Source organism: Chiloscyllium punctatum, chromosome 36 (genome assembly GCF_047496795.1).
Source record: "Chiloscyllium punctatum isolate Juve2018m chromosome 36, sChiPun1.3, whole genome shotgun sequence".
Classification (NCBI taxonomy): Eukaryota; Metazoa; Chordata; class Chondrichthyes; order Orectolobiformes; family Hemiscylliidae; genus Chiloscyllium; species Chiloscyllium punctatum.
The window spans coordinates 43,703,339-43,775,427 of record NC_092774.1 but is presented as its reverse complement, the minus strand read 5'-3'; the positions used below and the strand labels follow the sequence as shown (position 1 = coordinate 43,775,427).

Sequence of the window (72,089 nt, the reverse complement as noted above, 5' to 3'; positions counted from 1 at the left end):
GAGATGGACTCGGAGCAGATCTCGAAAAACAAAACGGGGCATCAGTGCAGTGGCATATAGAAGTATCAGCAGAGACCTTTTCTCCAACAAACTTGTCACGTCATAGCTCGGCAGAGCCTATTTGCAACAACAGCAATGGAAGGGGTTCGACACTGGTTCAATGAAATATGCATGAAGGAAGGCGAGGTGCAGCACAGGAATGATTTTACTTTCCTACTTATTCATGCGACAGACCTTTCTTTCTAGTTAATAACAAATACTTAAGTATCTGTATCTTGGTGACTTATACCTGAGATGACTCCATCATGTGGCGACGTGCAAACAATTGTTTTCAGTTGAGAACATGTGATAGTAATGCTAATTCAGTTCAATTCAATGAAATTCTATTCAGGGATAATTAATTGGGTTTGATTTCGGAGACTGTCTGTATCGAGATTGTACATTATCCTTGTGGCTGTAGGTTCCCCAACAGTCCAAAGATGTGCAGGCTCATTGCGTTGCCAATATCACGATGTGTCCAACAGTGTCCACTGAACTGCATGCTAGGAGTGTTGGTTTGGGCAAATGCTCCATTGCTGGATTGCAACGATGTGGTAGACAGTGGAACCGTGTGCAGTGTGTGCAGACATGATGGGCCGAATGGTCTTTTTTGATCTGTCAGAATTCTGTTATTATATGAAGTGCCTCGTGCATGACCAATCTCGAAGGTCTCCAGATGATTCTTGATTTGCCTGGGTCAGTCAACTCGAGGGTTTAACACCATCCAGAGAAAACAGGTCATTTGATTGGCAGCAAATACACCACCATTTGCCATTTCTTTCATGGTACTCTATAAGAACAATGTGCAAACCGCACGACAGAAATTCAACAAGGCGCAAATTTTAACAGTAACTTAAAAGAGTAACTTCCGATCTGGTTCGACTTCCATGGAGAATGACAATGGCTTCAGTTGCACTTGCACATCACCAGCTGCAAGTTCCCTTCCACAGCAGTCATCATTGACACCGACAAATCAGTTATAATTCCTCTGATGTCACTGAGGGAAATTTCTGGAACGTGCTCCTGAAAGATATTGTGGTGTATCTTCACCAAAGGCACTGCAACAATTCAAAGAAGATGTTCACCACCACATTCTAAAGAGCAACCAGAGACGAGAAATAATTGCTCATTAGGTATCCTCAGTAACACTGGCCAATATGTCTTCTTCTAACTCGTAGATTTCTGGGTCATCCTGTACTGAGAGTCATAGAATCCTACAGCACGTAAACAGGCCCTTTGGTCCAAACTGTCTTATGCTGAGCGAAGGTTCCGTCCACAATTACACCATTTCTCTGCACTTGGCCCACACCTTTCGAATCCTTTCCTAAGCATGTATTTAAACATATGTATTTCAAATATTCATAACGTACCCGCATCCATCACTTCCATTGGCAGTTCATTCCATTAACGTTCCACTCTGTGTGTTAAAGAAAAAGTTATCTCTCTGGATCCCTTTCATAGTTTCCCCCCAATCTTAAACTGATACTGTCTCGTCCTCCATTCCACAATCCCGAGGAAATGACTGCGTGCATTCACCCTATCATGCCTCGCATGATCATATGCAACTCTATAACATCCCTCCTGAGTCTCCTTCGCTGTAAAGAAGAAAAGGCCTAGCTTGTCCAACCCTTCCTCTCGTTCAGACTCTTGAGTCCTTGAAACATCCTTGTAAATGTCTTCTGACCTCTTTCCTTCCGACAAAAAGTTTGTTCAAAATTGAACACAATACTCCAAGTGTGGCCTCACCAACGTCCTGCATATCTGCAACATAACTTCCTGAGTTCTATACTCAATGCCTTGACTGACGAATGTCAGTGTGCCAAAAGCCTTCTTCACTATCCGGTCTACCTGTGACTCCATTTTCACAGAACGGTGAACCTGAACTCCAAGATCCCTCTGTTCCACTACACTCCTTCAGGCCCTATCATTCACCATAACACTCCTTCCTTCTTTTGACTTTCTGAAATGCACGATCACAATTATCAAGGTTAAACTCCATTTCACGGCCGACCTTCCCAAATGATCAAGGTCGTGCTGCAATTTTTTATACCCTTCTTCTGTCCACACCTATTTCAGTGCCATCAGCAAACGTATTAATCATGTCTTGTACATTCTCATCCAAATCATGGATATCGATAAGGCACAGCAATGGGCTCGGTACCGAGCTCTGAGGCATTCCACTACTCACAGGCTTCCACTCCGTCAAGCATCCTGACAGTATTACCCTCTGCTTCCTACCATTAAGCCAGGTTTGCGTCGAAATTTTCCAACTTACCCTGTATTCCATGCGATCTAATCTGCCAGAGTAGCCTAACATATGGAAACGTATCAAATGCGAGATTGAAATCCATGTAGACTTAGATTACTTACAGTGTTGAAACAGGCCTTTTCGGCCGATCAATTCCACACCGACCCGCCGAAGCGCTACCTACCCATTCCCCTACATTTACCCCTTTACCTAACACTACAGGCAATTTAGCATGGCCAATTCACTTGACCTGCACATCTTTGGACTATGGGAGGAAACCGGAGCACCCGGAGGAAACCCATGCAGACACGGGGAGAATGTGCAAGCTCCACACAGTCAGTCGCCTGAGTCGGGAAAAGAACCCCTGTCTCTGGCGCTGTGAGGCAGCAGTGCTAGCCTATGTGCCACCGTGCCGCCCATCGTGTGCCATCGTAAGCCGCGTTGCCTTTGTCAACCTTCCTGTTCACTTCATCAAAGAACTCGATCATATTTGTGAGGCATGATCTCTCACGTGCAAAACCATGCTGACAGCTATTCAAATCCTGTGTTTCCTACGGCATGTGCATTTTATCTCTCCAAATCTTCTCAAGTAATTTACCCAACTCAGATGTTGAGCTTATTTTTACCCATCTCTTTGCATCTCATCTTCAATAATGGACCCAAATTCGCTACACTCCAGTCTTCACCCGTGGCTACCAATGACGCAAAAATATCAGTCAGGTTCACTGAAACTTCTTCTCGAGCTCCTTGCAATATTTTTGGATATATCTGGTCAGGACCAGGAGATTTATCTTCATGCATGCTAATATACACAAAAGCTTATCTACTGTGATAGAGACTGTCCCCAAGCCATCACGCCATACTCCCTAAGTTTCTAAGTCTTCACGTCTTCCTCCATGGTGATCACAGAGGAGAAATATTCATTGAGAACCTCGCTCATTCCTACACTTCTGCACATACATATCCACTTTGGTCCACGAAGAGTTCTATTCTCTCTAGGTGTTATTTTTCCTTTAATATACTTAAAGGACGTCCTCAAGATTTCGAGAAAGAATTGGTACTTCTGGTGATAAATTTTTTCACGTTGAAAGCAGAATACAACATAGGAGTGACAAAATGAAACTGGTGAAACTGGGTGGTGCAATAAAATTTCAACTTGCCATGCTTGAAAACACAGCTGTTAATTTTGTCATCCTGATACTGATTGACACGATATCCATAATAGTGTAAAAAATATATACCTATTGTGTTAGAACAGTCGGGTTCGGATCGTGTAACATAGATCAGAAATTTTATGTATATTTTGTGTTTCTCCCAATCAGAGAAATATTGTCTGTGTACATAGGTGACACATCCTATGCTTCCAAATCTCTCCCTTTCTAAACCAGCCACCAGGAAAGTTATATGCACACTTATTCAACAGCAGCCTTTCCCCCAATCACAGAGGGATGCTCCAGCATTAGCAGGTACGACATTTTATTAAGCCAACTCTTGTCTCCTTATTAAGAGAACCATCTGGGATGGACAGATAATACATCTCAGAAAGAAATGTTTGCCAAAATCATCGTGTTACCATGAGCATAAACGTTTTTACGTTCCATTGGACAGAGTGTGAGTTGCTGCCCGAATAATTCTCAGACACCTTTGCGTGACTGGACAGGTCAGGCATGTATTGCACAAATTTGGTTCCTGAGTGTGCATTCTCTGACATAATTACAGATGTGCACTTCCCTGAGTAAACAGATTATCTCATCTGTAATAAGATAACTCTTTGCATTCCTTCTTTACATTCTATAAATCAAAGTATTGGAGACTTTTAACCAACAAAATCATATGCAAAATCTGACACTTGCAATAACGGATTGTCGCTGAGACCATTTATGCAAAGATTTGCTATCCTCTCCACTCACAACGCTGAGCTTTCTGGACGATCCTCCTGGACTGCAGCTTGCCAATCAATCCATAAACCTGTGCCAGAGCTTCCATCTTGACATCGTGGCTTTCATCTTGACATCGTGCATACGAAGTATTAGCAGTAGAGATTAAACAAAGATCTTGTGTCACCCATGAGATGAGCATGAAACTCAACGATTGTGACAACGATTGGATGAGCAGACGCATTAAAAACATGGAGACTCGTAGAATCTTTTATTGTTGTTGACGTTACTGCCATTGACTGCCATAAATCAGCCAGTGGAAAAGTGGGATGCAGAAGAGACCAGTATTACAGGACAACAAGAATGTCTTCCAAATTAGATTAAATTCTTTGCAGTGTGCAAACCGACCCTTCGGCCCAACATGCCCACACCGCCCCTCCGAACAGTAACCCACCCAAACTCACTCCCCTACATTTAAGCCGAACTAATGCACCTAACACTGTGGGCAATGCAGCATGGCCAATTCATCTGACCTGCACATCTTTGGATTGTGGGTGGAAACCAGAGCACGCAAAGGAAAGCCAAGCAGACACAGGGAGAATGTGCAAACTCCACACAGACAGTTGACCGAGGGGGGGTGCTGTGAGGCAACAGTGCTAACCACGGAATCACAGTGCCACCCAATTCCGTTTCGTTCACAAAATGGAGACATCAGCACTTTTCGCCAAACTCTAATTGCTCATGCGGCAATCCTAGAGCAACTTTAGAAAATGCCTGTGCAGTTTGTATGAGGCCTCGGAGATTTTGTATAATGAAGTGGGTTCTTAATGAACCAGTGTTTTTTTTAAGGTATGGTCCCATGGTCGCGATTGCTAAGAGCAATTCCAGATTAGTTAATGAACCTTCAATTCCAGCAGCAACATTGGTGAGATATCAACTGAGTTCACCAACATGGATTAATAGTCCAATCACGTTCTCATTCTACCACGTCAGTGTACATTTTGATGCCTGTAAATATGGAAGCACGACAAATGATGTCGAAGGACGAAAATTGAGGAAATATTTTGTATGTTCAAGATGAGTGGAGTTATTCCAGGAGACAGATTCAGTCGTCAAATCGACATGTAACAAAGGAAATAATAACATTTTCAGCAACTCGTGAGCAAAGGAAAGTTGAGAGTCGAGTGAAATTTCAAAGTGGAAAGAAACCAGTCGTTGTAGTGGAGTCAATAATGTTGGAGAAAGCTCGGTTTCCATTGGGATACTGATACTCTGAACCCTGGTTTTGCATTGGACGATGGCCAATGAGAAGAGTGGATCAGGGAATTCTGAAACTAATGTTTTGTCAGGAACAGAAGACATTGGTTTTGGTGCTGTCTGTCCTGTTTAGTTGTTGGAGCTTCTGCTCGTCCACTCATAGCTATCATACAAGTATTTTTCAGAGAGAAGCCACCGATTCAAACTAAAAGCCGTTCAGGCAGAGCCAAGGGCCATCAACACACGTGTGAAATCTTGATTTGTAGATCACCTTGGAGCAAATGATTAAAACAACAGTAAAGGACGTAAAACGTAGGGCACCAGTCGTATTGCACTGCTCACATATCACACTGGATAGTATGCATATTTGAATCAAGTGTAAAATAATCTTTGCAAGATACGGGTGTGGAAGTCTTCAGATTTTGTTTCAGATTTTATTTGTAATTATCAAAGCCACTTCAACAATTCTGTCGTGCTCTACTTATGCCAGTAAACCATGCATGAGATTTTCAGAATATGCACATCAGACACAGTTGCTCAGATTTTGGCATAAAAGGTTAAATACATCTCCAGGAAACTATACTGTAGGCAGCTCAGATGATGAACAGGACTTGAAACTTAAATTAGAACATATCAAACATTAACTAACGTTGGTTTTGCCATCGGAAGTATTTTGAATTTTAATTAATTTGCAGTTGAAGGCTTTGTCCCATGAAAGAGGAGTAGCTGGTTCCCCTGCATCGCGCTGCTGCAGTGAGTCTTAGTCTACTAGTATTGGAATTAGAACATTTTCTCTATTGCGTCCCACTGGGCAGTAGTACCCTGGATCTGAAAGTGTGTCATTAGCCGTCCAGCCGACGTAAATTTCTGCAGGATTAGAGCAGGACAGCCGTCTTCTCTGCGATAATCTCGGCGGTGGATAAGATCAGGATGTAAAATTCAAAAGGACGCATTTCGTCAGCTGTCAAAAGGACAATGCTTTGCTGAGTCCGTTGTTTGTACAGATTTCACAATTTTTGTTGTTTCTCATAGTATACGTATGGAGGTGTAGAATGATCTTCTACCTCAAAGACTTACACACAACTCCAATTGTTCATCGATGAAACTCATGCTTAATTTTGGTAGCTTTACCTCCTTCTCGTGTTCAATTACCAGAAGGTCGAGTCGATCAGCTGAAAAAAAAAACACAGGAACTGATGGGATGCAATCATTTGTAGCATATTCAGATTAGTATTTACAGAATGAGCAAGGTCAAAATTATAATATTGCACATTCCTATTTATATGGGCAATTTATGTGGAGAGTTAATGATTTGTTATAACAGTAGCTCATTTAACTTGCCACTGAACCCCAACTAACCTGCAAATTCTTTGACGCTATGGGCAAATGACATGGTTAATTCACCCAACCTGCAAATCTCTGGACTGTGCGAGGAAATCTATGTCGACATGAGGAGAACGTGCAAATTGCAAGCAGATACTCACCCGAGGAATAGGAACTAATTTCCTGATACTGTGAGGCAACGGTGCTCACTACTGAACTACTGAGTCCCCGTGCTATGAGTGTCAGGTGAAATATTTGAGGTCACACTGCACCGGGGACCCGAGTTGGATTCCTGGCTCAGACGAGCGTCTGTTTGGAGTTTGTAAGCCTCCCGGTGTCTATGAGCATTTCCATGCTATCTAAAAATCCGCACGTTAGGCAGATTGGCCATGCAGAAAACTTTCGTGTCATGTGCAGGTTAGATTGGTTAGAAATACTTAAAAGAAAAATACTGTTTGGTGTCAGGTTATGGGTGGATTTGGATGGAATGTTCTCCAGGTTTGTGCAGACTCAATGGGATCAATGGTTAGCAATGCTATCTCACAGCACCAGGGAACTGGTTTTGATTCCAGATTGGGTGACAAACTGTGTGGAGTTTCTGCGTTGTAGTATGTCTGCGTGAATTTCCTCCAGTGCTCTGACCCAAGAGAAATGTTTGGCTGATATTGGTATTTCATAGTTTTTCCCAATCTGCTACCATTTCTTGATGCTTGCTCACAGTGATGCATTTACTTCCATTCCACTGAGGATTTCTCGTTGCCACTTACTCTTACTCTTCCGTTCTCTTACTCCTATCTACTTGGAAGAACGTAGTTATGTCATCTAAGTCGCTGCAGATAATTTCACACACAATGGTCACTGTCTGTTTTGGCCAAATCTTTTTAATGAAATTGTACATTGTGTTGACAGAAATGTCCGTCTCTTTGCAAACACCTAAAAATAATCAGGAATACTTATGAGTTACAATAGTTCCAAGATGTGTAGAAACGTTATGGATATTATTGCGAGTTTTCTGTCGTGATATCTGGTTATGTAATTCTCCCTATCTTGAATGAAGTGGTGTAACATTTTCAGCAATGTATTTGGTGATCTTTCTGCCAATTTGGAGTTTCTGGAATAAAATGTAAAGTGACAGTTTCCATGCTGATGTTGCAAATGTTCATTGATTAAACTAACTGTAATTGTTCAGTTTTTGGCTTTATGGCTTATGTGAGCTCGATCAAGTGCGAATTCTTTAAATTGACTGAAAGTTTCACCCATTCCAGTAACGAAATGAAGCTGTCTGAACCAACCAATCCAAAAAAGTGAATACACAGCATCACATCTGTAGATTTCGTGCATCCTTCGGCACATGTTTTTTATCTCATTGCAACAGTGAGACATGTTTGGAAATGTACCGTAGGAACTCTTCTGTTACTTGGTTCTCAGGAGAAAAAAGGCTGTCAAAACAATTAAAATGCATCCAACATGTTTTAAAGTGAGGATCACGAGGAAATATTTATTATTAGGGACACAAACTTTATTTAATTACGATGGATATTCAGAGTGCTAATCTTAACGCCAAGAAGATCAGATGGAGCAACAGAGGTAGATTATTAGCTCTTCCAGTCTGCTCCGTTTATTCAATGTAGCCATTGTTGATTCTCAACTGCATTTTCTTGCCATTTTCCATTCCATTACTGATCGAAACGTCTATCAATTCCAAATACCTGACATCACAAGATTCATTACAAATTAAATTTCAACCTCTGTCTTCTCTTCTCCCTGTCCTCGGCTCCTGTAGTGTGAACGCTTCATACCACGTTAAAAATATTTCACCAGATTCTTCCAATAATCTCCGATTTGTAAACCATATTTGAATGCCCATACACTCCCTGTTGCATCCACATCACTTGTTGTTTATTTCCTTCATCGACTACGCGATTCTTGTCGAGATTAACTTCAACTTTGAAATGTTATTGATGGTGCTTAATCACCTTCAAAGCTGCCCCATTATTGTTTTTCTATGGAAATTTCGCCAACTTCTTCTCGAAAATCACAAATCTGCATTCCTTGGATTTCAGACTATTGCATCTTTGATATCTCAGAACTGGTGACAGATGTGTCTGAAAATATATTTTGGCTTCACACTCGAATTAATATCTGCGAGACTGTGATCTTATTTCCAAATAGGCCTGAAGGATTTAAACACATTCCTTGCAATTATAAGTGGGTGAGCGAAAGGTAACGAATGGAACAAAATGGGAATTCTTAATTTATAAATAAAATAAACTGTTCTTGAACTGGGCAAAGAAAATTTGCTTGAGAGTTCAGGAGCAGATTCTGTGTTGTTAAAATAGATTATCGAGGAGACACTACATTGCTGGCTGTATCCAAAACCAAACAATAACCATGGAGGAAAGAATGGAGCAAATTTGTTTTAACTTACAAAAGTAAGACTCAGAAGTATATGGTTCCTACTCTTCCCATACTTTCTTTCTCATTAGCTCTCTCTCTCTTTCGTTCTCTCTCTCGCTCTCCTTCTCGCTCACACTGTCTCTTTTGCACACCAGCGCCGTTTTTCCTTTCGATCTCCAGTTTTCACTGTTTCCCCCTGCCTCTCTCCACCTTTTTCTCATTGCTTGCCATCCTTTAAACCATACCTAGACTTTTCACCCACCCTCTCAGTACCCATCCACGATCAATAGCCTCTCGCTCTGTCAGTCTATCGCTTTCTCCCTCATGCCCTTTCCGTATTAAACAAACACACTATTTTAGAGCTGACAGTACATTCCGTCCAAATATCTATGTGTGGTATGTATTGCAATGTGGCAGCGGGATGTGCTCGTGAATAGAATGTTTTTTCAGCTCATACAGGATTTCACACGCACACCAGCTCGCCACTTCTTTTAATTTGGAAGAAACACATTAAATGCAAACGAGCTTACAGGCCTCCTCCGGAATATTCAGGACCCCCTCCCACCCTGCCCCACCATTGCCAAAAAAATTGTAAAGAATGAGGGCTCTTGTTGTGGAGTGCCAGTGTTCATGCCTTTGAATCGGGAGGCTCAGAGGCCAAGTCCAATTTGCTCAAGGGGCTTGTCATAATATCTGTGTACAGTTCAATGAGGAAATGCCTACAACAATGTGAAGAGGTATCTCGAAACCAGCAGATCCGAGTTGAAGTTCCACCCGCTCCAGAGGAGCAGATTAGCATCTTTGAATAGCTTGAGTGAATAAGTTGAAATGAATGTGTGAAGTGTCTTGCGGCACAAAAGCTGTGGGTTCAAATAGATTCAATTCCTCGTTTCAAATTCCACCTGCTGGTGTTTAATCATATCTCTGTAGATTTAAATTAACGTTGGTACCTCTGAACCAGAATGCTCGGGTGTAAAAAATAATTCTTTTGGATGTGGGCAATAGCATAACTGAACAGGTTGATTCGAAAACATAGAAAAAAGATATTTAGAGCCCTTGCAGTACAGTGATAGTGGGAGAAAGTGAGGATGGCAGATGCTGGAGAGAAAAGCCGAAAAGTGTGTTGCTGGAAAAGCGCAGCAGTTCAGACAGCATCCAAGGAACAGGAGAATCGACATTTCGGGCATAAGCCCGAAAACGTTTTCGAAATAACCCCAGGATTCCTGAAGAAGGGCTTATGCCCGAAAAGTCGATTCGCCTGCTCCAAGGATGCTGCCTGACCGGATGCACTTTTCCAGCAACGCATTTTTTGGTACAATGGCAATGTCCCTATCTCTGGGCTGTTGAGGCCTGAGTTCAGCCCTGTCTGCTCCAGAGTTGTGTGATATCATCTCTGAAACTAAGCAGATAAAACAATGCAAAGCGGTATTGCTAGAGGGGAAAAAAACTGTTCAGTTGTCTCAAAGAGCACTTTCAGTTGGGAATGGTACTAATTGTGATGACTCTGCGGGCTGCAGTGCTCATTTACCGGCCTTGAGCGTTGTCAATGACCTTTTTATTAACGACAGTCTGTTTGAGGATCCGAGATTCATGCTGGGATATTTACTGTTCGAAATGCGTTAATGATTGAATGTGAACAAAGAAGCACTAATTGGCATGTTTTTGGATGACTCGACAATTGCTGATGTCGTTGGTGGTGAGCATAACTGTCTCAGAGCAGAGTCTAATATTGATAATCTGGGAAATTGGGTAGAACAGTTACAGATGAAATTTAATTCAGTGTAATGGGACGTGATGCATTTTGGTAGATTGAAAAATGATAAGACAATTATCACAAATCATGCAACCCGAGGTAATACTGAGGAACACAGGGAGCTTGGTATATACGTCTATAGATCACTAAAGTTGCATGGACATTTGCAGTGGTAAACAAGGCATATGGGACGCGTGCCTTCAAAGGCCAAGGCGTAGAACAATAGGAGAAAGTAAGTCTTGTTACAGCTTTAGAAGTGAAATTTGTTCGATCAGAAATAGAATATTGTGTTCAGTTCTGGTTGGCACACAGCAAAAAGGATCTCAAAACAGTTGACAGGAGGTGGACGAGATTCACCAGAATGTTAGTTGGCAGGAAAGTCATGAGGAGAGACTGGACAGGCACGGCTTGTCTGCGGGAGAGCAATTTGATGGCACTCTGAGGCAGAAGTGCTAACCACTGAGCCACCGTGCTGCCCCAACATGTGAAATTGTAAGAGTTTATTTTCTCTATGGTTCGCATACTTAACACCATATGGCATGAATGCAAAATTATGAGGAAGCGCCTTGAAGTTGTTCTGAGATAAATGTCTTCTACCCAGAGGGTGTCGGAGTATGTAATATTTGCCTGAGAGGGAGGTGGATGCAGTCTCATAACATTTAAGAAGCATCTTGATGAGTAATTATCATTCCAAGGCACAGAAGGCTGTGCAACAAGTGCAGTTCAAAGGGATTAGTGCAGTTTGGTGTTTGTCTAGTCTCAGCACTAACCATTTTATTATTTTAAAGGTAAATATAACGCGTTGCATTCCAGAGGCAATTCGGTAGGTAGACCTACCAAAATTAAAATACAACACAAACTTTATTCATTCACTGTCGTTGAAATGCAACAAAATAAAGACGGAATTGCTTTATAACAGAACAATAGCAAACTTAACAGAATAATAAATATAGTAAGCATTGCCAATTGATTTTTTCATTATACTGACGTCTTTGGTGATTACGCAGAAACATGACAAGAGATTCGCTGTGCATTGTTTTCTGAATGGCAATGCATCGGCCAATCACGGTTGAATTGCCAAGCAGTCAGCACACTTTTCACACCAATACATGAGCAGTCTATGGCTGTTGGGATCAGACACTACATAAAAGATATTCATTGTGTCGGCATATTTAACTAATCTATCTTCTTGCTGGATAGTACAAGAATAAGCTAGCAGTAGTTTTAACTATACATCGGCCATTCTGGAGTGAAATTGGAAACAGTTATGACACACACTGTGCTATTAACTCTCAAAAGCTAATGGTTACTGGCACGTTAAGCTTTCCCAATGAGGTAGATAGATATGTGTTAACAACGGTGTCAACGTTTTTAAACTTTTCTGCCAGGCATTATTTGCGATCTAAATGTACAGAATTACTGTCAATGCAATCTGATATGCCTCCTCCTGTTCCTCAGACATGCAATAGCTAGCGTTACTTTTGATTAGTGGTGCTGGAAGAGCACAGCAGTTCAGGCAGCATCCGAGGAGATTTTGCTGCTCCTCGGATGCTTCCTGAGCAGCTGTGCTCTTCAAGCACCATTAATCCAGAATCTGGTTTCCAGCATCTGCAGTCATTGTTTTTACCTAATAGCTAGCGTTAGTCTCTAGGTGGAGTAAAATGCAGTGACATAAACCCATTCTCCTTTACAGAAGTGCACCACGACAACAAAGTATAAACTGATTTCTGATCATGTTGCACAGTGTAACTTTCTGTCGAAATTCCATTAAATGCGGCTTTCTTTCAAAGTAAGGAAAGGTCGTGGCTGTGGGTTATCTACTGAGATTTTAAAAAACTGAACAATTTCAACTGAGTTGCACTTTTGTATTACTCAATTGAAATCGCTAGTTTGACTGTGATAACTGGGGGAAGAAATCGTAGATGGCAAATTTGCTGACAGATTTTCGTCTGTCATCTATAATTAATGAAGTGCAGTTTGGTGAAACTGGGCAAAGATTCTCATAATCTGACCATCACACCAATCAGGGACATCGTATGGAAGATTCAACTTCATTGTTTCTTGAATTTATTTGCATTGTTTTCATGCTATTGAAATTAATGTTACCCATTCGGTTGTTTTGCACGTGTATTACTGGGCTATGTAAGGTGTTAACATCACTTCTCTGAAGCCCAATATTATGTCACTTATGCCCATTTTCCGCTAAAATATGGTAGGCAGTAAAGCCAATTCATGTGTAATGTTGACGTTTTTGTTTGCATGAAGTATAATGGACGATCACTTTGACCTGTTCCAATAAAGTTGATGATGCTTGAATGAATACATCACCAATAACTATTGAAAATCATTGACTCAAATTTGATTTGGTAGGCTGATACCACTTCAATCTCTTAATGTTTCGATACAAGAGCTGTTGAACCATTTCCAATGCTCAGGAAATGCATGAAATGAAGATATTGTTGCAAACGTTATTATGTTGGAAACAGCTGACATGAGGCCTGCCTTGAAACCAGACTTAAGGCAGTAAGGAATTTCATTAAGAATGAGCTACTTAATACTGTCAAGAAATCTTTGGACTCTCAGCTTTCTGATCATGGCAAGATATGCCACCGAAAATTCACGATTTGTCTAAGGCAACTGAAGACTGACAATGTGGCTAATTGCAGTAACACTGTGGGGTGAAATCTCATACGATTGTTCACAAGACATTGTAAAAACACTTTTAAATATCATCTCGGGAGCATTGCTTTCTCAGTCAGGCCAAATTTATTGATCAGAATTTTCAGCTTTGGGAAGGCAGGAATTACCCACTGCAGAATATACAATCTCTGTGTTCTCCCATTGATAAACACAATCGCACTCATACAATGTAAAATAATTCATTAAACACAATGCATAATATTCAGTCGAACGTGTGGTGTTGGAAAATGACTGTAGGTCAGGCAGCAGCTGAGAAGCAGGAGGATTAAGGTTTCGGGCAAACGCTCTTCAACAGTTTTTGGGCTGTGAGCCGATGGGGTGGAGAGATAGATGGGAGGGAGATGGGCTGGGCGAACTGTAGCTGAGAGTGTGATAGATAGACGAACATGGGGGTAATGGTGATCGGTCAGAGAGGAGGGCAGACAGGTCAGACCAGTTAAAGGTAAAAATTATGACTGCAGATGCTGGAAACCAGATTCTGGATTAGTGGTGCTGGAAGAGCACAGCAGTTCAGGCAGCATTCAAGGAGCTTCTAAATCGACGTTTCGGGCAAAAACCCTTCATCAAGAATAAAGGCAGTGAGCCTGAAGCGTGGAGAGATAAGCTATAGGAGGGTGGGGGTGGGGAGAAAGTAGCATAGAGTACAATGGGTGAGTGGGGGAGGGGATGGTCAAGGAGGAGAGGGTGGAGTGGATAGGTGGAAAAGAAGATAGGCAGGTAGGACAAGTCCGGACAAGTTATGGGAACAGTTACTGAGCTGGAAATTTAGAACTAGGGTGAGGTGGGGGAAGGGGAAATGAGGAAACTGTTGAAGTCCACATTGATGCCCTGGGGTTGAAGTGTTCCAAGCCGGAAGATGCGACGTTCTTCCTCCAGGCTGGTGGTGAGGGAACGGCGGTGAAGGAGGTCCAGGACCTCCATGTGCTCGGCAGAGTCGGAGGGGGAGTTGAAATGTTGGGCCATAGGGTGGTGTGGTTGATTGGTGCGGGTGTCCCGGAGATGTTCCCTAAAGCACTCTGCTAGGAGGCGCACAGTCTCCCCAATGGAGAGGAGACCGCATTTGGAGCAATGGATACAATAAATCAGACCAGACCAGACCAGTTATGAGCGTACTGCTGATTTGGAAGTTTGCAACAGTGTTAAGGTGGGGGAGGGGAAATGAGGAAACTGGTAAAATCCACATTGATGCCGTGTGGTGTGTAGGGTCCCAAGACAGAAGATGAGGCGTTCTTCCTCCATGCGTCGGGTGGTTAAGGAGTGGCGATGGACGAGGCGCAGGTCCTGAATGTCCTTGATGGAGTGGGAGGGGGAGTTGATGTGTTCAGCCGTGGGGCGGTGGTGTTGGTTGCTTGTGGTGTCCTGGAGATGTTATCTGAAGTGCTCTGCAAGTAGGCCTCCTGTCTTTCCAATGTCACCGAGACAAAATCGTGAGCAAGGACAGAGTAAACAACATGTGTAGAAATGCAGGTAAAACTCTTATGGATGTGGAAGGCTCCTTTGGAGCGTTGGACGGAGGTGAGGTGGTAGGTGTGGGTGCAAGTTTTGAATTCCTGCGTTGGCACGGGAAGGTGCTGGGAGAGGAAGGTGTGTTGAAGGGGGCATGGAATTGACAAGGGAGTTGCAGAGGGAACAGTCTTTCTGGAAAGTGGATGGGGTGGGGAGGGATATTTATCTCTGTTGGTGGGGTTCATTTGTTCGTGATGGAAATGCAGGAGAATGATGAGATGTATACAGAGATTGGTGGGGTTGAACGTGAGGACCGGGGAGTATCTGTCTTTGTTGCAGTTGGAGGGGTGGGGTAGTCGGGAGGTCCGAGAAATGGATAAGATGCGTTGGAGGGCATCCTCAACCACATGGAAGGGAAAGTTGTTGTCTTCAAAAACGGAGGCCTTCTGGTTTGTTCTGTGGTGGAACTGGTTCTCCTGAGAGCAGATGCAGCAGAGGCGGAGCAAGTGGGAATAAGTGTTAGGGATTTTCCAGCAGGCAAAGTGGGAGGTGGTTTAGTCCAGGAAGCAGTGGGAGTCGATAGGTTTGTAGGTGATGTCAGTGTTGAGTCAGTCACCGTGAATGGAGATGCAAATGTCCTGCAAGTGGGGTGGGGCGTCGGAGATGATGCAGGTGAAATTCAGGTCAGGGTGAAATGTGTCAGTGGAGTTGACAAACTGTTCAACCTCGTCGTGGGGGCTCGAGGTGGTGCTGATACACTCATCAATGTAGCGGAGAAAAAGTTGGCAAATGGAACCAGTGAAACTGTGGAACATAACCGACAAAGAGACAAGCATTGCTGTGGCCCATGCGGGTGCCCCTTTGTCTGGAGAAAGTTGGAGGATTCAAAGAAGAAATTATTCATGGTGAGAGTCAGTTCAGCCAAATCAATGAGAGTGTTCGTGGAAGGCTACTAGTGGAGGTACCTGTACAGGAAGAAACTGAGGGCTTGGAGGCCTTCATCATGGCAGATGGAGTTCCATTCTCCCTATGGACGACCATGGTGAAAATGAGGCTTCGGGGACCAGAGAAGTGAAAGTCTTGGAAGAGTTGGAGGGCATGGATGGTGTCCGAATGTATGTGGGGAGTTCCTGGACCAGAGGAACAGGACAGTAAGTAGGTATGTGGAGATCAGTTCAGTTGGATAGGAGCAAACTGAGATGATCGGGCAGCCAGGGTAGTCAGGTTTATGGATCTTGGGTAGTAATTTCCAGTGCCAAGGTATCAGGATCTGCTGATTAGTATTCAATAATTGATTCATTCATTACTGAATAGCGTTTTTGAGTCAGTACAGATAGATGTAATTCTGACTGTCTTTCAGGAAGAATTTAGAACTGAAAACTAGATTCCATTGATGACTCATATCTGTGGCAGTAATTCAATGACGTTTTATTCCTCATCTTTGTTGCATGATAATTATCAAACCTCGTTGCTCTACTCTGCATACATGCAAGGACATACATTGCAAGGGATCAAACAGTGCCTGCCAATACTCCTTCAATTCAGCTAACATCCTGACATACTCTGCAGTCGCCTATGTAACAGAGATTGTAGCAGATGAAAACGTCTGATCTCGCAAGGAGAGTTTGCAGATGGGCAATAAGGTTTGAGAGTGTCAATGCTTCCTACTTTACAGGACTGAGTTTCAATTCAATCTGACGATTGTTACGGCCAGCAAACTGAAAGTAAATGAATAAAGCTCTGCACAGCGGTTGCTAAATTAAAAACTGATTTTATTTGCAAAAGGAAAATCATTTATGAGGCGAAAATCTGTGAATACTGACGTTATCAGTGGAACGAACTGAATAACATTACATTTTGAAAACATGTTAGATTGAAGGTCAGGATTTCAACAACATAGAAATGATTGGCAATATGGAGTAGATAATAGCAAGTACATTTCACACCACTGCCTTGACAGAATAGGAAGGCAATAACTAAATTATATTACAACAGTGGAAAGGCAATAACTAAATTATATTACAACAGTGATATCTATTGTTGGCAGCATTACATTTCTGCAGTTTGCATAAATGAGTGCAAGTTTCATCTGTTTCTGACACTTCATTTATTTTGAAAATCATAAGAATTGCAGGCTTGTCAATAAAAGTAACTCAAAGGCTTGAAAACACATGTGGGAATAGAGTGAAGGTACTGAGAAAGCAAAAGAGCTTACAAGGCTTTGAATGGCTCATGAATTTCAAGAATGAATATCTGATCCACTCAAAAGAAAATGTATTCTCTTACATTTAATCACTTCCATTGCAACTTGGAAGGTTTGCAGCAAAATAAACAGCACAGAAATCAGCTAATTTTTAACTGTGATGTTACACAGTATCTGGTGCCAATTAGACTTCTTTTGTTTTTGTTCGTACAGAGAGACAATGAATCATTTGAACTCTGTTTGAAAATAGCCCTTCATGAAATTGCTTTAGTGCACCTATTGTCTCATAACAACAATGTTTCTGGGAATTCGTAACCATTGTTTGAAATAGGCAATTATATTGGAACACATTTCCACATATGTGGTATTACGGATAGTAATGGCAGTGTCCATTGACTTTCTACGAGAATGTGAAATCCTGCGACTTTTTCAAGGTCTAAACAAATTGTATGCGACACTCAAGAATTTTTACTAAGTGTTCGCTGGGCTCTGTATCTCGAAATATCCTGAAGATATTCTCAATCGTTCCAGCTCAATGCTCAAACTCAGCATTGATAGCCTTATCACTTCGCAAATAAAAATGCTGAACAGAGGAAATCTCGGCTCTCACTGTCAGATAATTAATAACAACAGTGGGGAGAAAAATACTCATACTTGTAGATGCGTTTCCAATTCTTGGAAAATACATTTTCTATGTCTTCTATCGTAATGACTCGACATTCTGTCAAATTAATAGGCTTTTATCTATCTCATGCTCTTGGGTAAGAATTCTATACATGATTGCGTGCCTGTTTGGAAGGTTTCTCTGGTTACCTTTCTCAAAGATGTATTGAACACATCTCTAGCAGGTGAGTAACATAGGATACACTTCATTTTTTTCAAATGTTGCCGACAATTGGCAACTTTCAACGATTCGTCTTCAGCTTATTTAAATGAGGAAGAGTGATTTGCTCAGCTTGTGGCAGTTTCATTAAATTTGTTTAACACCAACACTTCAAAAAGAAAGGGTGAAGATAAACGTTATGGACCAACAATATGCAAATAGTTCTCATTCCTGAGTTGAGATCACATTAAAATACACGTTGAAGTGATACCGTGGAAGGGCCATTTTGATTGAGAGCAAAAATCAATTCAATGCCATTTCTAATCAGCATCTGATGGAGCTTCATACACAAGCTTTCAATGAAGTCAGAAGTAATTGTTTTCATCAGTGATGGTCAGTTCACCTGCAGAGAGCAAAAGTCCAATAATTACGAGAAGAAAATCTATAAAAACGTTTAATATTCTGAAGCATACACAAGAGGCAAATCGCAGACTATCATTATGAAATCGAGTGGTTTGTTTTGTGATCTGGAAAGGATTGACAAAACTCCATGACCAGGTAACCTCAACTCTGGTTAGACGTTTCTTCAAGTATGCAACGTACTAAGAGAAATTTGGACTTGGAAGAAAAATAAATGAAGCATAGATTCATGTTTTGTAGAGGAGATTAAGTTCAGTAGCATAGCGAATACGAGGAAATAAAGGCAGATCACGGCCCGCGTGGGAAAATGTAAGAAAAAAGCAAGATACTACGGATGCTGGAATCTGAAACCAAAAAAGAGAAAATGCTGGAAAATCCCGGCAAGTCTGGCAGCATCTGTAAGGAGAGAAAAGAGCTGACGTTTCGAGTATAACTGACCCCTTCTCAAAGCAAAAAAAAAGGGAGTAATAGAGAGGTATTTATAATATTTACACTGTCATTATCACCTATTTGTTGCTACCTTTTCTTCTGGACGCAATCAGGTCCCGGACCTTCCCGTGGCTTGCCATTTCAATACACAATCCTGCTCCCATGCCCACATGTCTGTCCTTGGCCTGCTGCAATGTTCCAGTGAAGCTCAACACAAACTGGAGGAACAACAGCTCATCTTCCAACTCGGCATGTTACAGCCTGCCGATCTCAACATTGAATTCAACAACATTCAACATCTCGACCCCTCTGTTTTCATTTTGCTCCATAATTTCATTTCATTTATTTTATTTCTTTTTTTCTATTTTTTCACTGTTCTGTACCTATTATTGCTTGATTGTCTCTCTTTCTCTCGCTCCCCACTCTCTCATCATCTTTTTCCTCTCTTCTTCCCCCTTTGCTACCCTTCCGCCCTGTTTTCCATTTTGCCTCTGCTTCTCTGATTCCCCCCCACGCCCCCTCCCCCCCGCCTCCCCACCCCATCCCTCACATATTTTGCCACATAGTTCTGACTTCAGCCTTGGTCATTCACAGCTCCTAATCTCCCTATAATCTCTCTCTGTACTGTCATTATCACCTCTTTATTGCTACCTTTGCTTCTGGAGCCACGACTCACCTTCTCTCAGAATAGTATAAATACCTCCCTATTTCTCCCTTTTTTTTAGCTTTGACAAAGGGTCATTTAGACCCGAAACGTCTGCTCTTTTCTCTCCTCACAGATGCTGCCAAATTTGCTGATATTTTCAAGCATTTTCTCTCTTTTGGGCAAATGTAAGGTCGTTTACAGTTGGCGAAGACAGTTCAAATTTTATTACAAAACATCAGCAAATTCTGAGTTCCTGTTTATAAATTAATTGAATTGATTTTCACTCGACGCCATCATCCTGCTTGCAACTTAGAATGGCCTCACTGAAAACCGAGCTTGCAGTTGACAAAGCGATCGCTAGTGCAGTAATGCTGGGGCAATTATGTGTTTCAGAGGCCAGTTAAGGACAAAATGTAAAAGTGCACTCTGCAGCATATATCGGCAAACTGCTGAGAATCAAGTTAGAGTGGGAAATTGCAGTATTCAATGCTCTAGCAAAGCTGAAAGAATGAACTGACGACACCATATGTCTGTGTGTATTATTTAAGCACAAGAGATTAAAACATAAAATTATAATAAGGCCCTTGACTACTCCTTGAAAATCCCAAAACAAAATCTATGAATCTTCTTCACTATTTCAATCGGGTGCCCCGTGAAATGAGGCTTTCACCTGTTTGCAAAGCAACCAATTGTCATGCAGGATTTTTTTCTCTCAGACAAAGCATTTTCATTAATCAAAAAGCTAAAGTTCTGTGGATACTGGAAATCAAAAACAAATTTTGAAATTGATGGAAAACCTCCGGCAGCATCTGTACAGTGAAACCAGATTTAATGCTGCAGGTCAGTGAACTTTCTTCAGAGCTTCTGTATTTCATTAATAGATTACAGATTAATAATTCAAGGCTATGTGTGGGACACAATGAGCGGGACATCCTGTTATAGTTACACCGAATTCCTCACTTTGTGTTTGGGTGCAGAGCGCACATGGCAAGAAGGATATATTGGTGGTAGATTCTGCATGATGCAGAGTCACTCAAACGATGCCGTGCCTTCAAACATCAAATGGATTTTGGATGGTTGCAGTGATCATGGTGAATTTCTATTAAGGTGGATTATACAAGGTGGTTGACATTAGTTCTGAGCGAAATGCAGTGAAACAGAATAACTCTTGAGATCCATCAAACCTATGTATTGAACTGGTAACTCAATCATCATTATCTAATGGTGATATTGATGATGATGGTCACAGAGTACAGAAGTATGTTTGGTAGCAGTATTAATTAGTGCCAACATAATTGGGAGTGATGTGATGAACCAATTCCTCTTTACAAATATGCTGGAGATGTTAGAGTTGCCCACTCAAAATTGTGTGGATGTCCAGTGCCGTTTTTTTAAGAAGACATTCTGGACCCTTGCCTTTATCAGTGCGCATTTTAGAGATGTGAGATCAGGGCGGTTATGTTGGAGTTTTACAAAACTTTGGTTAGTCCACAGCTGGATTACTGTGTGTAGTTCTGTTTACAACACGACACCAAGGAATTTTCTTTTAAGTGGACGGAGTTTGTAGAAGATTAAGCAGCGCTGGAGAGCTCTAAATATTAACAGATGCTTTGTTCATCCTGGTTGTTTTCTTTACAACAGAGAAAACAGATGGGGGAACGTGATTTAGATGTACATGACTACAAGTGGCATGGCCAGGGTAGATGGGAAACTATTGTTTCCTTTAATTAGGTGCTCAGTAAGGAAGGAACATAATGGAAAATGATGGGTCGGTGTGTCAGAATGAACTTTATGAAGTATTTGTTCAGCCAGACGGTACTGGGCATCTGCAAGGCAATGCCTCGGAGGGTAGTAGAAGTGAGAAAAAGAACTTTTTAATATTTAAATCTTTACGTTGATGACCACTTCAAGAATTCTAACATACAACTCAAATGCTGGAATGTGCGAGTAGAATAGTTCGATCGGCACAACTCTGCAGAAATTGCGTTTGTGCGTTCTGTGACTGTATTAATCCACCACCAAGTCAAACAATCTTTCTGCATGATGTCGAGGATTTAGTATTGGACTGGGGTGGATAAAGCTAAAAATCACACTTCACAGGAGCAGTGCTCTGAAAACTCCTGGTTCCAAATGCAACTGGTGGACTAGAATCTGGTTTTATAAGATATATTTTTTAAAATATTTCTGCAACTATCCTGTAAAGATCTGGAAGAATCCTGCGTGTTACAAATATTTTCGCCTCTCATGCTTTTCCTATAAATTCACTTTGATCTGTCACTAGTTAATCTGATTCATTAATTAATCTGAACTAAACTAATCTAAACTAAACTAATTAGTTAATCTGATTCATTAACTAATATTTTCCTCATTTTTTTCATGGAGATGCAGAATTATTTCAAACAATTTGTGCTGAACTTCTTTCGATTTTTTTTTTACCTTTGTACTCTCGGGTCTCAATATATTTCACCGTGTCTAGTTTATTACCACCAAGTATGAACTGCCGTTTTTTTAAAAAAAAAGTTTTCTACCCTTTTATGAGCTGACACTACGAGTGAAGCATTATTTCAATGACTGACATATTTTGGTTCCTACATCCCGCATTTTTTAAAAATGTGTGCTTGCATTCCTCTATGCAATCATCCCATGAGGACGTTTATTCAAGACGGCAGTTAATCACTCAAGATCAATTTGAAGAGGATTAATGATTTTTTGAGTCATAGCTCTGCATTATTATGTGCAGATTAGCATGATTTCATCTATGAAAGCCGAATGTAACACAGCTATTAAAATGTGTTATTACCTTAAGCACAGTTACAAATGTGCTGTACAGCGTACTGAGAATAAACAGGACGACAAACGTCATAATGGATAATGAACTGTTGGCATCTCCATCGAAATGTTCTTGTTCATTTTCTTCGATGTCATAGTCTACTGGGTCCTCTTTTATTTCAGGAGTACCTGCAATTACTGGAAAAATTTTTTTGAAAAATTAGTCACGGCGACAAAAAATAATCCAGGTAAATTTTCTCTAATATCAAGGCACTGGCAATTGTGTGATATTTAAGACATTCTTTGTCAGACTGAGTAAACTTCAGTAAAGAAATTAATGTTCTATCATGGAACTTCCATGACAGAGTAGACTATATAGTTGTGAGAACAGGCAATAGAGGGCAGAGAAGAGTAAACATGACTTTCTCAGAGGGATGTCATGTCTAACAAATTTGTTGAAAATTTTTGAAAATGCAATAAAATGTTTGGACAACAGGAGATCAGATGATGTAGTTTATATATGGATTGCATCAAAGCTTTTGAAAGACCTCTTTCTGCACATTATTAGAGACAGTTAAAGCACATGGACCTGAGCAAAAACGTTCACGCCAGATCAGAAACTGGCTCTGTAATAGAACCCAAAGACAATGATAGAAGACTGTTTGGATCACTGGAGCCTTGTGTGAAACGGTACACCACTCCGAGCAGTTTCAGGACCCTTATTGTTCGTTAGATACACAAAACATTCAGATAAAAATGTGGGAGGAGGAGGAATATGAAGCAAACTTGCAGAAGATACCACATTTGGAAGAGTAGTAAATAGTGAAAATCCTATTGGGTGATTGGAGACCTAAGACAGGTGATAATAAACGCTGATAAGTGCGAGATAATATGCTTTGGAAGAAGAAACAAGGTGAAGTAGTGTTAGGGCACACTTGTTTTCATCTGTTGTGCCATAGAGCATAAAGAAGTAATTTTGGACTTGTACGAAGCTTCAGTCAGGCCAGGTTTGGAGTACGATGTCCAGTTCTGATCTTGTCATGGCAGGAAGGATGTGATAGGATCAGAGGGGAGAGAGGGAAGGTTCACCAGGATATTGCCTGGGACGGAGAAAATGAGCTATGCTATGACCCTAGATAGGTTTGGATCATTTTCTTCAAAACAGAGTAGACAGAAGGGGTAATGATTTACGTGTATACGATTACGAGAGGTATGGAAAGTTTTAATAGAGAACACCTGCTCCCCTTGGTTGAGGAGTCAATCACGACAGGGGCATGAGGTTCAGAGTGTCATTCAACACGTCAAGAGAATTTGGAATGCACAGATTGGCGAGGTAACATAGAACATAGAACATCGAACATAGAACGTTAAAGCGCAGTGCAGACCCTTCGGGCTTCAATGCTTTACCGACCTGCGAAAATGCTCTGATGCCCTTCAAACCTACACCATTCCATTATTATCTCTACGTATTCCCATGACCCATTTAAATGCTCTTAACTTGGGCGAGTCTACTACTGCAGGCAGTCTATTTCACGCCTCTAGCAATCTCTGAGTGAAGAAACTACCCCGAATATCTGTTCTAAATCTAACAGCCCTCGGTATAAGCTCAGTCCCCTCATGTTAGCTATCACCATCCGAGGAAAAAGGCTCTCACTGCTGTCTAACCATGTTATGATCTGATATATTTTGATTAAGACACCTCTCAACTTTCTTCTCTCCCACGGAAACAGCCTCAGTTCCCTCAGCCTTTCTTCAAAAGACCTTATTTCTATGCCAGGCAACATCCTAGTAAATGTCCTCTGAACCCTTTCCAAAGCATCAACGTCCTTCTGATAGTGTGGTGACCAGAACTGCATGCAATATTCCAGGTGCGGCCTTACCAGTATCTTGGACAACTGAAGCATGATCTTGTGGCTATGAAACTCAATTCCCCTACCAATAAACGCGAATACACCAAATGCCTTCTTAACAACCCTATCAAACTGGGTGGCATTTTTCAGGGATTTATGCACCTGGTCACCGAGATCGGTCTGTTCATCTACACTGCCAAACATTTTACCTCAAACCCAGTACACTGCGTACCCGTTACTTCTTTGAAGTGAACCACCTCACACTTTTTCCACATTAATGTCCATTTCCCACTTCTCAGCCCAGCTCTGCATCTTAACTGTGTCCCTCTGTAGCCCACAGCATCCTTTGGCACTAACCACAACTCTGCCTACCTTAGTGTCATCCACAAATTTACTAACTCATCCTTTAACGCCCACATCCAGATCATTTATAAAAATGACAAACAGCAGTGCCCCCAGACCAGACCCTTGCGGCATGCCACTGATAACCAAGAACCAGGATGAACATTTCCCATCGAACACCATCCTCTATTTTCTTTAAGCTAGCCGATTTCTGATCCAAACCGTTAAATCACCTTCAATCCCGAAACTCCATAGTTTGTACAGTAGACTACCACGTGGAATCCCATCAAACGCCTTACTGAAGTCCAAATACGTCACATCAACCTCTTGACCTTCATCCACCTTCTTTGTCACCTTCTCGAAGAACTCAATAAGGTGAGTGAGACACGACCCACACTTCGCAAAAACGTGTTGACTATCCCTAATCAAATCATTCCTTTCCAGATGATCATAAAGCTCTTATAACCCACTGTAAGGCTCACTGGCCTATAATTATCTGGGTTGTCCCGACTCTCCTTCTTAAACAAGGGAACAACATTTGTTATCATCCAGTTTTCTGGCACTACTCTTGTCAGGAATGGTGACATAATGATCGAAGCAATGGGCTCTGCAACCTGTTCACTGGCTTCACCGAGCATTCAAGGATAAACCCCACCTGGCCAAGGGGTCTTAACTATTTTCAGATCTTCCAAAATTTCGAAAACCTCCACTTTGTCAAGGGTAATCCCATCAATTCTTATAGTCTGCATCTCTGCCTTCTCACAAACATTTCCCTTTTCCAAAGTGAAAACTGACGAAAAGTATTCATTAAGCGCTTCAGTTATGTCCTCAGATTCCACACACAACTTTCCAAAGCCATCTTTGATTGGCCTAATCTTACTCCAGTCATTCTTGCATTCCTGATATACCTGTAGAAGGTCTTCAAGTTTCCCTTGTTCCTAACTGTCCACAACTTCTCACGTTGGCTGGAAACCTTGCAAAGTTTAAAGAAATGGAAATATACTTCAAATATCACAATATTCAAGGATATGGGACAAGTGCAGGAAATTGCAATTAGTGCACGTTTAGTTCACGTTGGAGCAGAAACGATTGAGCAAAGAGTCTTTTCTGTGCTGTTATGATTCTGTGCATCTATGGATCTGTAAAGTGTATTAATATCCCATACAATTGCGCTTTTCACGTTCGGAGAAAAAAGTGAGGATGACAATAGCATCTGGTGACCACCAACTAATATCTTGCCTTTTGATACCAACAACAATTAAAGAAAATCCATCTAAAATAATTACACTTGACATCACTCAGTGCAGAATATTCGTAGGCATTAACTGGAATCAGATGCTAAATAGGTATTAAAGATTACATGAAATAGGCAACGATTGGGAATGGGTAAGAGAACGCCAGTTCTCATATAAAGATTTAACCAGTGGCCTGTTCAGTACAGATCACTATATATGTTTTCTCAATTCCGAAATGTATTCTGTGACTTGACAATTGTAGAAAAGTACTGATTCTCTTCCTCTTGCAATTTCAGGCCAGCATTTCAACTTTGTTTCCTCGTTAAAAAAAAAACAATCAATTATTTGACCACCTTTTTTTCCTGTTTTAAATCATGGCTCAATTTCTGTAATTAATGCACATTTCTCCAACTGACTGATACCTTGAAGCAAAATGATTCATTCTAAGTTCAAAACAGCTCCCACTAATAAAGTTCCATTGACAGGTTTGCAGAGATCAATTTAGCGATCACGTTATGAATGAAATTGCACAGAACTATAGAACCATACAGCATTACCTGAAGGACACACCACCCCAGTTTCACATCCAAACTGCTTCCAAATAACTTGAGGATTTCTGTCTCAACCATCAAACCAGGAAGCAAATCCCAGACAGCCCTCAACATCGGATGGCAATGCTTTTCTCTCCCTTACTTCCCATGTCGTCCTAAGAGGTACCCTCTGGTTAAACGATGATCAGTTAGTTTGATCTAATTACAGAATGTGACTGTAAAACAAATTACTTTTCTTGTCTAAAATACATTAATGAATTTCCCCGCAATAATACCATGACGTCGCTGCCCATACTATATAAACCCCTCATTATTTTGTATTGTTCAATGTAGTTAGAACTCTGCCGCCTGTCTTGGGAGGAAAACAACAATGGTACATCCATTTAAAATTTCTCACAACACTCTTGTATAACATGGTGTCCTCTATCCTGAACAATTTTGCCTTTCCACGAACGTGGTGACTTGGACTCGACACAAAACTGCTGCATTTGCTTCAATACACAAACCACAGAGTTCGAGCATTGAATATATTTTGTGTTCAACATTCCATCAAAAGCAGGAAAACATCTCAATGGTTCACACATGCCTTTTTTTAAAAAATCACTTCAGCACCTGTACTTCAGCAATCATGGACCGGTGGACGTATGCTGTAAAGTTTCTGACATCCTCTTCACTTCATATATTCTCACTTACAGACTGAATTCAAATTATCATATTTCACCAGCAGAACTGAACCAGTCATATAGAGCTGCATTTGACAGCCATTATCATTAATGTAAATGACGCCACTGCCTCTGTATCATCAACGAAATCCAAATCAAAACTTTACCATTAAACTATAAATCATGAATGTACACCTCCAATTCCGAGCGATAAAACACTAAGTCGTGTCATACAACACTGGAGATGGTCAAAAACAAAGGAACACATTCTCCATTGTTAAACATTGCTTCCTGTCGGTGACACAATTTTGTAATCAAACTTGGCATTCTCTTGTATTTCATGGGCTTTATTTTTCTGTCAAGTCTTCTACGTTGGAACTTGGCAAGTGCCTCACTATATCCATTTAGACATTACCGAAATGCTATCCCTAAGAGTCCCCTTGATGCTATTGCACCAAAAGAAATCGCTCAACTTCAAAACACACGATGTTCTCTCCACAAATTCATTCTGACTTTCCATGATTAGTCCATCTCTTTCTTCGTACCATTCCACCGAAACCTCTCAAAATTGGTTATCGTAAATTGCGCTCCATGGAGTACAGACTAACTGGTCTTTAACTTTCTGGTCGACCATCAAGACATTTTCGAGGCTGGAATAGTTGTAGACTTACAATTATAATCGTCTGCTACCTCACATACATTTCGTGAGAACTGTCAAATGATCCTTTGAGCATCTATTATTACCTCACTGGGTTCCTTTTACCACGAAATATATATGCACTTTCCAGGAGGTTTGACTCTACAATACTTTCATTCTCATTATTATTTAGAGTAAAATTTTACTGGAATCCTTTTTTAATTACACTCTTTGCATTAATTCCCTCCTTAGTGAAGACAAAGAATTCTGTCAGAAACAGTTACAATGGCCACTCCTGTTCGCCCCAATGCTTTCATTATTCCCCTTCTTCCCTGAAATAGCTCAATGAAAGAATACTTAGGAATGCCTTAACTTTTCCATCATTTTATTCATTCTCTCGTTGATTTGCTACTGTCCTTTTTGCTTTAATTATCTTCGATTCTGTAGCTTGCTGCTGTTGAGATGACAGGAATATGAAAGCATGGAGCAGACCGTTCCACTCCTTGATACTGATTCACCATTCTAGATAGTATTGGATTGCCTACCTCGGGTAATGTTTCCATACATCCACATTGCCACTAATGTCGTTAACATCAAACACCAACGGTACACTGTCATGCACATGCTCGGTCAATCTCTCATTATTCGATTAGCTCAGACTATTAGTGCAGTCTCTTCAAAGTCGTTTCATGGGACGGTCCGACAATCTCACAAATTTGTCATCTGGATGTCCATCAGAATTCATTTGAAAGGAAATTGCATCCTAACTTAAGTGAAGGTAATAGATTTTGCACTATGTCTCGGTCCAATCTTAGCAATGCCACAAATTTGAAGCAATATGTGCATTCATGTTTAAATTTACGTGCGATTGAACTCCTTAAAACATAGTTGCTGTTCATTGCTTTCTAACAACTTTGATTTGATTGGAATTATTATTGACACATACCTAGGTGCAGTGCAGGCAGATCATATCAAACAAAGTATATAGGGTCCTCGGACAGAGCGAACATAAAACGTTACAGCTGCAGATAAGAGGAACACAGCGAGATCAACATGAAATATAATATTTGAGAGTTCCATTCAGGAATCTAATAGCAGCAGGGAAGAAGATATTCTTGAATCTGTTTGCTCATGTGCACAAGCTTTTATGTCTTCTGTCTGAGAGAAGAGGCTGGAAGAAAACGTAGCAGCAGTGAAAGTAGTCTTTGATTCAATTAGTTGGTTTCCCAAGACAATGGAAAATCAACACCTCTTCTATGGCTGGAAGGCTGGGTTATGTTATGGACGGGGCTGTGTTCATGACTCTTGTAGTTTCTTGTGGTAATGGGAGAAGCTGTTGCCAAATCACACTATGATGTATGCACAGAGAAGGCTGTCTATGGTGCATTTGTGAAAATTGATAAGAGTGCTTGTTGACATATCAAATTTCCTTCAGCCTCCTGAGGAAGTAGAGATGCTCTTTTGTTCCCTTGAACATTGAGACGACATGGGTAGACCAGACAGGTTGTTGGTCGTAATCACTTCCAGAACCTTGACACTGTGGATGAACCCCATCTCAGCCCTATTCATGCAGGCAAGGGCATGCCATCGGCTTCACTTCCACAAGGCAATGCTCGACTCCTTCGTTTTATCGATTGCTGTCGTTACACCAACCCTCTTAGCATTCCATCTCTTTCTTGCATTTGTTAGATTCCAATAACTAATATAGTCAGACTCACAATTCCCTTTTAGCATTAACATTTCCCATTCTCCTGGCTTTTCAGAGATACTCCTCATTGAGGGCCGTTATGCCAAAGAGGAAAAAATTGTAATTAATCTACAAAATAATCCATCTGATCTCTGTCCATATCAGTTTGGATCCTCCTTGCTTTCTTATCACGAACCACGTAGTTAATTGCCACTGACAATGCTGGAAATCTTGCATGGTGTCCTCATAATCATTGATACAGCTTAGGAATAACGAGTCCACAAATGTTGTTCCTTACACTACTTCACTTGTAACAATCGTCCAACAATAGAATGATAGTTTATGTATTCCATTTCGACTGACGCAATGTTTTCTTCAAATTAATGAAACCTTAATTAATGCCAATATAATGCCTGTCATCAAGAAATCTTGAATTCACACCAGTATAGTTGATGCAAAGAAATTACTGCTCATAATGTATTCAGGCAGTTGGACATTTCATCCAAAACAATCACGATCACAGAAGTCTCGTACTTTAATATACTGTTTCACAGAATGCATTCAAAGCTCACGTCTGGGGTTTTAGTCTCTCAATGCCATTTCGGTATGAACTGACCTGCTGTGTGCTCTCAGCAACAGCTGCAACTGGCATCGATCGCAACCCAAAAGCAAATCAGTTTAATTTACGCATATGCAATTGATAACAAGACTTCAGTGGAGCTGGGTGAGTTGGTATCGAGTGACTGAGGAGAGAACAATGAAAATGACGAGTTAAGATGGCAAGCAGATATTTTGGCACAATGGATATTTACTGCAAAATTGAGAAGTGGATAGAAGGCAGTTCTAAAACTTTATTTCAGTTCTGTCTATCCAAAACGTATGCTTCACACAGCTGATATAGAATGGTGGCTTACGCGTTTCAACAACTAACCAGCACGTAATGTCATGGAACCCTCAGTAAATGAGGTTTTTTTTAGCATGAACAGATACCACATAAAAAGCTTCACCGTTAATATTGTCATCATGTTACGTAAGATTGTACATGTACAGATTCTATGTTAGCAGCAGCATCATTCTTCAACTCAAACGAAATTTCCGACATGGGTAGATACCCCATTACATGACCTGAGGAATCTGCTCTAGTTATTGACACCCCCACCAGTACAGAATAACTGGACCAGTATACATCACGGTATTTCTAATATACAACAAAACAGCCACTGAAGAACCAGATACCACAAAGAACACAGAACGGAGAAGATTAGAGTGCAGTACAGGCCCAGCGATGTAGCACCGACCTGTGAAATCAATCTGAAGTATATCTAACCTACATTATTCAATTCTCGCCCATATGCCGAGCCAATGACAATTTTCGTGTCATTAAGTTGGCGAGTCTGCTATTCTTGCAGGCACTGCGTTCAATCGCCTATTACTTTCTGAGTAAAGCAACTACCTCAGACATCTGTCCTATAACTATCATCCCGCAATTAAAAGCTATGACCTCTCGAGTGAGCCATTGCGATCCGAGGAAAAACGATCTCACTGTCCACCTAATCGAACTCTCTGATTATCTTGTATGTCTCAATTAAGTCACCTCCAACCTTCTTCTCTCTCATGAAAACAGCCTCAAGTCAGTCAGACTTTGCTCATAAGGTCTTATTTCCATACCGGGCAAAATCATAGTTAATATCGTTTGAATCCTTTCCAAAGCTTCCACATCCTTCCTATAATGCAGTGACTAGAACTGTATAAAATACTCCAAGTGCGGCCACACCAGAGTTTTGCACAGCTACAGCATGACCGTGTGACTCCGAAACTCAATCCCTCTAACAAATAAAGCTAACACACTGTATGCCTTATAACAACCCTATCAACCTGGGTGGCAACTTTCAAGCATCGATGTACATGGACACTGAGAGCTCTCTGTTCCTCTCCACAACCAAGAATCTTACTATTAGCCCAGTGCTCTTTATTCCTGCTATTCTTTCCAAAGTCAATCACGTCACACCTTGCTGCATTAAGCTCCATTTGTCGCATCTGAGCACAGCTCTATAGTCTATTTATGTCTCTCTGTTATCCACAGGATCCTTCGGCACCATCCACAAGTCTACCAACCTTAGTGTCAGCCACAAATTTACTAAGCCATCCTTCTATGCCGCATCTAAGTTATTTATAAGAATGACAAACAGCAGTGGATCCCAAACCTATCCTTGCAGTACACCACTAGTAACTGAACTCCACGAAGAATATTTCCCATCAAACACCACCTTCTTCTTTCAGCTAGCCAATTGTTGACCCAAACCGTGAAAGCACACTCAATCCCATGCCTCAGTATTTTGTGCAATTGCCTACCACGGGGAAACTCATCAAAAGCAAAACTTGTTTCGAAATTTCCCCACTCAGAGACAGCCTCATGGAAGGATACATAGAACAGACAATTGAAAATGAACTCTCCAATCACCAATCCAGCACGAACAGTTGTCACATCACGTTGAACAGATCTATCCACGCACAGATATGCCTTTCAACATGGAATTATGTCACATCGAAAAGCAAAGCAGAGTGTCACATGTGGAGATGCAATCTACTGACAATAAGTATCTCATGTCATGAAACTGCGAAAACTACTGAATGTCAAAAAGTTTCATCACATTCATGAACAGCTGTTCAGACATGTATGTTTATCAAAGCAGGTTACCTGAGCGTGCTATCTTACACCTGATCAATGGTGTAGGCTTTCGTGGTCATGTATACATTTCAGAACCACAATCCTTTGCATTCCTCCCTCATAAACTAATCAGAACACATAACATCACGAAAAACATCGCATCAGAACAGCCAATGTGAAATTTGTGCCTTGCAGATTCGGAATGTTGCAAATGCTTTGCTAAAGATTGTTTCCTCCCATGTTAAAATGTAGTTTTTTGGGGGGAAAGAGGCATCGTAGATGCAGTTGAAACCAGACACAAATCTACCAAACAACTCCCCAGATTGCTGCATTGGTTTCAGCTTACTGTGTGCGATATTTCAGCCATGACACTTTAAATTAAAAAAGGAAAAGAAATCTGTTGATCTTGTAAATCAGAAACTAAAGCAAAGATTGCTTGAAAGACTCACAACATACAGTCATAGAGTCATAGAGATGTACAGCACGGAATCAGACCCTTCGGTCCAACCCGTCCATGCCAACCAGATATCCCAACCCAATCTCGTCCCACCTGCCAGCACTTGACACATATCTTCTAAATCCTTCCTATTTATATACCAATGCAACTGACAGCATCGGTGGAGAAAACTCAGAGTTAAGGTTTCGTTTCGAGTGACCCTTCCTCGTTGGTTTTAATGAAGGTCACTTGAACAAAATGATAATGCTTTCTCTCCGCAGATGCTGGGAGACCTACTGATACATGGAAAATGGTCTGTTTGGTGCACAGGTTGGAAATGACATAATGCTATTACACCAACGATGGGATCAGCTAATTGAATATGGATTTGCATCCGCATATAATACTTCAAATGGATGCTTTAATTGTCCAGGTGAATTCTGATTTCGCCTGCTAATAGTCAGGGTTAGTGTGGAGATTCTACATGGGTGACGTTCGAAGCAGCGATTCTTGCACTGATGCAGGAATGACGCTGTACGAGTGCAATTCGTCATAATGTATCAGAATTATAACCGTATTATAACTACAAATTAATGGGTGATAGATTTAAGATTGATGTCAGAGGCAAGTTCTTTACACAGAGAGTGGTAAAGGCCTGGAATTCCCTACCTGCTAAGATAGTCAACTCATCCACATTAGGGAGATTTAAACAATTCTTAGATAAGCTCATGGATGATTTTGGGATAGTGTAGGGGGGGGGCGAGCTGAGAAAAGTCCATAGGTCGGTGCAACATCGAGGGCCGAATGGCCTGTTCTGTACTGTATTGTTCTAAGTTTTATGGAATATATGGAAAGACTGGATAAGTGAATGTAACGGTATCCAAACACGAATTTGACTCACTGAATATCATTTCGATAAGTGAGGAAGCGTTTTGCAAGGGAAGCATTAATAGACATGGTTGAAAAGTTCAGTAGTGATGGGTAAATGGGAAATTCTGCGAATTCATATGCCTGGTAATTAAGTTTTGTGTAAATGTAAGACTATAGAGAGTGAAAGATATATAGCAGACAACGAATGGGTGAAACAGTCAGTTTGAATCATATGATTTTGGTGAAAGCAGACAAACCAGAAATATGGCAGTCTTCTGTTGGGTTGATTGATGGGCTTAGATATTCCATTTATGTCGAATTTCTAGTCAGAAAAGAAAACAACTGTCACCACAGGAAATGGACAAAAGCTGAATTATGAAAATGAGTGACGAACCTGAGTTGCCGACAGAACAGAGGACAATGATTTTGGATTCTGCACTTTTTGATGTTATGTCATGTCTTAGGATGTATTGGACATACACATAGGAAAAATAGACGGTTGTGAGAGAGAATTATGTGATATCAGTGTCGAAGTGGAGTCTGAGCTTGCTCGCATGATATCTGTGATGGAATGCGTGCAGCCTGCTCTGGATGAGGGCTCAAGCATGGATCCTTGTGAAAATGCAACACAAATACGACAGACTATGACTGGACGTCACGACTGGACGTAGAGTACTTGGCAAGACTGGCTACATGAAGGTAAGGCCAATTTGGAGAAGTGATTCGCATACTGAACAAGTTGACCCCATGATATCTTCAATCATTTTATTTAACCACGTGATACCCCATGGGCTCTGCATGGTGGAGGGGTGCAGCCAAAAATGGTGAGGATAAGTGTGGTTTACTCAGAGTGAAGCCGAGTGGCTCTAAAGGTCTGCACGTGTAAACAAGCTGCAGTGCTGGTGTCTCACAAGTGGGTATCACACACATTTCAATCAAGGTCAAAATCATCTTTCTGGAAGTCCTATACATGCAAACCAAGAATAAGTAAGTCAAAGTATTTCCATTCTGCATTTATTACAATCATCGGAGCCACATACAGACTTAAACACGGTTTATTTTTTCCTGCAGTAGCGCGGTGGAACGTTTCAAGTGATCTTCAGAACGATCAGACTTACAAGACAAGGCTTTCCTTGCATTTCAGAGTCTAAGCTTAATTATCTTTTACCGACAGATGCAATTTGGAATAGTGGCTACTTTCTTTCTTTACAAAAGTGATCACTGATCTTAAATGTGACTGATGCGTGCAATGAATTGAAAATGCTTAAACGGTTACTTAAACAGTTATTACCAAAGTAACATTAAACTATCTATGGAAAACAGTTAGTCAATCACTGCAAGTTATGTGCAGGTTTTAACAACATCGCTTAGTACGACTGAAACATTGACTGCTGTCGGTTTACCATGAGATTTATTTGTACTTCTGATTAACTCCCGGCTGAGGGATGGGTGTCCCACTAAGCAGGAGTAAGTGGTGTCATTGTTCCATTCCGCCGCCGTGACTCTCAACCTGCTGGTCACGAAGTTGGAACCATTCCCCGCCTGGCTATCCACTTGGGTTCGGTACCCGGTATCCAAAAGGGTGTCATTGGCCATCCAGCCAATGTAGATCTCAGCTGGGTAAAAGCTGGTGACGAGACACATCAGAGTCGCTGAATTCTCAGCGTCAATCTCGTCTGTCGATGGCTGCAGGAGGTAAACTTGAGGAGGACGCATTTGGTCGTCTGCAAAGAGAGAGATGTTTGTTTAGCTGAGACCATTTTACATCTGCATTAGAATTTCATTGCTAGTAATGCATATAGTTTATAAAATATTTCCTATCTCTCAGACTATGCAAATATTTCTGAATGCTGCAGTATTTTATGTCCCTTACTTTGCTGGTTTAAATCTTGGAGCCAATCATACATTTTGCAAAGATTGCTGTTCGTGTGGTGCAAATCCACTTACAGTTCTTCACGTTCATTTTCAGAAAAGAAGAAGCCACGGCTATTGGCTTTCCATGATTTTCTCATAGCGTTTTAACAAGCCATTCGGCCCAACAAGTCCATACCCATACGCTAAAAGGCATCCCTCCAAGACCCACTCCCGACAAAAGCACATTCCCCATTGCCATTCCATCTAACATGCACATATTTGGACTGTCGACGAGAACTGGAGCCCGCTTTGGAAGCCCACGTGAACATGGGAACCCTCTACACCGAGTTGGAATTGAACCTGTTCCCTGAGGCAGCAGTGCAAACCAGTGAGCCACTTGCTGCTGCTGACTTGGGGCCATTTACTGTAACGCATTAATGGTTTGCAGGATTTTTTTTTACATTGAACTAGTGTATGAGTCAGGCTTATATCAAAGTATCATAAATTAATATTTTTAGGAAGATACATACTGGACTGGAAACGTTTACCCTATTTTTCTCTCCACAGATTCTGCCACTCCTGTTCTGTTTCTTCGAAACATTTTTTTTTGTCATTTCAGACTTCCGAAATCAATTCAATTTTGTTGTTATTGCAATACTATCCGACTTACCAATTTTTTTCTTGAGAGAAGCTTTCTGTGGTGTTGGTAATTCACTGTCTTCCACCAAGCAAACATATTCGGCACCGCTGTCCCACTCTGACGCAATGACTTTAAGTTTGCTCACAATGGTGAATTTACTTCCGTTCCAATCAGGATTTTCTGTCTTGACTCCTTTTGTTCTTTCAGCCCCATTCACCTGCCAGAAAACTTTGATGTTTTCTAAGTTGCTATAAACGATTTCACACACAATGGTCGCTGTCTTTTGTGTCCAAATCTCTTCGAACGGAGGTTTCAGTAGATTGACAGAAATATCTGTCTGACGGCATTCACCTGGAATCAGAAAAAAAATGCATGTTTTCAGGCTGCAATATCGAAATCAATTCCAAAACACGACTAGAGTTGGAAATAGTTTTACTTACTGTGATCTGTTATCTGTTTTCTGAGATCGTTTAGGCTTAATTAATCAGATGCTGTGTCCTCCTTTTCGCATTGGTTGCATTCACTCTGAATATTATGGATAAGCCTGCAGTCATATTTCCGATATAACCTTGAACAATTTGGAAACTGCTCTGCCTTGGGTAGACTGAGGCCTAATGTCTCCACTCGAGTGCTACACATTTTCACCTCTTGCAGTTACCAGTGTCAGAAGACAGTTGCTGCCACATGAACTGCATTTATCGGAATCCAATCCCAGACGAGCAAACACGTATCATATGTGTCCCCTGTTCATGAGCTAACATTATTTGCTCTGTGTCAGAAAAACTCATGGAGAAATTGACGTGGCATCAAACTGCATTTTTATTGATTGCATCCTTTCAACTGACTTTGCTACCTATTTCCTCGGCAGGCATTTATTTGAAAATAATAGGTACTTGCTGCATGATTCAGTTCCAGTCAAGGGCCCATTCAACAGATGTTTTTCATATTACTCTTCTTTGAAGAGTGTTAAGTGAGGAAATCTAAAATATTGCGAGCACATGTCTTTCAGTTCTCAACTCTGGTGTTGGGAATAGCCAAAACTAACAGTTATTCAGAATCGTGATAACTTTAAAGGAATTCATAACGTAGGGGAAAGCATGCTTTTAGATTGCTAAAGGAAAAATGGTTGCTTTTAGTACAATAACAGTTACTTCTTTGTGCATAACGTAAAGTACAAATGAAAAGAAGGTTCTTGAATGTTCTGCTTGTATTGTTACCTTGAATTTTCGTACAGTTACAAAATTCACAGAACGGGTTATCTCTGAAAGTTTCAATAATACTTGTGAGGAACGATGCTCCATGTCTATTCTGCAGTTCAAACGGCATAATTTTATTTTGTGCGCATACTGTAAAGCTTATGCAGTTCCTCTGTTATGTTATTGTCTCTGTCAGGTTGTCTGGGCGGGAGAATATTGCAAAACCTACTCCCTTGGTGATTAATATTACTGTCTCGCTTTCCAAACTCTTAAGAAAAATACTTGCTTTTCCTCTGGCTGTCCTGAGTTCGTCTCTTCCACTGCATCTCTGTTCAACCGAGCAGACTGTTAACATGAATTTGTCGATTCGCAACCTGAGTTCAGTCGCGCTCTATTACCATTTCTTCCTCAATAGGTGGTTCATATTTTACGTTCCATGACCAGTCCCATTCAAATAGTCTTGCTTTTTCAAAACCTTTCAGCTAATACAATTAAGTGATAGAGGCGGGAATGGAATTGTGAAAAAAAAACTGATCAGAATGAAATTAATCATCTCGAACATGGAACATGTAACATTACAACGCAGTACGAGACCTTCGGCCCTCGATGCTTCCCCGACCTGTAACACTACTCTGAAGCTAATCTAACCTACCCTCTGCCATTCTCGTCCATATCCATATCCACTGACCATGTCGATGCCCTTCAAGTTTGCGAGTCAAGTCCTGCAGCAGGCAGTGCGTTCCATGCCCCTACTACACTGTGAGTGAAGGAACTATCTCAGACCTCTGTCCATATCTATCACATTTAATTTAAAGCTACATCCCTGCGTGCTATCCATTGCCATTCAAAGACAAAGGCTCTCATTGTCCACCCTATCTAAGCCTCTGGTTATCTTATATATTTCAATGAAGTCACATCCCAAACTTCTTCACTCTGACGAAAACATTCTCAAGTCCACCAGCATTTCCTCATAAGAACTTGCCTCTGGATCGGGCAGCATCCTAGCAAATCTCCTTTGAACCCTTTCCAAAACTTCCAAATCCTTCCTATCATGTGGTGACTAGAACTGGACGCAATACTCCAAGTGTGGCCGCACCAGAGTTTTTCACAGAGGCAATATGCACTCATGGTTCCGAAACTCAATCCCTCTACCAATCAAAACCAAAACAGCGCATGCCTTCTTAATAACTCCATCAACATGGATGGCAACTTCGAAGGATCTCTGCACATGGACATTGAGATCCCTCTGCTCATCTGCACCACCAAAGATCTTATCATTAGCCCCTGTACTCTTGACTCATTATCTCTTTCCATAGTGAACCACCTCACACCTTTCCGCATTAAACTCCACTTGGCACCCTCAATCCATCTTACAGTTTCCAGTGGGGTAGTTATCTCTTACCTCTGTCCCTTGGTAACCTACAACATCCTTTGTCACTATCCTCCATGTGACCTCCATGGTCGGAGGGCTGAACAATATAATCCTTCAAATGCACAAGTTAATTCATGTGCATCAGTTCTACTCGTCGAGAAATGTTTGCATTTCTAAGTACCTTTCAGTTGACTGTCAGCAACCGCTCGAGCTGGTATCAAAGGAGGAGCATGAAGCAGTGACCGAAGCAAGCAAAACACAAAATCATTTCGACACAAACATCCTCTCAACAAATTTCATTGTTCTCAAAAGACAACACGCCTTCAAGCATTAATCTTGTGGTTAAGCCCTTTCTCTTAATATAAGTCTTGAGTTAACCTATTTTTCTCGTCAACCTGTTCAGATAACTCAACACACAACTCTGGAGGAGGTGGCAAGTAAACACTGGCATCTTGGTCCAGGATGCCACAAGAGGGCAATGCGCCACAAGAAGTTCCTTCCATTTTTTCAGATCAGCAGTCTTCACACTACTTGAGACCATGTGCCTGTTGGATGTTATTGCTTCTCCTGTTCACCTCATAGCCATGTGCAGTGTGCTAAAGTTGTTTCATTCCAAGAGATCTTGTGCATTTTAAAATTACTGGAACCTTAGAATGTTTGGTTAAGATTTCATGTTCTGTCGATATTCAGTACAATGTGTTAATGTTGAAAATGTTTGCTAGAACACTGTCCTTACCTTTCGGGCTCCTGATTTCCCTTTTCACAGTGGACTGTGAAGGTGGATGCGAGGCAGTACAGGTGTATTTTGCGCCGCTCTTCCATTCCGCTGCAGGTAAAATGAGGAGGCTCCGTGTGCTGTAGGTCAGGTCCTGTTCCAGAGCAGTGGGGAAATTGGTGATGTTCACGTTGACAGAAGCTCCGTCTTTCTCCCAGGAAACGCGTATTTTGTCAGGATAGAACCCTCTTAGCAAACATGTGAGCGTAGCAGTGCTGCTGTTCTTAATTTCTTCTGGTGATGGAGGCAGGAGGCGGATATATGGCTTCATTGATTTGACTGTAATAGAATTACATACAATTTTAGTATTTCCTCGTTACTAAAATGACATGTACAAATGCATATTTCTTGTCACCAACCTCTTGCCATTCTTGTTCGTTTTGATATTGCAGGTGATGATTGATCCTGTTTTGCGGAACATGTGTATTCCACCCCACTCTGCCACTCGTCCACGGTGCTAGTCAAGCGGCTGATTGTCACATATTGGTTTATGTTCGCTGCTTCAATTTGAACGTCTTCATTCCGCACCTTTCCATCCACCATCCAAGAGATAACTACCCCACTGGAAACTGTAGAAAGCACTTCGCAAACCAGAATGGCGCTTTTATTGATCCAGATTTCTTCAACCAATGGATCCCTCAATAATACAGTTATCTCTGTGAGAGAGAAATCAGAGATTCAGATTCTGGTCCCTGTTCCAATAATGTAATCAGGAATGCAACAAGAATGTCAAAATCAATGAACAAGGAAGGGATGAAGCATGCAACCGTCTCTCTCCCTCTTTCCCTCTCTCTCGTGTGTCCTGTGTTGTTTGTGTGTGCGGGAAAAGAACTGACAGGAATAAAAGAGAGTTCTAGAGCAAGGTAGACAGGTAGAGACACAGAAAGTTTACCACATCGTGACGGTCGATGCATTTTAAGCACAGAAGTTCATTGAGATCGTTATCAACAATGGGTGTTTTAAAGTCCTGTCTAAAAACTGATCTATATAATGAATGTTCAAAATAAACATATTGGCGCATGCCTTTTGTTTCTGTCAAACCCCTTGCAATAACAAATTTTTATCTCTGTTCCACCAGACACCTTATCTCTCCCCTTAGCTACTCTGAACATTGTCATCCTTTCTACATCCTTTCTACATCCCAATACATCCTTTCTACGATTGCATTGCAACAATCAGCAACAGACAATACTAAATCCTCACTAGCGACAGCTTTAGAAATACGCATTGTTGAAAATGTTTCCTTTGTGATGAAGTGTGTGCATTGTCAAGGCTTTATTTTGCTACTCTGAATTGACTCGGAAAATAAGAAAAAGCGGGGGACTACCACGTTGTATAAATAATTTTTAATAGCGAGATATCCAGAAACTCTGCCTAAACTTGTCAGTTAAGAGGTTTGCTCCCTAATCTCACTCATTCAGTTGCTTTCTTCATAATGTCTCTATATCTGTCACCTTTCCTCTGTCTTCTTCCAAGAACTTTGGTTATTTCAGTCAGACCTATACAGAGCAAAGGGAAATAATTTCAGATGTTATTCTCCACTTTTCTTTTGAAAGAGCGGGTTTAGGTACCTGGTTCATTTCGACTCATTTTTGCTGTAACATTTCTCTGGACTACAAATTCCCATTGATATTACTCACTGCAACTAATTCAAGAATGCTTCGTCCGCAGTAAGAAAACAACAAAATAATTTTCCATCTTGTCTAATATTTATTACAAAACTGATTATAGTAATGAATGTGAGCTTGTGAGGTTGTCTAGTTTTCTTACCCGATGTTGAACTAATTTCTTTTTTCTGGTTACTGTTGGTAGCAGAATGAGAAACTTGACAACTGTACACAGAGCCGCTGTTCCATTCCTTCAGGGGCACTTTAAGCAAACTTGTAGAGCTAAAATCATTGGTCACTGTTTTCGTTGGCGATGTAGTTGTAAAGCCAGAACTTATGGTATTGCCGTTCTTCTGCCAGGTCAATGCAATTCTTTCAGGATAGTATCCGCTAATTAGACAAATCAGCTGCAGAAATTTGTTTGCCCTCTGTTCTTCAGTTGCAGAGTAGTGGAGACTGATGACTGGTGGAGAAGGCTGTATGCCTAAAATTACAAATTAAGACTTACTCTCTTGCGTATAGATGACTGCATTGTTTCAGTGATGTCATGTACAATCGATTACTCTCAAATAATACCCAAAAAATAATATTATTGTATCAGACTATCATGTTGCTATAAGAGGTTCCTCGTAACGTTGGCGTCATATTTAACCTTGAGGTGAGCTCCACACTTGTTTGGCTGATGGAGTCCAAGGAGCAGAAAGAAACATATCAGTCAAATTCGTCCACACTGACCAGTTTTTCTAAATTGAACATGTGCCATTTGGGTCATAGTATCATTGATAACAAAGAAACAAACGCTTTGGTCAAACCCGCCCATGCCGACCAGACATCTGAAATTCTGTCTTGTCCCATTTGCCAGCACATGCCCTATATCCTTCTAAACCCTTCTTATTCATGTATCCATTCAAATGCGATTTAAATGTTGGAATTTTGCAAACCTCCAACTGGTAGATCAATCCATAAACGCACCATCCTCAGTGAGAAAAAAATATCATTTAGAAGTCTTTCATATCTTCCGCTCTCACCTTAATCCTTCACCCTCCATCTTTGGACTCCCTCACACAGGGGAAAATGCATTGTCTATTTAAGTTCACGTTACCATTCATAATGTTATAAACTTCGATAAGGTCACAAATCAGCTTCTGACGCAGCAAGGGAAATAGTCCCAGCCAATTCAGCATCTCCTGTATCTCAAACCCTTCAACACTAGAAACATCCTTGTAAATCGTTTCTGAAGTTTCTCAAGTTTCAGAACGTCCTTCCCAAAGCAGGGAGACCAGCACTACAGACGATATTCTAAAAGCAGCCGAAGCAATATCCTGTCCAGCTGTCACATGACCTACCAACTCATACTCAGAGTACTGACCAATAACGGAAAGCATTCCAAGGGCCTTCTTCATTTACTGATACTTGGTGCATATTCTACAAACATTTCCTCTTCATTTACCTTCCGAAAATCATTTAAATTTTATTACAGTACCACTTCTTCCACTTTCTCTGAAAGGTCATTTCATATACACACCACACTCTGTGCAAAAAAAAACTGAACCACAGATTCCTTTAAATCTTTTCCGTCTCACATTAAACCTATCCATTCTAGATTCGGACTCCTATCCCTTCGGGAATATACTTTGATATTTACGTAATACATTGTTCTCATGATTTTATAAACCTCTAAATGGTCGCCACTCAACTTCCTCGTTAAGACTACCTATTTTTATATCTAACTTCACTGTCTGGTTTGACGGTGAGCTAATCTACTGCTCAAACATTAAGACAAATTTGTACAATCTAGAAAATGCATCCCTGGCCAAACTCCCACTTTCTAACTTTGGGTCTTCTAATCGCCTTCTGCCAATGTCTTAATCTCAGGCCAAGCACGTAGGACCGGCTCTCTGCTTTGTGATATAATGTTGCCATGTCAAGCAATCCCTCGATTTCAGCATTCTCTTCCTTGTCCTCAACCTCTCAATGGTTTCACTCAACTCTAACTCTAAAATTTCCTCGAGCTGAAATCGTGTGAGACATTTCTGTTGATGCACTAGCTTCTGAAGAATTCCTCATTTCAACTGTCACAAAACTAATCAATGTACTTTCACCCTCCGAGAATCGACGTTCTGTATACGACTCCCTAAACCTTGTCCCATCTACTTATTAAAGCATTTCTTTCTGTTAAAACAAAAACCAAGTCTTGAAATATTAATGATTTATTTCCAACAATCTGTTTTACATTTATTGCTAACGAGGCAATTTGATCTCATGTCATAATCAGGAAATAATTTTGAGCAAGCTTTTAATTTTGATATCATTGTGGTTTTGATAAGTCAACAGAAGTCAGTTTAAACAACAGAGACAAAAGGAATATGGAGGCCTTGTTCAAGTACTTGAGGGAGCAAAATTGTTCCTTACTCAAGGCCATTCAGACCTTCGAGCCTGCTCTGACATTCTTCATGATCCTACTCATCGTCGAAATCAATAGCCTAATCCTGCTTTCTCCCCACAACATTTTACCCTGTTCCCTCCAAGTGTTACGTCTCGCCGTCTGTTGTACACATTCAATATATTAGTGTCAACTACTTCTTGTGGTAATGAAATCCACATTCTCACCACTCTTTAGGTGAACAAATGTCTTCTCAAATTTCTCCTAAATGGTCCAGCTCGAATCCTCAAACTGTTTCCCCGGTTCTCACCAACACGGTGTACAGGTTGGCAGCACACATAGATGAATTCCACATTGTCGAACTGTGATTTCTATCACAGTTGTCAGAATTTCACCAGGGAGTAGAAATGAACAGTTAACGCCTATTTTATAGCCGAAATCTTATTCTCAATTCCCATAACCTCATTTTTTTTCCTAAAAGTAACTTTCAAAATGTATCACGCCTTGCTGTTGTATAATGTACACACTGTTTCTGTGAACCTCCCTCCTTCTGGAGCCAAATTTCTTGAACCTTACATTTATCACGATCATAAAAGACATCGCTTAATATTTCCCTTAATTTAGACGGTTTTTTTATTTCAAAAATAATTCCCTGTGTTCTCAATATAGACAAATGGATTTCTTTCCATTCAATTTTTGATTGGACCTCGTAAATTTAAAGCATTCCTGTCAGGAAACGAGACCACATTTTCAGTTTATACAACATAGAATATGGAACATTACAGTGCAATACAGGCCCTTCATCCCTCGATGTTGCACCGACCTGTGAAACTGTTCTGAAGCCCATCTAAACTACATTTAAATGCCCTTAACATTGGCGATTCTACTACTGTGGCACGCAGGCCGTTTCATGCCCCTACTATTCTCTGAATAATGAAAATATCTCTGATATCTGTCCTTTACCTATCACTCCTCAATGTAAAGTTATGTCCCCTTGTGCTAGTGGTCACCATCCGAGGAAAACGGCTCTCACTATTCGCCCTATCTCACCCTCTGATTATCATATATGTCTTAATTAAGTCACCTCTCAACGTTCGTCTCTCGAACAAAAACAGCCTCAAGTCCCTCAGCCTACCCTCGTAAGATCTTCCCTCCATGCCAGGCAACATTCTAATAAATCTCCTCTGAACCCTTTCCATCCTTCCTCGAATGCAGTGACCATAACTCTGCACAGTACTCCAAGTGCGGCCGCACCAGAGTTTTACACAGCTGCAGCATAGTTTCATGGCTCCGAAACTCAATCCCTCCACTAATAAAATTTAATACACCGTATGCCTTCTTAACAAACCTATCAACCTGGTTGATAACTTTCAGAGATGTACGGACATGGACACTGAGATTTCTCTGTGCATCCGCACTACCAAGAATATTATTATTAACACAGTGCTCTGCATTCCTGTCACTCCTTCCAAAGTGAATCACCTCACGCTTTTCCGCATTATATTCCATTTTCCATCTCTCAGCCCAGCTCGGCAGCTTATCTATGTCTCTATGTAATCCACAACATCCTTAATCACTATCCACAACTCTACCAACCTCAGTTTCATTCGCAAACTTACTAACCCATCCTTCTGCACGCTCGTCCAGGTCATTTATAAAAATGACAAACAGCACTGCCTCCAAAACAGATCCGCGTGATACAGGACGATTAACCGAACTCCAACATGAACATTTCTCATCGCCACCAACCTCTGTCTGTTTTCATCTGGTCAATTTCTTATGGAAACCACTGGATCACCATTAATCCCATGCTTCTGCATTTTCTGAAATAGCCTCCCGTGTGAAATTTATCAAGTACCTTACTGAAATCCAAAAACACCACATCAAACGCTTTTCCCTCATCCACTTGTTTGGTCACCTTCACAAAGAGCACAGTAAGGTTTGTGAGACATGTCCTACCCTTCACAAAACCGTATCTACTGTCCCTAATGAACTTCATCCTCTCCAGATGAATATACATTCTATCTCTTATCATCTTTTCCAACACTTCACCCATAAACGAAGTAATGCTCACTACTCTACAATTACCAGAATTGACTGTACTCACCTTCTTGAACAAGGGAACAACATTTGCTATTTTCCAGTCTTCTGGCACTATTCCTGTAGATAATTAAGACACCAGGGACAAGGCCAAAGGCTTTTCAATCCCCTCTCCGGCTTCCTAGGGAAACCGAGGATAAATCCCATCCGGCCCAGTGGACTTATCTATTTTCAAACTTTCCGGAATTGCAATAACCTCCTCTTTGTCAACCTCAATCCCATCTAGGCTCGTGGCCTGTATCTCAGTATTCTCCTCAACAACATAGTATTTTCCCTGTGTGAATACTGATGAAAAAGATTCATGTAGCCATTCCTCTATTTCCTCTGACTCCACGCACAACTTCTCACTACTACCTTTGATTGCCCTTAATCTTACTCTAGTCACTCTTTTAGTCCTGATATACTGAATGATAGCCTCAGGGTTTTCCTTGATTCCATCCGCTAATGACCTCTCATGTACCCTCCTGGTTCTTCTCAGCTCCCTCTTTATGTCTTTCCTGGCTAACTTGTAACTCTCAAGTATTCTAACTGAGACTTCACGTCTCATCCCAACATAAGCATTCTTCTTTGCCTTGACAAGAGACTCAAATTCGTTACTAAACCACGGCTGCCTCGCCAGACAACTTCCATCCTGCCTGACATGTATATAATTAACAAGAACACACAGTAGCTGTTCCTTGAATAAGCTCCACATTTCAAGTGTGCTGGTCCTCTTCAATTTTCTTCCCCATCCTATGCGTCCTAAATCTTGCCTAATCTCATCAAAGTTGCTTCTCCCCCCGATATGACTCCTAGCCTATATACCTATCCCTTTCCATCGCTAACCTGAACAAATATGTTCTACACAAAAGCTGTTATCACCAATGCAAACAGCTGACCACACTGGTCACAAGTTGGTGTTTACTCGTGACCTTGTTATAGTCACCAGACCACTTAATACAGCCATCAGCAGGACCACCTGCTTGTTCCATCAAATCAACTACTCTCTCGAAAATACCTAATCTGACCTGTGACAAGAAATTCCACGCTCTTCAAAGGTATTCTAGATTATTCTGCAATTCTCAACTCTGGGATCCCATTTTCAAAATCTTTCAAGCAAATCTGATCTGAACTCTGCTGCCCAGATCATAAATTGCACTTCTTGTTCACCCATCAACGTTTTACCTCACAGTCAGAGAATACTTTTGAATGTCTTTTTCCTTCCATTTGTTCAAATTCAACGACAGCCATGGTTTTGCTATTACAAAGCCCGAGATAAACAATCTCTTAGCTTTATGAACTGGGCTGTTGCTGACTTCTTATCAATCCCCAATGTCTCTCACTACTCAGCAATCACGTCATCAATAACACGAGAAAATATCGCATGTGAAATTTTATATTGAAATAATACACGAATGCAGCAACTATCAACCCGCGATTAAAATATTGAGTTGATTACATTCTTTGGACCTTTTACACATGACCACTGTTCCGTGCTCTCCAGCAAGCACACTGTCAACAAACTGCAGCATTTTGCTGTAAATTAAGATATCAAATGCTATAAATAACATCCATGGCAATGACTATGTATATCAGTCTTGGGAACAACATACCCTACATAATAACTGATCCCACCTGCACACTGATATTCTCACGCATATGCGTATGTCTTCTCTGTCATGCAATGTGAAAGCATCAATTTGTGACACTTTCCAGCAAGTATCAGAGTTACACTAGTTTGAATTGACATTAGTGATGTCCATGCTGATATTCAGCACATACCGAGGCCAAAAGGTGATGAAACTACTCTAGGCCTTCAACATTATCCTTCCCGCAAGATGATATGGAGTGGATTCATCCAGATGATGTAGAAAAGACGGGGAGGGGTGGGGTAGGATACCTATGCAAGTGCTACAGTTCATTCATAGAGTCATATCAGACTGGAGGCATATTCCGTCTCTTTCTCTCCACCAATGCTTCCAGGAAGGCTGAACTTCTTCAGAGTTTGCTGTTCTAGTTTTATGAAAGGGAGAGGGGTGACCCCATTTCAGAAAAGCAGCCCGTGGAATGGGTTTGAGTAAAGCTGAGAAATTACCATTTCAAGAAGTCATTTGTGGGAGTATTGTTTGGGTCACCATGTGTAACAATACAATAGGGAGAGCATAAAGGAAGACATTGCAACAGCTTGCCAGAAAATCACGACAATCAGTATGCGAGCTATTATCTCTAAAATAACTGTGAAAGTTAGATGTGCAAAGACAGCCCACGTGTGCAGCTCATAAAAATAGATCTTGCAATCATTCATTCGAATCGCAAGTTTTCAACCTATATTGAACATCCTGCAATAGTGGAATGAGATCGGATTAACTCATTATCTCATTGCAAAGGCGCCCTTCGGGATCAGCAACATTAACTCCATTGCATAATGCAATCAATTTGAGAGATAGACAACTGTTCTTTTTTGAAATAAAAATCATTTCTGTGCGCACGAAATCAGAGCTGGCTGAAGTGAAATGGAAAATCAGATGGAGGAGAATTCGATCATGATAAAGTGGCAAACATGTAAGGAGACATTTCAGGTCACTTAAATAGGCACATTCCAAAGAGTAAGGAATATTGCAAGGTTCAGAACTGCTTTTTGTGGTTTAAGATAATATCTACATTAAGGAAAACGTATGTGATTGTGGATAAACTGATGGTTAGTGAGAAAATTAGACAGAATATTAAAATGTTCGGAAACGAAATGTCTGAAAATTAAAAAAAAAAGATTGAATAATCAGAATATGATAGGAAGCTAACCAGTGAGTTAAAAAAAAGAGAGAGGACGAGGTCCTGTAACTATTTCGAAAATAAAATAATTTACAAAGTGAAAGTTAGTCATGCAAGAAATGAATGTTTGACAAATCATGCTGTCAAACGCAGCAGAGAAGAAATAAATAGAACACTTATTTTCCAACAGTTTTCATGACAGAGAACACAAGCAGCATTCTAGAAACTGCAATTAATCGGCAAATCAAAGGAAGGGCAAAAGCAGGGAAATGACATGCAACAGAGAAACGGTCCTGCCTTAATAGTTGCAGCTGCGGTCCGAGAGCTGCCTGTCCCCTCGTGACATTATCCCTGCGTCCAAAGTGAAAATGTCATTCAAATAACTGACCTTTTGTGTCGACTGTTGCAGATTATCTCCAATGCTGGAAAGGCCCTTTAGATTGCAACGCATCACATTTAACATGTTTATCAAAACATTTTGAGACAGCGAGCAAGAAATGGCACAAGTCAGTTTGCAATATTAGAAGCTGTTTAAAATAAGGTGAAACTGGACAAGTTCAAAATAATCACGGCTTTATGAACGGGAAATCATGTTTAAGAAATCTACTGGATAAAAGGGGAATCGTCGGTTGCAGTGTGTGTTGATTTTCCGTAAATATTCAATAAAATTCCAAATCAAAGTTCATAGCGGATATTGAAAGACAGAGGACTTTACAATTCTGAAATGGACAGGAGAATAGCGGAAAGTGACAGTAGGTGTGCAGGAGTAATCCTAAGGTTGGCAAGTGATGTGCCAGAGGGACTGTTGGACGAATTGCAACTGTTCGTAATTTATGTGTTGGATTAAGTGGGACATGCTCCATTTGCCCAACATAACGAACTCTCAAAAATAAAAAGAGGCATTAAGTCATCAGAGGGTCTAATTAAACTATAAGAATATCTTGACACGTGTGAATAAGAACACGGAAAATGACGTGCAATGTAGTAATTTGGTGAAAGGGGTGAATATCTAGCAAGAGGAATAGAAAAGAACAATCAAAATGATGACATTTTGTGCAGCTCTGAGTTGCAGAAAGTTGATGGTGTCCAAAAGGATGGATCACTTGACGTTAGCACATCTGGCCAGCAAATAATTAAGGAAACTAAAACAATGATATCATTTATCAAATGGGAAACTGGACACAAATGTGCAGAAGCTTTTTTCCAGATAAACCAGGTACATAAAAGATTCCTCCTGGACTGTGTGGTGCTTCTGATTGGTCATCTCAGTCACATGAGATTTAAACACATCAGAGGCCGTTCAGGAAAGGGTTACCTGACAATTCCGTAGAATGAAAAATTGCCTTTGTCGGAATGGCTTTACAGCCCTTCTGACGGAATTGATACTTGAATGCTGCATATGTACGTGAATATGCCATGATTAGGTCGATTAAAAAATAATGTAAATCAGATGAAGTTAGGGTACAATTTCCCAGTAATATGAAAGACATTCAAGGAAAGGCAGAATTCATGAACCCTGTGGTGCAGCAGGAGGTTGTAACTTTTTTTTATGAAACTGCATGTCGGACTGAACGATGTGTTTGGTACAACTTGTCAATAACTACAATAACATTGCGAAATCATAATGAAGAACGTAGTCAGGTTTACACCATATTTTATAGGGTAAAGTGCATTGTACCCTGACTTTGTTAAAACGAAAAGAAAGCTGCCTCAGTTGGCGAAGCCCATATCCCTCTTTTTTAAAAAAAACTATTAAACAAATATGCTTTAGTCATGCAAGTTTCATAATAAAAGCAGAATTCCCAGAATTAATGGAAAGGAAAGGAATTTCCATGAAATAATGGATACTTCCCAGAAAACCTGGTGCAGTGCAGTGATTAATATTTGGCAGAACTATAAAAATGACAGAACTCTGTAAATACTGACAGACATAGCAATGAAATAACAAGTTCGAACCAGTGACACTAATTTGCTATAAGATAGCCATTAATGTTGATATTAACTTCATACTGCTGGGAAACTTGGAATATTAAACATATTTTTATCAAGACAAAGCAACTGGCATAGAAGTATCCAATTTTTTTCAAAGTTTACCGTTAGAGGAAACATGTCAAAGTTAACCAGAAAATTTCTATCGTCTATTTCAGTTAAACACATTTGAACCTCGGTTTTCATCATCTCAGCATTCCATGGAATGCCAAAAAAACACTACTCACTGAAAGAAATAAAGTTATTGGCTGAGACAGCATACTCTTGCCAGACCATAGGGGCTGCTCTCTCATGAGAGGGAAATGACTGTTGGTGATTTAACCTGAGGGCCATCACATCTCAGGGGATGGACGTGGCTGAGAAGGAGAGTCCTTCACGATAACCTCAAACCAAAAATGGGAATTGAACCCATGCTGCTGGTATCACATTGCTCTACAAACCAACAATTGAGCCAACTGGGGTAATCCAATCCCCGAGGTAAAATAGCATGCATACAAAATTAAAAACAGTCTTAGTGTTCTTCAAGCAGGAAGGAAAATATTTGTTTTTGGAGGGTTTCAGGTGGGAACAAGTTACCCAAGCCAAATAATTGTCTCACTGAGCCTTTCTCTGTCCTAAAAGAACGTGTCCTATCTTCAATTGACTTTTCTGTATTGATGATGAAATTCTTGAAACTCCTAAACTTTTTTTCATAACCATATGCGTGCATTATTTTCCTTTATGCACAGAGTTCATCTGACCATACTGAGTACCAAACTAATTATTGGGTCAACAGGACTGATCTGTTCATAGAGACTAAATTCAGTCAGACCATATACACTGCAGAGAAAAAGCATGAGGGGACGCTCATAGATAGTCACAAAATTCTAATAAGATCATGAGAAATTTGTTCACCAAGAGACGGGTGATCTGATGAGATTGGCTGTCAGAGAAAACTGTTGAGGTCAAACCATTGATGGTTTTTGAGACCAATTCAAAAATAGATTTAGGGTAAATGGATTAAACAGCTTCGGAGAAACTGGATACAAGATTGAGTTAACTGACTCATCATGGATGGACGGACAGACGGTCGGACGTCACCATGGCTCAGTAGTTAGCATTGTTGCCTCGCCATACCCAGGATAAAGATTTAGTTTCAGTCTTTGGCTACTGTCTGTGTGGCGTTTGGAAATTCGCCCAGTGTCTGCATGGTTTTGCTCTGGGTGCTCCACTTCAACTCCCACGGTCTGACGATCTACGGGTTAGGTCAATTAGCTGCAGTAAATTGCCCATAGAGTTCAGGGGTGTGTAGGTCAGGTGTAAATGTAGAGTGTTGGGTGGGTTCCTCGTGAATGGGTCAGTGTCAACTTTTTGGGCCGGATCGCCTGCTTACACACTGTAGCCATTCTATCTTAATTATGTTGGAGTAATTTCAAAAGGTCAGGTCTTCTGTGATGCCGATTTTCTGAATTTCCGTGTTTCATACGGATGGTTATTCTTCAGATTAATATAATTTGGCAGTCTTCCCAGCTGATCTGTTATTCCCCAAAATTCACTGAATAATTTCCCTTACGGGAAGGTGGAGAACAGTTAATTTCTCGGATCGTCTCGTTCAGATTTGATTTTGGATTTAAAAATTTCGCAATTTTGCTTTAACACATATTTTAGCCTTTTGCAGGCAAAATAACAGAGTCTGTTAGTTTTGGCCGAGCAGAAGTTTCCGAAGTACAACAAGTGATCACTGTACTGGCAAACATAGTTCTATTAATGCAGGAGTCAAAATAAATGTACACTGACTTGTATAATAGAAAACAAAATAATAAAATGTGTGAAGTTTTTAACGATTGCAGGGAAACGTGACATGGCATAAAAAAACTTTTCATTGGCGTGAAAAATATCAGGTAAAATAATTAAATTTGCATGGCAGAAACACACCCAATTCCACTTCATTCAAAGAGACAGAGCTATTTTCTGGAAATTTACCATGACACGAACAATATCACAGTAGAAAATATTAATTCTTTTCAGTTAAAATGACAGTATCTTCTGCCTGGGCAAACTATTCTACGCACCTTCTAGAGGCGCTAAGATCATTTTCTATGTTCGCACATTAGTCTAAGAAGAACCAAATTGCAGAAGTTGTTTAGTGCAGTGAATGCTTCCTGTTGTGGGATTGACACCACGGCAAAGCTGCATTTTTCTTTTAATTTGAGGGTGCCTGTGTTGAACTGGGTGGACAAGGTCAAAAGTCACACCACATCAGATTATAGTCAAACAGGTCTTCTTTTTAAATCACAAACTTTCTGATCTTCGCTCCTTTGTCAGGTGAAACCTGATTTCTGACCTTTTTGTTAGTTGTTGTCAATTATGAACTACTGATTTGGGGTTCCCCTATTATCATCTGCAATCGTAAATACCTGTCCAAGAATACGACAGCAAGGTGACTGCATCACAAAAGCAATGCTGTAGTGCACACATCGATTTATTGATCTTATTTCGTTAGGGATGATGTCCTGAGGATCCATGAGGGCAAGGCAAAGACTATTTAGCCAGGTTGCTTGATCTGGTTAAAAGAATTGCATCGGATAGCAATGAATATTATCAGTAAGGCAAAGAATATTCCACGCTAGGAATTAATATCGTATAGATGGGCTACATGATTTCCACTTTAATGTCAAGTAAACATTTTACACTAAAGCTATAGTGGGTTCAAAGTTCTCAAATATTTGACTCCCTCTTAAACACAATAAACTTCGATCCACAGATGGACATGCATCTGGGAGAGCATGTTTCAGATAATCTGGATTCGTGCTAAATTACAGAGAAATTACTCTCCGCTAGTTGTCTGAAATAGGGCTCTGGTAAAATCAGTGCACAATTATTCACCATTTTATGGAACTGGAGCAGACGAACTTAAGCTGCAATCAACCTTTACCAAGCCCACGTTTGGTGAGCTACAATTGTTCCAGTTTCAAAATTGGACGGTCCATTTGCTGATTTTGTGATAATGTTAATGTAATCGAAATTATGTTAAATAATGAGGCTTGTCTTTCGAAACATTGATTTTGGACACAATCCAAAACATTAATGTTTGCAGAAAGTTTTCGTCAATCTATACTTGCATTAGTTGTTCAGATTAGAAGTTTTGAATACCATTGACACACTGGCATGCCTTAGGACAGCCTCACATCGTGGGCAGTTTCCTGCTTAAACAGCTAAGCCATCATCTGCGCAAATAAAATCTTATATACTCTATGCCAAGCAAGTTAAACATTTAGATACTGTATTGGCTTGTTCTCAGCTACATTTACGTCTATATTTGTATATTAGCATAAATTTGCTCAAACAAAATCTGCAAATGAGTTTGAAATGGAAGACACATAAATTATAGCACGCAAAATATGTCGATTAGTAAACGTTCTGAATCTCACGTTGTGCAGTTGAGCCTGTTTTAACGAGAAAACTTTTTTAAAAAAATAACTAAACTGCAAAATCGTAGCGATAAGTAGCAAGAGGGTCACTTACCAGGATTCACAGTCAGAATGGTGCCGTCTCCATATATGTTGTAGTCACAGTCCATCAGCTCCCATTCAACGCCATGCAAAAAGTGTCAGTGAAGCAGAAGTCCTAGAATCAATATACCAAAACAAATCCTCTCCACTATTTTCCATATATATTCACAGCATTAACAAATCTTCATTTATTAACAATTTAAATCCATTCATTTACCGACTATCTCCAATGCCAGCTTGGGTGACATTGGAAGCGTTAGCATGCTGATATGTAATGAACGGGAAACTTGTATACAATTCCAGAATGGAACGAATTGGAATTGATGTTAACTGTATGAAGCAGCATTCATGAGAGAAAGTCGATTTTGGAATCATGTTCATCAGAAGCAGAAAAAGGAATAACTGTCCGAGAGGTTTGTGCTCTGGCTTGTGTCACTGTGCAATCCCAGCTACACATTGTTTCACACCAGCACAAGAAATCCATTGTTGCAAACATAAGTGAAGATTCTTCAAATGCTCCAGGATATTGTTTGATTGATCCAGCAAGTGTGACGTAAATCACTCCCTTTATATAATGTATTCCCAGGCACGTTTATAATTTTCAGCCACTCTTCAAATCCTGAATATTTATCTATATTGCTTTGTGAATATGATTTTAGCAGTCGCATAATAATCAGCTAAAGAAGTATGAAAATCGGTCTTTGGCAGTTGCCAGGCACTAAAATTTGCAAAAAATATTTCAGCATGAGGTACTTAAGCATGCAGATAATAATTTATATGAGCAGTGGATTCACATGTGGCAGGACGTTTCTGTATTGCGGGAATCACAGATTCGTCACTGTGGTAGCACAGTAACACAGTCACATACAGCAATGCAAAAACTTCCCATTGTCATTCATACAAAAACACCAAGTCGATGCACAAACTGCAATCTGGATTCCTACCAATGTGCACCTTCTCACATTTATTTCAGAAAACCAAATTTGATATCCATCCAAACTCCAGAATAGCTGGCCATCCTGTAAACCAATAAATCAAAGTGTTTGAGGTTCTGGTAACAATGTGTGCTGGTAGTTTCTGTATTACAGACGTCAAGTTCTCGATTGTTGTGGTAGTCACAGCTGTCACAGTGATACATCCCAGTGCAAAAACAAATGCTCGCACATTACTGTAAGTTCAACAACTGCACTGAATATCCAAGTGCACCTTCTCTGAATTTCCCTGCTGAATTTTGTTAACTATCTTTTAGAACTTGACTCCTGCTATTCTGTATCCTGAACAGTGGCCTCAAAGTGCATGTTGAGCGTTGACAAGACAAAACAAGGCAAATTTGCTTGGAAGATCTGAGGGTGTTTTTGTATTGGTGGAAGATCAGGTTTATCACTGTGATAACTACACGCTTGACACTGATATGTACCACTGTCTTCAACTCTTAGGTCACTAATTCGCAAAGAAAAGGACTTTGATCCCTTGTTCATTGTTTTCGAGTATCGTCCACCAGTTGATAAGCTCTTCTTTGATGCGCCCTTTTTTGTGAAATACCAGCCCGTGTTACACAATGCATAGCTGGAATCTCTTAGGACGCAATTGATGGTCAGTGATTCGCCTGCCTCCTTTGTTGCCGTTCTCGGTGTTTGTTCAACCCATTCAGTAAAGACATCTGTGCAGAGAAAAATATATTTAATACATGACTTTTATTTCTCATCGGGAGAGTTTCAGACAAGGACATATCAATAATAAAAACACAGTCTCCATGCGAGTAACATCTATAAAAAACCGTACTTACTTGGTAACCAGGCTAAAAGGCACGAAAACAAGAAAATATTCATTGTTTCTGCACCAACAAACAGAACTTCATACGCAGCCAATGCTGGAATTAAAACCTGTTCTGTGTAACAGTGTGTGTCGGAGGACCGACCTTATAAACCACGGGAGACTCTGCTCATTTGCATCATGTGGAGCGAGAAACCAATCAGGTTGATGCTAACTCACGAATTGTGATGGGCTGAGCTTGATGCAGACGAACCAACATCACATCATGGAAATCTGCATCAATTGAGAATTGAGAAATTAACAGCATGTGCTTATTTCCTTGTGTTTAACTTGGTGACATTTTGATTTCATATCCGTGAACATTTGTCAAGTTCAGGCAGCGAATTCATGAACAAAGGGGGCACTTAAATAATTAAGACTGAAACCCACACATGGTGACCTCTGACAACCGAGTGGCCACGCGTCTTATGTATGCATGCAATGCTCGCAAGAACCATAAAATTAGAAACATCAGGTTCAATTGGCGTCTCTCGTTCCTTGAAAATTTCGCATGAAATGTGTGTCAATATTTGAAAGTCTTTGACTGTTAGTAGCTATGAACGTAAGAACAGATTTTGCAGAATTCAAAATTTGAAACTGGTTAGTGAAGTCAATTCAAGAATTCAGAACAGAGAAAACACGAAAAAAGAGACGAAATTCAGCCTGTTTAAAAATGGATAGAAGCTTCTCGTCACGTTGACATAATCCATTTGGGTATAATCTTCGAGATGGTGCTGCTGAAACTTGAATGTTCTGTTCAACTGCAAATATGGCTCGCAATTCAGAAGATCAAAGCGATATTGATAGATTGGTGTGATTGAGTTTAAAAGCAGCAGACAGAACTCAGGAACAAGTGCAAAATGTTTTTGCCATTTGTTAATCAAAACAGGATTCGATATGCGTTGAATTGTTAAAAGTGTCTTGTTTCATTGAGGAAGGCTTCTTTTTGAGCATAATGTTAGAGCTTGGTAGGATTTCACAAAGAGTCAAATGAAATTCCAGGTCATGCTTGTTAAATCAATTCAAAATGGTGCAAATGATAAATCCCAACACTATAATCACAGATCAGCTTTTGACCCCACCAAAGAGTTTGTATGCTGTGATTTCAAAGCTTGCACCAACGGTTATCCAGAATGTTGATTGACGTGGAAATATAATATGATGATTACATGGAAAACGAGCTTTCTTTGTTCAAAGAACTGCAATTGTTGGCCGACATAATATGTGGAACAGGCGGAAAATATTTGCATCGAGAAAGAGAACTTCGAGAGATTGCATAAGCTGTAAACAGGAGCCGTGCATATACGTTTAAATGTAAAATCTTTGTCGGGGGAAGCAGGCACACCCTCGCAGACAGCGTTATGATGCTGTGAAAACTTTTACCAGGGTTGTAGTTTCATATCATGATATTTCATCAGATGGGCTCCGATTAAAACACATGGCGTGAAGTTTTAACTTTGTTCTGCTCTTCTCAGAGACTGCAAACGTTGTTTAGCATTTTCAGTGTATTCTATTTGCCCGGTTTTAATGCAAAACGTTCAGCATCATCGCATGCTGTTTTCCATGTGGAGGTGGAGTGGAGGGAATCGGAGTTCTTGTGGCTGCTTGGCTGAAACTGAGTAATATCTAATTTCTCCCTGATTATTATCCGTTTATTTCTTCAGAAGAGGCAACAAGAATGCCCCCCACCCCAACCCCCGCATTTCTAGCCCAGCTACAGCATTCAAGAAGATGATGGCTGATCTGAAATTAACCTCAACTCCACATTCCTGCATACTGAATAATGTTTCATCCCCATGAAATCAAGAATTCATTTACCTATCCTTATAAATATTTAATACCATTCTGATTACTCTATCTTTGTGGAAGAGCATTCCAAAGACTCACAAATATATAAGCAATTATTTCCCTTTCATGTCTGTCTGAAGTGGGCAAGTCTTTGTGTTAAAACTATGATTTTTTTTCTCTATTCCCCCAAAAAAGGAAACAATCTTTCATCATCGACCCCGCCTATTTTCCTCAGCACTCCATATGCTTCAATCAACTGATCTCTGTTCTCTGCTTAACTCCAGAATGTACACACCTCGCCTCTCTCCCCTATTTTCTCTTCTTTCTCATTAACCTTTCCATAAGCACAGTGACCAACACTGTCCAAAATATATCTGATTTTTATCTTACCAATGCCCTGTATAACAGAAGCTGTTATACTGTTGCAGCGCACTGCTGTCACAAAAACACATAAGTCTCATTTAACTTTCTTGATTAATGTCCATTCTGAAAGCCAGATCTCTCTGCATGTGAGAACGTTGCACTTTATTAACGTCATGATAATAGGATTTATTATTAATTAGTGTGTCTTATCTTTTGTCCTGGATCGCAATGATTCATTTTATGGGAGTCACTCATTATTTGCAGAGATTTCCTCAATAATAGCGTCTTAATTAAACCAGGGCTGAAACTCAGCCTTCTATCGAATTTAGTCTGATCCGTTGTTTCCAATGATTCAGGAGAATATTCTGAAACTACACAAGGCACTTGATAGCCAGAGTCGAAATGAAAAATAGGCAGGATGAACACGTGGCTTGAGGGTTGGTGTAGGAGGGAGGGGGTTCAGATTTGTTGGACATTGGCACCGGTTCTGGGGATGGTGGGACTATTACAAAATGGACGGTCTACATCTGAAACAGACTGGAACCAATGTCCTTGGGGGAGTTTTTGCTACTTGTTGGGGAGGTGTTAAACTAATGTGGCAGGGGTAGTGGGAACCAGAAGAGAAGAGAATTAGACAGTGATATGTATATTAGAGATGTAAGAATCATAAAGATAGCATTAATAAGTGGAAGAGTAGGCAGATCAGATGAATGCAAAAGAATTGGTGACCTGAAGTGTATCTACATTAATGCAAGGAGTATAGTGTGTAAGGTAGATAAACTTAGGACTTGGATTGGTGCCTGTGAGTATGACGTATTGCAATCATAGAGACTTGGTTGAAAGAAGGTCATGATTGGCAATTAAATATTCCAGGGTATAGGATACTTTAGACAGGGTGCAGGGAAGTTCTACGAGGATGCTGCCTGGTATGGTTCTAGCTCTGAAGAGAGGTTGAAAACGTTAGGATTGTTTTCATGAGAAAAAAGGAGATTGAGGGGTACCTGATTGAGGTATACAAAGTCATGAAGGGTATAGACAGGGTGGATGGAGGCAAGCTTTTTCCCAGGGTGAAGGATTCAATAACGAGAGGTCATGCTTTCAAGGTGAGAGGTGAAATGTTTAAGATGGATACACGCGGCAAGTACTTCATACAGAGGGCAGTGGGTGTCTGGAACGTGCTGCCGGCAGCGGTAATAGAGGCAGGCATGGTAGCTTCATTTAAGATATGTCTGGACAGATGCGTGAGTAGGTGGGGAGCAGGGGGATGCAGATGCTTAGGAATTGGCCGATAGGTTTAGACAATAGATTTGGATCAGCTCAGGATTGGAGAGCTGAAGGGCCTGTTCCTGGACTGTAAGCTTTCTTTGTTCTTTGTTCTAATTAAAGCCATAATGGCTTTGTGATTTTATATTGCTTCTCTAAGAAAGCTTATCTAAGAAAGAGATAAATGGTATTCTATTAATGCCCGGTCTCTTGCAACGAATTAGTTAACTCAAAAGCTGTGACATTTAGGCTGGTTAGCCTAACCTCGGTCGTTGGTAAGATTTTCGTGTCCATTATTCAACGTGAGATTGCAGAACACTTGCGTGTGATTGGTAAAATAGGGTTGTTCAATGGGAAGCCATGCCTCACAAATCTGAAAGAATTATTTGACGAGGCAACCAGCAAATAAGACAAAGGAGACCCAGTAAACACGATGTATTTTGATTTTGACAAGCACAGAGCCCTGATAAATAAGATAAGAGCCATCGTGTTTGACATAACTCACTGACATAACTGGAGAATTGGCTGACTGGCAGAAGATAAAACGTGGGGATAAAGAGGTCATTTTCAGGATGGTAGCCAGTGACTACTGGATTTCTGCAGGGTCAGTGTTGGGACCACAACTATTCACTTTATTCATAAATGATCGAAACGAAGAAACTAAGGGCATTATTGCCAGCGTCACAGATTATACAATGATAGTTTGAGGGACAAGAAATGCTGAGGAAACGGATTGTGCTGAAGGATTTCGACTGTCGGGGGGATGAGCAAAGAAGTGGTAGATGGAACATCATGTGGGGAAGTGTAAGGTTACGAATTTTGGTTGGAAGGATCAAGATGAGGAATATTTCCTAAATGGGGAATGACTTCTGAAATCTGAAGCATGACGGGAGTTGGAAGTCCAACTGTATAAGGGTCCATTAGGAGCACATTTGGAATATTGTGAGCAGTTTTGGACTACTGTCTAACGAAGGACGTGTGGCATTGGAGGGAGTCCACAGAGGCTTTGCATAAATGATCCACTGGATACCAGGCTTACGTTTTGAAGATCAGTTGAAGATTCTGCCTTTGAGCGGAATGCTGTTTAGAAGAATAAGGCTGGAGTGTCAGTGAATCTTACCGAATACTGAGAAACCTGTATACAGCGGATGAGCAGAAGATAATTTCCCGAGGGCATAGCCTCAGAGTGAAGGGACGATCTTTCAAAATTGAGATGGAGAGGAATTTATTCAACAAAATGGTATAACTCCATGTCACAGATGTCTGTGGAGTCTAAATCATTGAGTGCATTTAATACAGATTTAGTTTCTTGATTAGGAAGGGAATCAAGGGTTATGGAGAGAAGGCAGAACAATGGGGTTGAGAGACATGTCAGCAATGCTCGAATGACGGAGCAGATCTAGTATTCTAAATGAACGTATTAATACAACACATATGAAGGTTTTACAGTTTAATATTGACACATTTTGCAGAGTCTTTTACAGTATTGTGAATGCAGTCAGTTGGGGGTTCTCAACTCTCTCTAAATTTCCTCTATCTTCTACGAGAACTTATTCATACTGTTACAAAGCACACACATAACCCTAAAGTTACATTAGTCCACAAAACATGTTGAAGCAGAAGAAGTGTCACATTTTCGCTAGAATGCACATAAATTGGTCTCTACTCAGAATCCACACCAGGTTGTTTTGATGGTTGTATACTAACGCTTAGAATTCCTAATAATGCTAGAGCAATTTTGAATGCAATATGCATTCTGGGTGGTGCTGGAAGAATATTAAACATGGAATGCATAAAAAAATGTATCAGGAAATAATATTTAGAATTAGTTGTCGATACTAAAACAATGTAACTACTATATATCTTTCACTGCAGTGCCTACGAGAATAAACGTTGTTTGTGAAGCTGTGTAGTCGGCACGAGACAGGGAAACACTTATATAAATGTAAGCTCTGTTGTATATTTAATGACCGTCATTACTTCATGCACACAACTTGATATATTTTATGCGAGATTGCAATTAAAGAAACCAAACAACTGCAGTCCACCAGATGCATGAACACAGTTTCAAATGTTTAACTTTTCTAAACATAAATAATAACTGCAGTTCAGCCAATCAATAAATGCAGTGTTCACCGCAACATACAGTCGGGTTCGCCCCGATGCCACAAATGGCCCAATATTTCTGTATCATAAGGGAACTAAAAGAAGGAACTAGCTCGTTTCTTCTCTCTTATTGCCTCCACCTTCCCGCTCCCGTAAAATGAATAACTAATGTTCCTCACATCAGTTACCCTCCAGAACAATATTTTCAATTTATAACAACTGAGAATTTGCCACAAATCAATACCTAAGGGGAAGAATGCACCTCAGTTATCACGAGCTGCACATGGGCTACGTAACGTCTTTTAGATCGAGTAATAAGCGTTTTCTTTTCATTGATAATGCAACTCGACATTAATACAAGAGTGAGACTGTCCGTCCTGTTTTGGCGACAGTTCCAAATTACTCCTGAGAAGATAATGGACTGACAGCTTCTTGAATCACTTCATACTATCAGGAGAAGCTCCCACATTTCTGTCAGAAAGTTCCAATGCAGCTTCTTAAAATTCGTGAGAGAACATAATATTAGTCCAAGCTCGGAAGGAAACTTGCAGCTTATTGTCATCCCAAACACACCTTGTCTATTTCTGTCAAAGTAAATATGTGCATTGAAAATTGAAGGACTGCTATTTCATAACTGATTAATTAATGGGATATGTAAACAGGGTTGGGTTAGCACTTATTGTTCATTCCTTCTTGCCCTTCAGAAGGTGGTCAGTAATCTTCTTAAATTTCTGTTCTGGCAGAGGCCCCAGAAATCGAACATGCCAGTCTTCAGTTTCGATTCATTCTTGATCATAGCATCAAATATCTGGAGGCTCCGGATAATTCAATGAGGACTTACAACGTTCCTCCAAATGCACTCAATTTTGCAAAACCTGTTGTCCCACGATCCAAGTTGTTCTGGTGAAGCTGAAATAATGCTATCTAAACAGCAATGATGAACATTGCCTCGTTATTTCCTTATCCATTCCGAACAGTTATTACCCAATCAGTAAACTCTTGATCACTGGAAATGTGATGGTACAGCTCTTCAGCAGAGTTAAAAAGAACCAATGGCTTTGCAGTAAGAATGACTTCTGCCAAGGCTGCTTAGATACTGACGTTAGTGCAGTCTTGGTTCAACTATGGACAAATGAGCCGAATTCCAGAGGTGAAGCAGATGAGTGAATTCTTCATATCAAGGCCACCTTTGATCGCGTGTAGAATGAAGAAGCCCTCGCAAAACTGAAATCGATCAGAATCAAAACTCTCCACTGGTTCCAATCATTCCTATTGCAAAGGAGGGATCGCTGTGGCTATTGGATGGCAGATATTTCGGCTCCAGAACATCTCTGTTGGAAATACTCAAAGTAATGTCATATATTCAGCCATCTTCAGCTACTTCATTTATCATCTTTAGATCAGAAGTGTGATGTTTTCTGAAGAAGACACAATGTTCAATACAATTCACAACTCCTCAGAAACGAAAAGGCACACGTGACGAAATGCAGTTAGACCTGGAAAATGCCCAGGTTTAGGCTCAGAAATGACAAATATTAGCACCTCACACGGTCAGCCAGTAACCATCTGCAACAAGAAAGGATCTTGACATCGCCACTTGATACCATTACACTCACTGAATTCCCCTGTATCACTGAGATTGCCCTCCTTTTGTTTATAATGACTAACAGCAGTCAAATGCTGTGCTATTTTCTGTTTTTGTATTGCCCTATATTCCTGGGCAGGATGCATGTGGGAAGGGTTCTGTGTTGCTGGAAGTTGACAGCAATGTAGTTGTTCTGGAAGCGCTTGTACTGGAAAGATATGGAGCATTTAAATTTGGAACTATTGCATGGACTTTGGCAGCAAAAATAGCCTTTGCTGTGTCCAGTACTTTCAAATATTTCGTGACGCCACGAAGTTGTTGTGTATTATGTCCCTCGCAACTGAGTTCACTTTAAGTCAATTGCAATCTGGTTGACAGCTATTTGTTGCAGATACAGCTGAGAAATCAAGTTGCACAAGACTCCACTGATTCAGATTGCAGCTCAGTGTCTCAGCCAGAATTTGCTCTCAAAGCAATTAGTTGTTGAATCAAGTAAATTAGGAAATGCATTAGAAATCTGCTTGATAGTCATCTCAGTTCTGCCATACCTTCCTGTAAAACAGATGTTTAAAACAAAAAAAATCAGAAATGTGTTTCGGAGTTCAACCAAAATCAACATCATTCAGTCATTGTGTAAGTGTACAAGCATCATCTTTAGTAGAATTATGGCAATGAATATTATTCTTGACAAATTCCTAAAAGTATTACAAATAAAAGACACAGCAGAACATTGAATTTAAATATGAAATATTAATCAGCACAATAACGTGCATTATGCAAATACATGTTACAATTTATTGAAACCTCACAGATGGCTGATCCAAGCTCATCGTGTCATAAATTGATCAGTATTTTGCAGTCTCAAAACTTGATGATGTTTTGCAACAACCAGGTTTCTATGATAAAATACAGGTTCTCAATTGTTGCCTGTCTTTAGAGACACAAATATTATTGACAGATTAACAACTGTTCCTCCCTGTTGAACAAAGAATGACAATTCAACCGCACGAATGGAAGTACTCATCTGTATCAGGCAATCGAACGATTGAGGCGTCTATACAGATGGAATATTATTTCTTTAAAATCCAAAAAGTAAAAAAGCTCTGAAAATTAGGAGCGAACCCCCTTTCAGCATAAAGCAGGTTCCAGACTCTTGATTAAAATAGATGTCTCTGGTCAAGGTTGTGCCCAACCATGTAAAATTGGAATGTGTGGACTGAGATAAACAACGTACAGGAAATAACGAAAGGTGCAAAGTATCGAGATCACGGTTGATATCTCCAGATGGTCTGAAATGGCTGATCAGACCAACACCTCTATGTAGCATGAAGGAAGTTTTCTTTTCCTGGAATGTTATGTATCAAATAGACAATGTCAGGGGATTTTTTTTTCTGACGGCTCAAAGAAAATGAAACCAAGGATTTCACAGACATAAAAATTAAAATATTCAGAAAATATTAATCACAAAACATTTGTTGTGTTTTTTGGAGGCACGAAGTAAAATCGCCCGCGAGCTTATGGTAATTCATGTTAAAACAATGATCAGATAATAGCAGATTGAAAATATCCTGGGAATATGAGAGATTACCCACTCTTATGGAAAGAAACAATGTGCTTACTATTTGTCAAACGATGAAAGGTTGTAAAAGAAGAGGAACAGAAGGCTTTGGGTGCCCTTCCCAATTATGCACTGAAGGCAGCAAGCAATTAGAAAGGTTGATCGAATTTCAGTTATCATTACAAGAGGATTTGAATGCAGGAGTAGTGAAGTGTGGCCTCATTTGTAAAGCAGCTTTGTTAGACCTCACCTGGAGCATTGCGTGAATTTTTAAGCCCTTATTGCTGAAAATATGTTATAGCCATTGAGGGAGAGCAACGATGGATAAACCACACTTCAGCCCAAGATTGAGGGACTGGACTTTTACTATTTTATTGGCCTCGATGTCTCTATTTCAGCATAAGTCAATGGATATAAGGTACCGACCAAACAGGGTCTGAAGTAGACAGAAGTGAGGAGAATCGTGAGGGACAGGTATTTGGAGAGGCAAGGACTGATTCGGGAGAGTCAACATGGCTTTGTGCGTGTGAAATCATGTCTCATAAAACTTGATTGAGTATTCTGAAGAAGTATCAAAGAAGATTGATGAGGGCTGAGCAGTAGATGTGATCTATATGGACTTCAGTAAGGCGTTCGACAAGGTTCCCCATGGGAGACTGATCAGCAAAGTTAGATCTCATGGAATACAGAGAAAACTAGCCATTTGGAGACAGAACTGGCTCAAAGGTAGAAGACAGAGGGTGGTGGTGGAGGGTTGTTTTTCAGACTGGAGGCCTGTGACCAGTGGAGTGCCACCAGGATCGGTGCTGGGCCCTCTACTTTTTGTCATTTACATAAATGATTTGGATGCGAGCATAAGAGGTACAGTTAGTAAGTTTGCAGATGACACCAAAATTGGAGATATAGTGGACAGCGAAGAGGGATACCTCAAATTACAACAGGATCTGGACCGGATGGGCCAATGGGCTGAGAAGTGCCAGATGGAGTTTAATTCAGATAAATGTGAGGTGCTGCATTTTGGGAAAGCAAATCTTAGCAGGACTTATACACTTCATGGTAAGGTCTGAGGGAGTGTTGCTGAACAAAGAGACCTTGGAATGCAGGTTCATAGCTCCTTGAAAGTGGAGTCGCAGGTAGATAGGATAGTGAAGAAGGCGTTTGGTATGCTTTCCTTTATTGGTCAGAGTATTGAGTACAGGAGTTAAGAGGTCATGTTGTGGCTGTACAGGACATTGGTTAGGCCACTGTTGGAACATTGCGTGCAATTCTGGTCTCCTTACGATCGGAAAGATGTTGTGAAACTTGAAAAGGTTCAGAAAAGATTTACAAGGATGTTGCCAGGGTTGGAAGATCTGAGCTACAGGGAGCGGCTGAACAGGCTAGGGCTATTTTCCCTGGAGCGTCGGAGGCTGAGAGGTGACCTTGTAGAGGTTTACAAAATTATGAGGGGCATGGAAAGGATAAATAGACAAAGTCTTTTCCCTGGTGTGAGGGAGTCCATAACTAGAGGGCACAGGTTTAAGGTGAGAAGGGAAATATATAAAAGAGACCTAAGGGGCAAGTTTTTCACACAGAGGGTGGTACGTGTATGGAAGTAGCTGCCATAGGATGTGGTGGATGCTGGTACAATTGCAACATTTAAGAAGCATGGATGGGTATATGAATAGGAAGGTTTTGGAGGCATATGGGCCGGTTGCTGGCAGGTGGGAGTAGATTGGGTTGGGATGGACGGGTTGTACCGAAGGGTCTGTTTCCGTGCTGTACATCTCTATGACTCTATGACTCTATATACACACATGCAGAGAGAAATGTACATACATATACATCAAATACTTGTATAAACGTATTCGTGTCTAAATTGCACCTCTGCCTCATTCAACACGGAATCAATTATCACATGATATTTTCACCGAATTTGCTGGTACTTTTGGTGGATTTCAAATGCTCTGAGATCCATCCAATGATCATCGACACAACAAGACATCTAGCTATTACCACTTCGTACCCAATGGTTTTTCAGGCAGAATTCGAGGAACAGGAGAGTCGACGTTTTGAGCATAAGCTCTTCATCTGATTAAGTGCTCATGTTCGAAAAATCTACTCTCTTGCTTTTCTTATGCTGCTGGACTGGCTGTGCTTTTCCAGCACCACACTTCTCGACCCTGAATCTCCAGCATCTGAGAAGACTAACCAGTGAAGATGTAGCAGGTTCAGATACCACCGACCTAACCTGCTGCAGAATCCATTCTAATTCCTCAGAAATCCAAAGCGCTTTTTCCTACACCTGCTCTTCAAAACGTTTTGAACCAATCACTCCTTTTGTTCTTTTACCCATTGATACGTGGCAGAGAGAAATCCAAAGATTACTGCCTTTGAGAATCTGTCTTTAAATTTCATTTTTAACTCGCTGAAATCTGTCTTCAGGATTCAGTCTTCTTCATGCCTATGTTGTTAGCACCAATACGGGCAGTGACATCTGAAAGTGCCATCTTCCCGAGAAGGAATTCCGCACCCACATCATAATATCATTCCCTTCCAAGGAGGCAACGTACCATCCTATAGTTAGTGAATCAAACTTCTGACCACTGACCAGTTCTTGCTGTCACTGTACTTATATGACTAGAGAAGTTCAGGTTCTGGTCAATGGTGACAATCAGGTTGTCGATATTGGGTGACCCTGTAAAGTTAACATCACTGAATGTCTCCGGGTAATTTTATTGGTGATGATCAATGCCTGGTATTAGAGTTGCAGGAACTTTCACTAACAATTGTCAGCCCAAAACGTGCTATGGATCCAGATCGTGGTACATTTAGACATGGACTGCATCAGTATTTGAGAGTTATGAATGGTGCTGATCGTTGTGCGGTCACCAGTAAACATCCCTGCTCCTGATCTTATGGTATAGGGGAGGTCATTGATGAAACGGATGAAAATAGTTCAGCCAGGATCATTGCCCTGAAGAACTTCAGCACAGATGTCCTGGCGCTGAGATTACTGATCTCCGACAACTCCAAACATTCTCCATTTGCCAGGAATGGCGCAAAGCATTGATTTTTCACCTGATTCTCAGTGGCTCCAATTTTGGTCGAGATCATTGACTCTCTATTTGTTCAATTGCGATATTAGTATAAAGACCAATCGCTCTCACATTTGCTGGAATCCAGCTGAAAAGATGACGGCATACATTATAATTAGCTCGTTGTTATTTTTAAGTAAGGCGTGGTGAATGACTAACCTCTCAATTCTTCTTTCCATAAGTAGGTCATTATGCAAATTGGGGACAAAACCTGTCTCACTTTAAAAGTATCGGCACCTGCAAATTAACTCATATTTGGTCATCTTCGTTATGAGCTGTGGAAAGAGGCTTTCTGAAACTATAGAAGGCAATAATCAAAAACGGTTGGAAAACCGTGAACAACTTTTGGTACCGTTATCTATCGAAATATATTTTGACACTGGTTGGAGTCCAGAAAAATTTCATTCAGCTAATCGTGGATATGAAGGTTTTTTTTTAATAAACATAATTAAATGATTGGGCCTTGTAGTTGAGAAGAATGAAAGGCGATCTTATCAAACCAATTGTAATCAGAAAGAGATTTGGAGAAACTGTTTCCCCTTGTGGGACTGTCTCGGACCACGGGACACAATCAGTGTAAGGATTCACCTATTTAACCTAGATGTGGTGAGGTACTTGTTCTATGAAAAGATTACGAATCTGTTGAATTTCATATCATAGAGGGCGGTCGATGCTGAGGTATTTAAAATATTCAAGGCAGTGACGGATAGATGTTTATTCAGTAAAGGAATCAATTGGTAAAAGGAAAAGTCAGGAAATTGAAGCCAAGGTTTATCAGATTTGCCATGATCTCATTGAATAGCGGGACAGATTCGACGGACTGAGTGGTCTCTTTCTGCTCCAGGTTTCACATTCTAAACAAGAAGGTTGCTGAAGGAGGTGAACAGTGGAGAGCAGATGTCAATATGTGGTCTGTAACAAAATCATGGTTGATATATTCGAAAACATGTGTGGTTTTCGAGACCAAGCTCAAGAAAACATACAAACATTGCTCTGCGACATGAAGGAAAGATTTATTTTTTGTTTCTTTTGCGAATAATTTGCAAAGGAATTTCAAAGATATGAACCTTGAGGTTTCCGAACAAATCTGAGAAGGGACAGGAGACTTTTCAATGCTATAGCTAAAACCTTTGGTCTGGTTATAAGGGGAAGTGAGAAAGTACATCATGAAGCCATGGTCATTCTTCACAAATCACTGAATCAGTCAGAGATCTGTTTTGTGCCAGTGCACAGCCTTTGCCATTTTAAATCGTGCCCTTGATAGTGTCACTTTTATTGAAATTACCACAATTATGAAGAATTGTAAATATTGAAAATGGTAGAAAATACATTACTGCAATGAACGATCCGACAGCAAGAGTTATGGATTCGTGGAGAAGTACAGCACAGGAACAGACCCTTCAGCCCAACTTGTCAATGCTGACCAGATGACCTCAATGAATCTAGTGCTACTAGCCAACATTTTGCTCATATCTCTCTAAACGGTTCCTATTCGTATACCCATCCAGATGCTCTTTAAATGTTGCAATTGTGCCAGCCTCCACCACTTCCTCTGGAGCTCAGTCCATAGAGGCACCACCTGTCTGAGTGAAACTGTTGCCCCATTTGTTCCTTTCAAATCTTTCCCATCTGACCTTAAAAGTATGCCCTCCGTTTTTGGACTCATCCAACTCATGGAATTACCTTCAGTGTTCACATTGTCCATGCCCCTCATGATTTTATAAACCTCTGTAAGTTCAGCCCTCAGCTTCCAATGTTCCAAGGAAAATAGCCCTAGTTTATTCAGACTCTCCCGATAGCTCAAAACCTCCAATCATGGCAGAATCCTTGTAAATCTTTGGTGAACACTTTCAGGTTGCACGACATCCTTCCTCCAGCAGGGAGACCAAAATTGTGGATAGTCCTCCAGAACTAGATTAGCCAATGTTCTGTAGAGCCGTAACAGGACCTCTCAACTCAATACTCAATGGAGTGACCAATAAAGGCAAGCATAGCAAACACCTTCTTCACTGACCTATCGACATGCAACTCTACTTTCTCTAGTCGTATTTCTGTAGTTGCAGAGACTATTTAATTGATGGATTAAAGATTATAGGTTGGTTATGGGAATAAAGCATTTTCTCTGTCAGTGCTGTCAATAGCTAAACATGAATGTAAGATATTTGCTTTAAAACAAGGGGCAACAGAAAACACATTCAAAAAAACAAGAGAATGGGTAGTTTGCAAATAAAATAATGAGTGTGCAAGTGATTTAGAGTGCTACAAATTCGATGTCTCTTTCAAGGTAATGAGCACGCATTTACAACTGACAGATTCGTCTATCGATGTGTTGTATGGTGCTATGATTCTGTTCAACTGTCAATGGAGTGATTCGTATGGATTATTATTCATCCTCTCATGATACTGATACGGGTGCAGCAACGCTAACCTTAAAAGGGAGAATGTTTTCTTAATCAATATGTAGATGGATGTACAGAGAAGTGGCAAAAGTCGACTACTTCTTGGGAAATAAGTCAGGCAAGTGGATGAGAACGTTTGGACCAGTGACTATAATTTTATTCTCCTAAAATAGTAATGGAAAATGATACAACTAATACACAAGTTTAATTCTAAATCAGGGTAAGGCCAATTTTGATGTTATTACATAGAAACTGCCAACAATTGACTGGGTCAGCATTTTTGTAAGCAAAAGGACATCTGGCAAATTGGAAGCGTTCAAAAGGGACATAACAAGAGTTCAGAGACAACACGTTCCTGTGAGAGGGAAGGGCACAGCTTACAGGAGTAGGGAACGCTGACTGAGGAGAGATGTTAACGCTCTGGTCAAGAAAAAGCAAGAGGCATATTTCAGTTATGAACATCTGAGATCAGTCAATCCTTTGAGAGTAAAGGGGGTTTAGGGGCATACTTAAGAGAAAAACGAGTACAGCACAAAGGAGATAGGAGATAGTTTTGGCAGTTTAGATTAAGGAGATTTCAAAAAGATTTTACATGTATATTAAGGGCGAAAAAGTAACTAGGGAGAGAATAGGGCCCCTTAAAGAAAGGGTCACATATATGTGTGAAACGACAGGAAATGGGCGAGGTCCCAAACGAATATTTTGTGTCAGAATGCAGGAAGACATGGAAGCAAGCAACTCAGCAACATCAATATTAATCTCTTGAGAAGACTCCACATCACTGACAAGGAGATACTGAAGGCCTTAAAATGCATAAAAGTAGCCGAATCCCTGGGACATGCTTAGGTGTATCCTAGTATATTGTGGGACTCTTGAAATTTAATTGCGGCCTCTGGCAGAAATATCTGTGACATGGACAACGACGGGTGAACTGCGAAAAGGCTGAAGGGTTCAAGTATTGTGTCATTGTTTCAGAAAGGAAAAGCCTGGGAACGATATAACAGGAAGCCTGACGTCAGTGGTGGACAGGTTATTAGAGGGGAATCTGAGAGAAAAGATCCACGAGCATTTGGAACAGCAAGGATGAATGAGAGACACTCAGCATGACTTTGCACGTGGGACATCGTGTCTCTCTAATTTGACTGAGATCATTGGAGGGGTGACCAAGACGGTAGATTAAGACAGAATGGCAGACATTGTGCACATGGACATTGGCAAGGCCTTTAACAAGGTTCCGCATGGCAGACTGGATAATAACATGAGAACAAATGGGAAGAGGTAGCGAATTGGAAAATTTGGCTTTATGCTCAATGACAGAGGGTGGTAATAGAGGTTGTGGTTCAGACTGGAGGTTATGACCAGTGGTGTGCCTCAAGGACTGGTGTTTGTTTCACTGTTATTCAAATGTTAAGTAAACGTTTTCGTTAAGCAAATCTGAGGCATCGTTCATGAGTGTGTGAACAACTCCAAATTAAATACAAAGTCAAGAAGGTTCTTTACAAGGAGAACTGGGCCAATGATGTGAAGAATGGCAGATGGAGTTTAAATTACTTAAATGCAAAGTGTTGCATTTTCTTAAGACAAACCAGAACAGGACTTAATGGAAGATCCGAGGGTATGTTGACATGCCTCAGGGCGCAGATACACAGTTCATTGAAAGTGGTGTCACAGGGAGACTGGTTGGTGGAGAAGGCCGTTTGTCACTTGCCTTCATCTATCAGAGCATTGATTACAGGAGTTTAGGATTTCATGTTATGGATGATAACATAATTGGTGAGACCACATTTGCAGTACTGCGTACAATTCCCGTCAGCCGACAGGAAAGATGGCATTAAAATGGTAGGGTGCAAAGAAGATTTCTAAGGACGCTCCCAAGGCAGGAGGGCTTGAGTTATGAGGAGACACTCCTTAAACTCGGACTGTTATTCCCTGGAACGTACGCGGCTGAAGGGTGACCTTATAAATGTTCTTAAAGTCATAGTCAAAAGTCACATGACTTCCAGTTGTAGTTAAACAGGTCTATTTGTCATCACAACCTTCAAGAGCACTACCTCTTCATCACTTCACGTGATGAAAGGGCAGCACTTTGAAAGCTTTTGATTACAAATAATCCCGTTGGACAAAAACTTTGTGTTGTGTGACTTCTGAACATGTCCACCCTAGTCCAACACCAGTACCTCCATATCATAAAATCATGGGTGGCATTTAAAGGGTGAGCCGCCAGAATTTTTTTCCCTCACTGTACAGCAGTCCAAGAGGGCAGAAGTTTAGGGTGGGAGGAAAGAAAATGTAAAAGTGACATGAGGGGCAACTTTTCCACACAGAGTGTGATGCTTAGAGAGAATGAGCTAACAGAGGAAGTGGTCGATGCAGGTATAGTTCTAATATGTAAACGGAATTTGGACGGGTACATAGATTGCAAAGATTTATAGACATATGGACAAATCGCAGGAAAATGGGAAAGTTCAGTTTAGGAACCCTTGATGGCATGTAACAGTTGGGCTGAGTGGGCAGTTTCCATGTTGCATGACTCTATGACTGCATATCTCGAAATGATTGATGTCCTCCGTGTTTTTAACAGGACAAAATAAATCTTGTATTAATAAAGCAATCGGGTTATTGTTAGAGTTATGAAGCCATAATACGGTTTACTGCTGATGGTCTATTCCAACCCATTTTGCGAGGTTTCAGCCCTTGCAAAATGTCAAATATCAT

General features: G+C 40.6%; 1 gene segment (V, D, J or C); it reads right to left on the bottom strand.

Moving 5' to 3' along the window:
• Window positions 1-23,164: 23,164 nt before the first annotated feature.
• On the bottom strand, window positions 23,165-55,309 carry LOC140460454 (Ig heavy chain C region-like). The segment is given in 8 exon segments: window positions 23,165-25,495; window positions 34,672-34,992; window positions 35,793-36,113; window positions 39,067-39,384; window positions 39,465-39,761; window positions 40,876-41,196; window positions 53,437-55,083; window positions 55,210-55,309. Coding segments are annotated over 7 exon segments (1,650 nt in total).
• Window positions 55,310-72,089: the final 16,780 nt, after the last annotated feature.